Source organism: Haliotis rubra, unplaced genomic scaffold (genome assembly GCF_003918875.1).
Source record: "Haliotis rubra isolate DU_JTF1 unplaced genomic scaffold, ASM391887v1 Scf45, whole genome shotgun sequence".
Taxonomy (NCBI): domain Eukaryota; kingdom Metazoa; phylum Mollusca; class Gastropoda; order Lepetellida; family Haliotidae; genus Haliotis; species Haliotis rubra.
The window spans coordinates 815,048-887,136 of NW_025767135.1; the positions used below are offsets into that span (position 1 = coordinate 815,048).

A 72,089-nucleotide genomic window follows, 5' to 3' on the forward strand; every position below is an offset into this window, starting at 1 on the left:
GCAGACGTGTGAAAAATATCCACTTGCATGCTTCCGGTTTGGTCGTATGTTTATCGATAGTGTAAATGCATGCTAAATAAAAGTCGTTATGAAAATTATTTACGTTGTGACAACTGTTCATAGCTGAGTACATACTTCCATTTGCCTCTGCTTTTCAATAATTGATGTCCTATTTTGGTTGCAACTCCATCAGAGATGTGTTTGTTTAGTTGTGAGAAGGGGATCTGCGGGAAGGACGGTGTTGGTGAGATGCGTTTATACAAGAGCTTGTTAACATAACTTAAGCTATTTATTTAACTAATCCCGGCCTCTGTTTCATAAATCAACTGGGATCAGTTGTATTCGACATAAAAATATATATTTGTTTTGATTTTTGTTTTCTTTGGAGTGTTTACGCTATCGATAAACCGGAAGCATGCAAGTGGATAGTTTTGACACGCTCTGCGCATGCGCACAGCGAGTTGGAAAAGTAACGTGAAACCAACGAATGGAAACGGATCTCCTATGTGGTGTAATGGAAAGAGCGTCCGCCCGCCCAGCGATAGTAAGTTTAGTGGTTCGAATCCCGGCTGCGCCCTACCAAACGATGGTAAATAATGATACGTATTAATTCTGTCAAGAGTTCAGCATTAAAGTAGATGTTACGACTATGTCGATGTAGGGTATTCGTGTTAAAACTGCGCGCTGACCCTTTAACATCCGCATCTGTCAAAGCCCATTTCATATCAATTTCTCTGTAAACGGATGCAAAAGTAAAAAACCCTCTCTGTTTGTACACATCGAAAATCGATTTCAGCGCATATCGGACAGTATAGATTGTTTTAACTCTTGACTTTTCTCCGATGGAACCGTTAATTCATAAACTGTGCATCCGTTCCTTTGAGTTCGGAGAACAGACGAACACAAAACAAGTACTGACGGAATTATCTCCCTTACACTGGCAGACGAGAATTTCATTTGTGCATGTCAGTGTTGAGCTTTGTTAAAAATGGGTGGTATGTGATTACATATGAAAATTGTTTTGAATACATGCCTCTTTGATCAGTCTGTCTTTGAATGAAAGGTTAACGCATTTTCACTTTTGACCGACCATAAACACGCCAACATATTGGACAGCGAGTTCGTACGATTTCCCTCCGTTAACAACAAAGGTTCCATCAATATCAGTTTGGACAAAACAAGACTTATTTATAAATTTATACCGAAAAGAAATATATAACTAAGATATCTGGATCGATTGGTGTTTTGAATGTCTCGTAAACAGTAAATGTTCTGGAACCGAGCATGCAATGGAATTAACCTAAATTGAATCAGGCGTGAGGTTTTGAATTTATATAGGAATATAAAGTTATATATATACTCATGGAAACAAATAAGGGAATACATGAAAGCAAACAAGTTCCTATATTCATTTCAAGGTTTCATCTCATGTTGTGTATTGCACTGTGGGTGAAAAGCCGGAAAAGCATAAAAAACACATGTCCTTTCACGTGTTCCTTTATTTGTTTCCATGAGTATATATATACTCAAACTGTAGGAAATAAATATGGATTTTTTGTCTCAATGACCTTTCCCCAACGACTCAAAAAATATTTCAAACGCCTTCGTTCCAAATGCGTCTTATAGTATGACCAGAAATTATTGAGAATTTTAGGAATATGTTTAATTGGATTTCTAGTATAAACAACCTTGACCAGCTATCAAGTGCTTGGTTTCATTCAAGAGAGACAACTCCGTTATCTTTTTCATTAGTTTGTGAAGAGTTATCCCCTTTGTTTACTTGCTAGCAGACGACATTTTCAGTGATCCTCAGTATGGATGATTTAGAGAAGAGGAAGTTGATTTTAGAGTATTATAACAAGGACATCAGATCAGCTAAAGTGATTTCAAGTAGAACAGGCATCCCTTTGTCCACTGTTTATCGTGTTTGGGAAATATTGCAAATGGATATGGCATTGAGCACCAGGGAGGCGCAGGTAGGCCCAGAAAATTGACTGTCGGTGACAGGAGGCGGCTTGGTATTCTTGTTTCTAAAAACAAACGAAGGAGTTTAGAAAACTTAAGGCTGGATATGATTGATAGAGGAACTGTGGCTGTCTGTAAGGAGACAATTAGAACTGAGCTGCATGCAATGGGTTGGCAGAAAGGTCGAGGAATTCCATCACCGATCATGAAACCTGAACAAAAGGAGCAAAGGTTGAACTGGTGCTTACAGCATAGAAATTTTAACTGGGACAATGTGATTTTCTCAGATGAAAGTTCTGTGTGGCTGTTTCCTAATACACTGAAATTCTGGACCAAACAAACAGAAAAACCTTTGTATCAGCGCCCAAAGTACAGTCCGAAATTTAACGTGTGGGGTGGCATATCTGTGTTAGAGGCAACGCCCCTCTGTGTATTTGAAGGGAATATGAACAGTGAGCGGTACACAGATATTCTCGAGGGACATTTACTTCCATCTGCTCACGTGTTCTGTGGAAAGTTTTGGATTTTCCAGCAGGACGACCCAAACGTCGTTGAAAGCATTCACAGGCCTGGTTTCGGACCCAAAATATGACATTAGCCCTGACCTAAATCCAATAGAAAATGTTTGGGGACTTATGAAGGAAAGTGTCAATAAGAAAAATCTGACAAATATTGCTGAAATGAAAGAAGAGGTGGTCCGATATTGGGACAGCATGGACCACGACTTTCTAACTTCTTTGATCAGTAGTATGCCCCGCCGCATTGAAGCCTGCATTGCTGCCCATAGTGACTTGGCAAAATACTAACTGTTCACCTGTCTTTGAATCTGGAGTTATGTTCTGCTAATATTCACATTTAATACGTGAGTAATGAGTGAAAAAAAATACAATCTTTAAATTCTCAATAATTTCTGGTTGTACTGTATATACTGAAATAAACATTATCTCTTAATCAGTCTACCACTCTTACATATCCTACATAATTGTTGGGATCAATGCTTATGATATTTTGTAAACCAGGCTTGTGATATTTAGTAAGCCCTGTCTGGAACTGTTGTGTGTATATTTCATGTAATGTGACGAATATCATGTATATCAAATATTCCCGGTTGTGCAATAACTCGGCATCGCAATATACATCAATGGATATGATCCATGGCTATCAGGGGAGCGGTGGAAGTTGCTGGTGTTGGGGGACGCCACGGAAGATGAAGTGCAACCCTTGCCAAAGAACGAATTGTGTCTGCTATCAACAGCTCTGATCTTAGAGATCAAATCGTATGGTTTTCAACTCCACCGTAGCGAAACATACCGGCCGAAACCATACTGCTCAACTGAGCCACAAGGACCCGCTCTGTATATTCCAGTCATCAACAGCATGAGCATCGATCTACGGAACTGGGTGAGTGAGTGAGTTTGGTTTTACGCCGCACTTAGCAATATTCCAGCTATATGGCGGAGATCTGTAAATAATCGAGTCTGGATCAGACAATCTAGTGATCAACAGCATGAGTATTGATCTATGAATTGGATACGATACGTCAACTGGCGAAGATCCCGGGTAGAATAGGTCTTCAGTCATAAAAGGCGACTATGCTTGTCGTAAAAGGCGATTAACGGGATCGGGTCGCTTGCTGACTTGTACAAAGATCGATGCTCATGCTGTTGATCACTGGATTGTCTGGTCCATCGATTATTTACAGTCAGCGCCATATAGCTGGAATATTGCTGAGTGCGGCGTAAAACTAAACTCACTCACTGCAAGCATGGGTTGCTAAAGACCAATTCTAACCCGGATCTTCACGGGTACCGACTCATGGATCTCACACTGTATACAGATTAAATTACTATGTTCGCTACTAAGCCACACCATATCAGTGAGGCACCCTAATCAGTACCTACACTTTTCACAAACACCTGGTGTCATCACTGATCCATGCACACGTTTTTCATCACTTCACCGCATGGCTGTTTTGGGAGGGCATTCGACGTTTTGGTTTTGAAGTTTTGATGACATAAAATATTTTTTGTTAATTATAACCCCGCACCCAGATGTATTCCAGCTATATCACAGCTGTTTTTAAAAATCCATTGTCAACGAGACAAGTCAATGACTGCCGTAATAAACATCGATCAACACAAGTGGAATATGACAACATGTCAACAACAAAGTCATCGAACCTCATCAATCGATTCATTCAGTAGGCCCACGCGCCAACACGGGATCCTGTGGGCTGATATTCTCGCCCCGATTCTTGGAAATACAGAACAGAACTAACTGAATAATGAAAAGAGTTTATTACAGCAATGACAACAGGAAGAGATCGATGTAGAGTGATTAAATTCAAGAGTAGTAATGAAACATATCGATGCATAGAATTCGATACGAGAAAACGTTTAGTTGTACAAATGCATAGAGGCTTAACTAATGATATTAGTATAATTGAGAATCAGATTAAGAAAAAACGTAGAGGAGGGAAGATAAATAATCATTATCAAAATATACACAAGTATGGGATATTTACAATGTAAAAGCATATTATTTTTCGATTAATCAAGCGTTCTTGATTGGTCAGATATCCATGACGTCATTGATGTCAATCATGACAGCTTGCAGACCGAGCACAGGGCGATGGACAATATTGCTGTACAGGTGGTCACGTGATACTGTAGCCTCTCACTTCGCTGTCATCATCTTTACGAATTCTGAAAAGAAACGAGACAGTGAGACTGGTTGTTTGGGGTTCAAAGAAAAACTGGGCGAGTTTGGCACAACAGTATTCCATGTCTATCACCGCGTGTCAGCTCAAGGTAGGACGAGCGAGTGAGTGAGTGAACTTAGTTTTAAGCAATATTCCAGCAATATCACGGCGGGGAAACAAAAATGGGCTTCACACATAGTACCCATGTGGGGAATTGAACCCGGGTCTTCGGCGTGACGAGAGAACGCTTTAACCACTAGGCTACCCCACGCCCTCAACGTGGACGATGGCTCGAAGTGATGCACGAGGGCGGGGATAGTATTTGCACACATAAAAAACCAAATAGGGGCGATCTGAGATTCGAACCAACAATCAAAGATTTCTGGAGTGCCAAAGAGGCGCAACTGGGCCACCTGCAACCCATAAAGGCAAAGGCTCATTCTATATCTAGATTTCCAAGCTAACTTTCAGGCCATGATTTTTCATAGGTTATGTTCATCGGAAGCAAGTAATTACATCCCATTCATTAAGCGCTGTATGTGAAACAATAGCTCGCTGTCAACTCTACAAATGATTTATTACAGGGAATGCCATTGATTATTACACTGATGTCAAACACAATTCTCACTGCCGAGCTGCCGTGCTATTGAATATTGCTACAGAACACCGGGTTAGTGAGATGGTTTTAACACCGTTTTGATCAATACTTCAGCTACATCACATGGCACGATGATCGTAGATGTTTGTTTGGTGAAACCAGTAGTGTCACTTACAAAGCAAGAATCATTACATGGCGAAAAGGGTTCCTGTGAGTGAGTGTGGTTTTACGTCACGTTGAGGAATATTCCTTGCAGCTTAAGGACGCAAAAAGGACCGCGAATATTGGCTACCATTAGACCGCTAGTGCATCATGCAGTGCAGCGCCATGGAGTTTGGGCAAGACAATCCAGTGATTGATCGATGATGTCATGATTGTCGTATGATGACACAAATAGTCACCGAGCTTAACCATCCATCCATCCATCCATGCTGGCTGGTTGGTTGATTGGTTGGTTGTTGTTGTTGTTTAACGCCGTACGCCGTTTAGCATTATTACAGCTATATGACAGCGGTCTGTAAATAATCGAGTAGGGACCAATTGGGATACGATGACATGTGTTAACCATGTCAGCGAGCTTGACCACCCGATCCTGTTACTCGCATCTTACGACAAGCATGGGTTGCTAAAGGCCAGTTCTAACCCGGATCTTCATGGGCTTAACCACCCAAGCCCATGTGACCTTTTACAACATGCATTGGTCACTGAAGATAAATATTGAGCGGGATAAAAATTGCTAAAACCAAAAAGAATAACACTACTGGAACAACGGAACCCATTCGTCATACTGAAACAATGAACAGCCACTGTAGAGCATCGTCATATTAAAACACCATATACATATACGTATGTTTAATTTGTTCAACGATGCTTTAGTGTAAATATAGACACTGTTCTACTTAATCATACTGCGTTTGAGACACATGAATACTTTTTTCAATTACAGGGGCAGTATGGCCAATGCCAATTGTCAAATCAATACTTTTTGCATTTTCCCTGTATTTTGTAAACCATAAATCGCGAATGATTGCTTCCAGGACAGGACAATGATCATGAAAACGGTAAAGGCCCATCTCCGTTCAGAACGGATGAATATGTACGTGTCGTGAGCCGTCAATCAAATGTCACATTATCACATGATTGATAGAAATACACGAGTTGAATGGGTCCGACTGTTACGCGGTGCGAATAAGCAAGCTCGGAATTTAATTAACGTAGCATAATTGCATACAATCACACCTCTGGACGCATGACCACTCCAATGTCCAGTACGACGACGGCGGCCACATTAACAGCAGCACCGTCGCTGAATGAAATGGTCTCTTGTCGGAGCTTGCAACAGATAGCTGTCTACCAATGTTTCGAGTGCATTACGTATGCTCATTGTTTAGCCAAAAAATATTGTGTCTGAGTCTGGAAAGGTAATCAATACACGTATGGAGCTACGAACTTGACAATAACGCGGAATTCAAGGCCACTGGAGACTCGTTGTCAGAGCGTGATGAATTGCCACGGTGAGGAGGACGGCTCTGATCTCACATCCCGCCGGAACGGAACTGATTTCATTTACATGGACCAGTCATCCCAACGTCAAAAGCCAGTCTCCGTTTAACTTTGATTCCACTGAGACAATCTTGGTGTTGGTTATGCAGCCATAGCTTGTCTGTGTTGATTTATGTATATGGGATAATATATAAATCGATGACGTCATCAACTGCTCGTAACGATGATTGCACACCGCAATATTCGAGTTATATGACAGCAGCGCAAAACAAAGACCACTGGCCAGACATTCCCGTGATTGACATTAAGAGCATTGTTCTATGCAACTGAGATATAACATGCATCTACCAAGTTGTTGATGATGACCGGATCTTCACGGGCAATACATGTATTTGCATCCATTGTTACATCGCTTCGTGAACCCTATGTCATTTCAGCTACTTAGAAGCAAGGATGCTGCTTTTCATCACACAATTCTGGCAGTTCTAACATTAAATGTTTTTAACTTCTGAGATAAGAAATGTGTTTTACGCACCTTCATAATTTACTTGTCCGTCACCATCAATATCTGCTTCCCTGATCATTTCATCTACTTCCTCGTCCGTCAATTTCTCGCCCAAGTTTGTCATGACATGCCTCAACTCAGCTGCACTGATGAAACCGTTGCCGTCCTTGTCGAACACTCGGAATGCTTCTCTTAGTTCCTCTTCGGTATCCGTATCTTTCATCTTCCGCGCCATCATTGTGAGGAATTCTGGGAAATCTATTGTTCCGTTTCCTAAAAGTGATAAGAAATTGACTATTTAGGCACTGCTGAAGAATTGTGAGTGAGTGAGTGAGTGAGTGAGTTTGGTTTTACGCTGCTTCTAGCAATATACCAGCAATATCACGGTGGGGGACACCTGAAAAGGGCTTTACAGGATGTACCCAAGTGGGAAATCGAAACCGGTCTTCGGCATGACGAGCAAACGCTTTAGTCATCAGTCTACCTCATCGCCCCTGATGTGGGAATGAAAGTTCGAAGTGACACAGTTCTTAGACTGACTGACTGAGTTTGGTTTTACGACGCTTTTAGCAATATTCCAGCAACATCACGGCGGGGAACACCAGAAATGGGCTTCACACATTGTACCCATGTGGGGATTCGAACCCGGGTCTTCGGCGTGACGAGCCAACGCTTTAACCATTAGGCTACCCCACCGCCCCCAGTTCATAGACACTTATGATTACACTTCAGTTGAACCCACGAGAAAGGGCATAGTCCTGAAACATCTAGAAACCTGACCTCGTTCTCACAACAACAGGTTTCAAGAGACGCCAGGTACAAATTGACTTTAAGAGTTCAACGAACTGGAAAACAGTATTATTATCTCAGGGTACAGTGTATATTTTATTCATCATCAGAATCTGCTTGGGTTATTTACTTTACAGGGAGCCAAAGAAGCAATTTATAACAACTTCAACTGGAGTAATGTTCATGTAGCGCAATTGTCATTCCTCAGTGCGCAATGTTCATATCCATATGACATGCACCATCGAGAAAAATAGACTCACCATCAGCATCTACTTCGTTGATCATGTCTTGCAACTCTGCCTCTGTTGGGTTCTGACCTAGTGACCTCATGACGGTTCCCAACTCTTTGGTTGTGATGGTGCCATCGCCGTCTTTGTCGAAGAGACTGAATGCCTCTTTGAATTCTGAATAGATAGAACAGGTGCTATGTGTATACATCATATACGTCACAGGATTTTCAATTCACAGTCCATGCAGTATGGTTATTTTCAGGGTGAAAACGGCAATCTGATAGAGATAGACCGGTTACAAATTAAGTCAAGGCGAATTAATTGTCAGTCTATGTAAACTTAGGCCCAGTATTATTCGTTAACGAATTATGTATTATGTTAACGAATAATACTGAACCTAAGTTTACTTAGACTGAATTAATTGTTTGATCGGCATTCCTGAGTTGGTGAGTCAATAATTAAGCATGTGACTAACATGGATGAGAACTTCACCATTAGCTTCAGTGAGTGAGTGAGTATGGTTTTACGCCGCTTTAAGCAACATTCCAGAAACATCACGGCGGGGAAACAGCAGAAATGGGCATCACTTTTAGCTTGATAAAGTAAGTATGTATGTCGAAAACATCGCTCTAAGCAATAGACAAGACGTTGTTATCCATAACATCGTATGCTTTATTATCAAGGCGAATTAGAGATAATTACTATCACTATCACAGGTGGATGTGTGCTTGTCGTGGTTGGCCCCTATTCACGTACAGTAACAGCAATAACCCCTCAGATCTTCAGTTTAACGGTCCGTATGATGAGATACGATATGGGTGCATTTACCTTCTTGGAAACAGGGGTTACGTTTGAGTGGTTCATGGGTCTGATTTCTGAGTGAGTGAGTTTAGTTTTACGCCACTTTTAGCAATATTTCAGCAATATCATTACAGAGTACATCAGAAAGGGGCTTAACAAATTGTACCAATGTGGGGAATCGAACCTGAGTCTTAGGCGTGACGAGCAACCTCGAGGCTACCCCACCGCCCCGTCCGATTTCTGAGGCAATGCACATTCATGTATCATCATGTCTCTCTCGATTACTACACAGTGACACACAACCTCCGAGACAGCTTACTCTACAACAAGTTTGACATGTATCCGGTTACGCCAGGTTAATATTTTATGACCAAAGCGCATTCAGCATTCTTCATCTGATGGAGCTCAGATCGATTCATCTCACCGTCTTTTCTAGCACATAAATATCCAGATTTTATAGCTGTCTGTATGGCTACCGTCTATACATAATCAACACTAAATCACATTAGGCTTAACCACTAGGCTACATTACCGCCCTTACTGCGCCACATACAGAAACGTAATGGTACCGAGACAACATGGTTTCGTAAACGGCCACACCGTATATCAAGTTATTTGTAAAGGCAATTGATTTTAAAGGTTAATGAATTTAGTTCATAAACATTTAACTCAATAATACCATTTGCTAAGATGGTTGGGGTCTGGGTATTACGCCCCAATAAAACGATTTGTGTTATAATAAATAATAAATATGTACAAATTCCACCCAGTAAGTGAAATGGAATACGCTGTTATACTGTTGAAACATATTATAGCTCTGGATGTGGGGCAACAGCTGTACAGTGACCAGGTTGACACACTCGAGTTTGGGCGAGGCAAGGAAGAGCTGGACATTATACATCGTCGACCAGTCCCTGAGGAGCGGTGGAGTAGCCTAGTGGTTAATGCATTCGCTCGTCACGCCGAAGACCCGGGTTCGATTCTCCACATGGGTACAATGTGTGAAGCCCATTTCTTGTGTCACCCGCCGTGATATTGCTGGAATATTGCTAAAAGCGTCGTAAAACCACACCCACTCACTGAACCGCATTGTTTTACTTTCCGCCTCGCCCTTTCTGGCATGCCAAAGCCCTAAAAGTTTAAGTTTAGATTTCCTCAGAACGTCCCATCTCACTGGTGCTCCTTTTCAATTTAAAAGGAATTATTTGTTTCCATCAAATTATATATATCCAGAGACTAAGCCTTAGTCTACAGCATTAACAACGATCTACAGCTTGAGATATAAATATGATCCAAAACATGCTTGAAAATATTTCGTAGTATGGTCTTACACCGTAGTTTGGTCGTTGAATATTGGTTGGATGTTTTGAAAAATATTGTGTTGTGGGTACCAAAAATTGTTGGACTCTTTCAGAGATCAAATTGTATGCTTTGAATAATAATCCGTCTCAAACAGAAATCATATACTTATATGTAGCATCCCCTGCACAAACAATAATTCTTGTAACCAGTCGTATCTGTTTATCTCGGAATCAGTCCTCACACAGATGTGGAAAACTGGTGTTGTCTGTCGTTTAACGACAGCCAGTATGCTTTCAAATATATCACAGAGCTCTCTCAATATTCAAGCGGCCTCCTGGCAGTCCAATTCTGTATTTACATATTAAACATTCACAGCAGCCGGAACTGATGACCCCATAGGCCAGACGTGGACCACCTGTTTCTAATCACAGTCGCCACTAACACAAGCATTAGGTACTGGGGGCCTATCGGCAAAACGGACCCTCCATTGTTTTAGTACTAGATATAAGGTATGGCTGTTATTTGAGTGGGTGGCATAATCAAGATAGGGGACAGACAAAAGGGGGATTTGGGGGACCAACAGAACTTACACGAGGCTTTGGAGAGGACTACCCATACTAAACCAACATAGTGTATGCATGATCTTTCCCAGGCGTGTCTGCTAATTCTTCATGGTCTTAAACGGCGATTTGACATGGCCGTTTTAAATACCGTTCACCTCTGCAATACTGAGACGCGGCAACAGGTTCAAACATCCACATGGTACAACTAAGTACACTATTGGCTCTTAAAGTCAACGAACGTTTTTTGCGATAGTCAAAAATATTTGATAAAAAGACAACAAATCATTGTTGCCAGCATTATCAAAGATTCAAAATGTCAAATTACCAATCACTCCTTTGTATTTCCTATTTTCTGTATTATAAGACCTGGGTCAGTAGTGCTTACATCTTCATCTGTTATTATACTTCAGTCAGTAGTGCTTGTAAACATATGCATCAACGTCTGTTATTACACCATCAGTAGTTCTTACATGATTGAGCACATACGTCTGTTATTATATACCTCATCAGTAGTGAGTGAGTGAGTGAGTTGGGTTTTACGCCCCTTAAAGCAATATTCCAGCAATATCAACGATGGGGACACTATAAATGGGCTTCACACATGGTAGTCATTTGGGGAATCGAACCAGGGCCTTCGGCGTGACGAGCAAACGCTTTAACCACTAGGCTACCCGCCAACCCCCTGATTAGTAGTGCTTACATATTTACACTTTTTCTTTAGTGCTTATGTGTGCATCTGAGACTGTTATTACATCTCCCTCCGTGGAATTTACGCTCATGTTGCTCGCACTTATAGTTCTTAGCACACAGCCACAGCCCCGGCCACAGCAACGGCCACAGCCTCATCTCAGCGTTAATGAGTAGAGTGCCACCCGCGTCTTACACATGTATCAGCAGCGGGTACTTTTACCTGCCGGCAAACTACAATGGCTCCATTCACTGAGCGTGAAAGAAACGCCCTCACATTCCATAAAGTTGATTTAACATAACACAAAGTCAACATGGCATTAATTATGCGACCTCCATGCACAGAACAATTACCAACGGCTTGATTGGCACTAATAAACCCTAGTAAACAAGCCAGCGTGGTGTGAATAGCGTGTGACTGCCTAATCAAACACATCATAGTTTAATTACAGTGGCAGCATATATTAGTCCGAGGAGTCCCACTATATGAATTATGACCTCATTATTTATAGCTGTCCGACACGTTAATGTTGCTGCTTCAAATGGGATCAATAGCATAAATTAAGTCGGTTACAAAAAATAAGTTCGTTGCAGTCAACAACGTTCCCATTATATATTGGCGCTCTGTAAATATTTCGTGTCTGTGTCAGGCAACCACGTTATTGACAGCACTGGTAATCGTCTATGCCTGTTGTTAGCAATATTTCAGCAATATTTCAGCAATATCACAGACAAATATTGTACCAATGTTTTATTTGTTGTTTTACAATGCACTCCAGTTTTATGACGGCGTTCTCTAAATATTCATATCTGGACCAGGCAATCAGGCACTGGGATAGGGTGACATCATTTGGCTTCCTTTGTACCCGTGAGGCTACCCATGACACGCCGCTTTTAGCAATATTACAGCAATATCACGAGGGACGCATATACTTCACCAATAGATACACTGAGCAAATAACAGTGACAAACATTGACGGCAGTATGTTGCGTTTATATCACCCATGAGTATTTACTCACCAGCAATCTGTTCCTCTGTCAGCTGGTCTGCCTGTAATAAACAGAACAAGGACATGAGTCATTTGATCACAAACATTCAACAGGTGCAAGTGTCTACTTCCAATAGGTCAATATCTAGATGACATCTTACAAACGCTTCCCTGGGTAGTGAACAGCGACAGGGCTTCCGGCATGTAAACGTGCTCTAGTCAATAATGTACGTTGCCAGGATACCACGTAAACAGGCACCGGAACAAGGCATAATAGGGTCAATAACAAATCGCCTGAGATTGATTTTTAAAAACATAACTGTAAAATCCGCTGAGTTCAAACAAGGATATTTTCGGAAAATATATAGAATTTCTTGCCTCTGAAATTTGTCATGTTCTTAGTCCGGGTATGGAGATGGTTATAAATGGCAACTCTATATTTGGTCAAACTATTGTTATCCGGAAACAGATTGTTGACCTCAAATTTAAAGGTCGAAGAGTTAACCCCAATTTTGTTTGCTATTTGAGACATTACAGCAAAATACCGAATACATCTGAAGCAGTTTTTAAAGACACAGACGATGAATAAAAGATGTATTATTCCTTGTTCGAGTTCTTTAAAGCAGCAAAACGTAATGAAAAAACACCCCTGCAAATTCAACTACAAATGAAACATTTTACACGTTAGTAGTGAATGAGTGAGTTTTAGTTTTAAGCTGCTTTTAGCAATATTCGAGTAATATCACGGCGGGGGACACCAGAAATGGGCTTCACACATTGTACCCATGTGGAGAATCGAACCCGCCTCTTCGGCGTGACGAGCGAACGCTTTAACCACTAGGCTACCCACCGCACCTCACACGTTAGTATGAGGAATGGTACAGGCCGGGTTCCTATATAAGGCGCTTACAAAGCCTAAGTAGGTTATACATCACAGAAACTATGACCATTAAGGGAATTTACATAACTTGTGACCGAAATGTCAATAATAATTGGCATACTTGGCACTTTTATTGCAATGAGAATGCTTGAACGCTGTGCACTATGCTGACCCTGCTATGATTCACAGGAATTATTATGTGCATTGATGTTGTTCAACGCCGTACTCTTTAGTATGGGGGACGCCGGAAAATATTCGGGTCTGGACCAGACAAACCGATGATGAAGACTGACCAATGATACACGCCGCGGGGTGTTATGTTCTGTCTAAATAATATGCAAACATGAACCAAAATGTACAACGTGTCCCCCCTTTACTGCACCGCTCGTAAGGGAAATATTTCTTGATATTTGTATCAGATAACAAACATACAATGTCCAATCAGTACAGTTTTCCGAGAGGACCCTGGTACAACTAAATGATGGAATTCTGTATGTTGAATTCCGGGGTCACAGGCCACGGACCCGTTCAAATCATCATCCATCCATTGGTCAGAGTTCGTGAACTGAAACTTCTCCTCGAATGGCATTATTTCATCTGTAGAGCGACGAGTGTGACTGAGTGAGTGAGTTGGGTTTTACGCCGCCTTTAGCAATATTGCTGCAATATCACAGTAGGGGACACCCGAAATGGGCTTCACACTTTGTACCCATGTGGGGAATCGAACCCGGGCCTTCGGCGGGACGAACAGGCGCTTTAACCACTTGGCTACCCTACCGCCCCCGTTGGGGCCTGAACCAGGACAGTTGAGTCAGCAAGCAAACGCTTTAACCACTCTATCACACCATCCCATAATGCTCGCGACATACCGTCTCAATCTCTACGACAAACAGGTTACAGACATGTTGATATATGGAGAAGAGCTGTCTTATCACATTGTGATCACTTAATCAATTATTCCACAGCGACAAATACCCATGTCAGAGATATTACATTCCGCTGCTCGGATGACACAGCTTATCGACATACAGAACTGTCAACGAAACTTTGATTTTTTTAATGTCCCATTTACCACGGGGAACAATCCTCTCAATGGGAAGAATATATGACCTCTTTACTATAGTGAGTGAGTTGGGTTTTACGCCGCTTTTAGCAATATTCAAGCAATATCACGGCGGGGGACACCAGAAATGGGCTTCACACATTGTACCCATGAATCGAACCCGGGCCTTCGGCGTGACGAACGACCGCTGTAACCACTAGGCTACCCACCGCCCCATCTTCACTATAACGACACACATCTGTAATGAACAGGATTCAGTGATACAACTGATGTTTTATTATTACATGTAGAAAACGTTGAGGCAGTCTTTTTATTATTTGTTTGTCTTTTAACGTCGCACTCAGCAATATTCTAGCTATTTGGCGGCGGTCTGTAAATAACCGAGTCTGGACCAGGCAATCCAGTAATCAACAACATAAGCACCAATCTAGAATCTACGCAAGTGGGATACGATGACATGTGCCAACCAAGTCAGCAAGTCTGACCACCCGATCCCGCTAGTCGCCTGTTACAAGTAGGGGTTGCTGAAGACCAATTCTAACTCTTTACGGGTATTTTGGGGAGCAAAAATACGATAATCCGGAAAATGAATTGGAGGTAACCTTAAAATATTTTTGTCATTTTGGAATTTGTTCATGACGAACGATTCGAACATTAAGCATATCGTGTGTGTAAAGTTGTCCCCACCGTTTGCGATTGGAGGCCATGAATGGTTGAGTGAACGTAAGGTTGGCATGTGGACAAATCTTTCATTAAAAAAGAGAATGCTTCAACCACTGACTATGGCCAATCATCAATCTCCCCCTACTCTGACGAGAAAGATTTAGAGATTTTCACGCTAGTCGAGACTAATAAATTATTCCGAAGGTGAGAAAAAACTGAATGGTAGTCCTGGTTGATTTGAAGACTTTGTGGGTATATATTCTGAACCAGTTCTCATAAATGGAACTGAATATGGCCCCCAGAAACTGATAACTTTCTCCTTGTACTAGCAGGACTAGCCCCAGACTGCGTGGACTAGTTAAATAACTACTAAACTGGACGTATTGAGGCAGCAAGGGTCCCGTGGAGAGGCCACTTGGAATGCTCAGCCCCGTCTCAAAGCTGGGGGCCACTTGACAACGGTGGAACGCCGTTGTAAGTAGCTTCAGATAATCTCGGTTGAACTTGAAGTCTTGATTGTGCTCGAACAGCCGAATGATAAATACTAAAGGGTGATTAGAGCATAAGATGAGTGATTACCCAGTCGGCCTTCAGGGGGTGTATGTATGCCTTCGTTTGATAAGCAGGTAGGGTGTTAACGAAGCCGATTACTAACGCTAGGGAAAATCTACAAAGACCCGTTGACGAGTGTTCCCTTTGCAATGTATACCAGTTTAGTAGCTAGGAGCTACCAGTAGCCATGGTATCGCTAACTCCATAACTCCAAGGTGACGATTGTCGCAAGGATAATGTTGTCACACCTTGCAGTTTGAAGATGCGTATCCTTCACATCGAATAAACAAAGTGATAAATTTATCGTTTAAAACAAGGTGTCGCAAGTGTTAAAACTTGTATCCATGGAAACAGGTGAATTATTCTCTTTGAACAAACCAGGCTTAGAAGATGGCATAACTAGCAACAGCTAGTAATGTACAACTTACGTCAAATAAAGCATTTTCTCCACCTATGCCCTTGGTGATTTAAATAAAAATGTGGGTTTTTACAAATGCAGTTTAGAGGAGTTTTAGACAGAAAAATAACAAACATTTCACTCTCAAGTCTCCGCAATTAACTGGGTCTCGTCTCCAAGGGCTATTTTCGGTCGATGACACCGATAACCGCATACTTATACGCCTCAGTTAGTCATAGCCGAGTGAATCAGTAGTGAACAATCTGAAGGCCTGTAATATATACGTACGTACAGTAATTGAGGTTAAGTTGAGGAGTATGTTTGTATATCCCCGGCAGCCTTCCATACTTGGATACAAATGTTTATACGTCGATACCTCGGTACATTTTACACTAGGTGTGATACGCAGAGTAATAACTGCAACCGATGCGTAAACGGTGCAATTAACATATCTAATTTCACGTCGCCCTTGGGCTCAAGAACTGGACAAAAATTAAGAAATGGATTTGTTTTAAGGAGTTGACTTCACACACTGAAATTGGCACTATTCTTTCACCACTGATTTAGTCCCAAAATATAACAGCGAAGATTTCTAAAAACTTATATAAACCTTTTTTCTTAGCAAGTCCAAGGTTTCGGGAAGTCAGCGATAATTATAAGAACTATTGCTTATTGTTGCAAACGAAAACAATGTTACCCTGCCTTTTCAAAAAGTATAATAAGTTATATTATAAGTTATAGGTTCGCTTTTAACAAAAAATCCTACCAGCCAACAAATCTTTTGAAGATAGCAAGGACTATTGTCGGGTTACAATATGTTTTCATGGGAGTCGTATAAACTTAATTTACTAGTTCAGTTACAGTTTTTTTTTATTACAATACGTACAGGTTTGATTGTTTAGTTCAGTCAACAGTTGTCATTATAATACAAACAGGTTTTACTGCATATTTGTTGTAGCTCCACGCTCAGTATTACAGCTGTATATCAACTGGCTGTAAACAATCGATCAGACCACTGATTAAACTGCATCGCTACAGTGTCAGGGTACGACGACACAGAAAGTGTAATGAGTCTCACACCCGGGCCATCTGGTCGTCCTTACGACGAGCAAGGCTTATCCGGGCTTCCTTTCTAACATGATCCCAACGGGGATTAATACACGGAGGAGGTGAGGTGAAATTGGGTTTAACGTCGTGCTTGAGAATATTTCGCTCATATGACGACGTGCATGCGTGTGTATGTGTGTATGTGTATGTGTGGCTGCTTGTACTAGCCCAGACTGAAGCTGGTTTTATAGTGCTAGCCCACTGAGATACCAAGCCGCAGTGAAGCATGAATACCCCACTCAGACACATTATACTGACTCCGAGCCGACCAGTCCTTGTACCCATTAATGCCGAGCGCCAGGCAGGGACCAACAAGTACCATATTTTAACGTCTTTTGGTATGACGCGGTCGGGGATCGAACCCGCGACCTTCCGCTCTCCGGGCGGACGCTCTAACCACTACACCACGGAGGAGGTCAATACACGGAGGAAAAGTGAGGATGCAAATTCAGATCGTAACACTACAGTGCCACTTTATTACAAAGTTTTTAAACCATTGATACTGTCGCGCTATGGAAGTTGCTGTTGGTTTTGAACCAGAAACCCATTCGCCATTCCGAACGGTCCGTTTAACAAGGAAAATAGGCGCAGCTAATTGAGCAGAATTACAACCATTACATAGAATAATCACTCGAGGCTGCCAAATACTCAACCACGTTGATTCGACTTCAAGAACAACCAGTTCGCAAGAGCATCATAACTGAAAGTAGAGTTTGGGGTCCAAGACGAAATACATGCATGTAACTGGAAGGGTGTTACGAAGACGTTGCTTACCAACATGTTGAGAAGACGATGCAGTACAAGAGGGAACGATGGCTGAGTTACCCTCTCTCGGGTATCCTTTTATATCTGGGCTGATGTAATGATCCTCCACTGCTAACCTGGTATATTGAGTATCATGTGCTTGGATGTCCGTTCTCATAGACGATGTTGCTTAATGTTGTGTATATGGTGATGGCGGTTATGTCACAGGGATGCCGGGGAGCACGTGTTGTCTCGGGACTGCCTCAGCCAGTGTGTCATAGTTGGGGTTGCCACAGGCTGCTGAATTGATGGTTTACATCCAGAGGGGGTCTCGCGGCACTTAAGCGGTCGGACTTTAATTTGAACATATTTGGTTTACATATTTATAGCTCGTTTCAAGTAATTCTATCAATCTGTTTTACTTGCCAACTGTTTAATTGCTATGGAAACATTATAATTTATTCAACAAAACAAGACAAAACTCCATTTATGATCAACATGGATCAACCGGCACTATATTTCACATTTCCTGTCCATATCATTCTACAGGTACTTGCCGATTCGAGAAAAGAGTATTTACATAAATCCAAAGGTTTTCTGCATGAAGAAGTCGTGGCATATAAATATTTCACGAGCCATACAACAATATGCAAATTTTGTTCAGAGTGTGAATAAATTTCCCATATAAACCAGTGGCTGCAGCATCGGGAACACCTCGTGCCTACATCTCCGTGACATGATCACTCACAATCCGCCAGGTCACACGCTATTTACACGCTATAGCATAGGTTGGTTTTAATCACCATATTCTCTCACTACAAAATGATAACCTACTACAGTGGACAGCAAACGGGGAAATGCAAATAAAAATATACAGTCGAACCAGTTATCCAGATACTTGCGTTTTCTCACATGCTGTCCCGATAAACGAATGTCTAGATATCTTAACTCGTCAGTTTTCCATTTACTCGGATTCTACGGCAGCAGCAAACCCTATATCATATTTTGATAAGCATTCTTAGAGTATTTTGCGAGTAACGGATTTCTGGATAAATGAAGCATTTTATGTGGTATGTATTTCGTTTCACGTAAATATCTTCTGGTAGGCAAGGTTTGCGGATACCTGGGGTCCGAATAAGCGGGGTTCGACTCTATGGGTGAGAGTGTGAGTGAGTATGGATATGTACGCCGCTTTTAGCAACATTCCAGCAATATCACGGCGGGAGACACCAGAAATGAGCTTCACACATTGTACCCATGTGGGGAATCGAACCCGGGTCTTCCGTGTGACGAGCGAACGCTTTATCCACTAGCCCCTTCATTGCATGGGTGTGGTATGGTAGCATTCTATTTATCTATCACGATGAACTCAAGAGATTATAATGTCATATCTGTCAAATGAATGCCTTCTAATGCATTATAGCCGGTTAAGGGGGCATTGACATCTTCTTATCGTCCTGTGTGACATGAAACCATAAAATGGCTGTTAGTCAAGGGCTATATGTCTTATGTCTATATGTCGCCCTCCTATATACTTCTGTAAAATGTTACAAAGTACAGTGGAAACCATTCTGTAGAGCCCGCTCATACTCTGATCACGTACTACACACAGCTGAACTGACTTCAGTGTCATATGAATATAGAATCTATATAATACTAGTAATAGCCAATTTGTATTGTTTTCAATGCTCATTAGCCTACTCAAGGCTCAGCAAGTGGAGAAAGGTTCAGTCGAAAGCATGGTGAAAGAATATAGGCCTTGAGAGCAATATAAAGTGGAGTGAGTGAGTTTAGTTTTACCCAGCACTCAGCAATATTCCAGCTATATGGCGGCGGTCTGTAAATACATGCAAATAATCGTGTCTGGACCAGACAACCCAGTGATCAACAGCATGAGCATCGATCTGCGCAATTGGGAACCGATGACATGTGTCAACCAAGTCAGCGAGCCTGACCACCCGATCCCGTTAGTCGACTCTTACGACATAGTCGCCTTTTGTGGCAAGCATGGGTTGCTGAAGACCTATTCTATCCCGGATATTCACCGGTCAATATAAAGTGGAACAGGTATATTCGGAATTCAATGGCTGTCTGCTTGTATCAAACATGTCATCGTAACATTTTGGCCCTGTGGTGTATAAAATCAGCCAATACCATAGACTTTTACACTGTCAGTCCCCCAGACCCTATATTTAGAGCAAGTGAGTTTAGTTTTACACCGCTTTTAGCAATATTTCAGCAATAACACGGCGGGGGACACCAGAAATGGGCTTGACATGCTGTACCCATGTGGGGAATCGAACCCAGGTCTTCGGCGTGACGAGCGAAAGTTTTAGCCACTAATCTACCCCACCGCCCCCTATATTAAGAGAATCAATGGGAATCAACCTTTCATAAGTGATATGTTAATTAAGTTCATTTTACAATGTTTTAAATTATTTGAGATTAAAGATTTTAAGCACTTGTCCATTGTGTGTATACTTTAATAAAAAACATACACCACTAAAAAATAAAATATATTAAGTTCAATTATCCCTTCTTGTACCTCAAAGCGTAAAATGTAAAACAGTTTTCAGACATATTTCTTCTGCCCAATTACAGTCGGTGTTTCTAGTCAGAATGTCACCTATCACAAATGTCATATCGTTTGGCCTTTTGGTCCAGGATAAACGATATCGTCCTGATTGAGCGGTATAAATATATCATGAGCCGTAATGTCGACGCTATCGGTATAACCATAGGTGGAAGCTGGCAACCGAACATGGCAACATGCCTCTCTCGCTGCTGCACAACGGTGGGGAAATACGTTCTTATTGGGCGTGTTCGATTAGGTGACCCGATCGTGCCCGTGCTTGTCAATGGGAACTGTTTTATGAGAGCTTGACCACGTCGGGTATATCACGGGTTACCGCGGGAAAGCTCGTCAGCCAAAATCAGCTCACTGACCGTATTTCGTGAAAGGGCAATGAAAGGTATTAAACTATTCGTAATTTGGCACCCTATAGTTAAAGGGGACATTAAACAAGTAGTATTTGAGATTTCCATAGAGACGTCACCAAATAGAAGCCTCAAGGTCAACAGCCAGGCATTCCACATTGAATTAAAATCTTAATGCCTACAAGATCAAGTTCATAAATGTACCCCCCCTCCAAAAGGCATGAAATGACAATTAAAGAACTTGCATCATCAAGCATGTTCGTCTAAATTGTTTCGCCAATGTTAAATGACAACTGATCAAATTTTAATGCGTAATGAACTCATTTGACTAAACGTTTTGGAATACCAAAACAGCAAAATACAGGTTAATCTATTCTAGATACATTAACTTTCCACGACATTTCTGTATTGAGATAAAGCACCTGCTTGAAGCATCATCCTACCTGTATTAGATGTCGTAGGGAGTAAGTCCAAATGTCATCAACTACTTAAGTGAAATATTTGGAACAATTACCTACAGACTTGTCACTGATCTCTAGCTAGGGCAGTTTAAATTTCGACTGAGCAGATATTGTGTATTTATATTTGCTAAATCAGATAGGTTGAGATGGAATCACAGCGAAATAAATTATGCACAACACAAGGAAATATCCTCTTCCAAATGTGACCACAATGTGATTAAAATGTACGTGGTATTTTTATCAGAATAGAAATCAGTTGATTAACTCACTTTCTATTTCGTTATTTGAATTATATAAAAAAATATGTCAAATCGGAATAAATCAGTGGTACGAAATGTGCTGACTGGTAGTTTAAATATTCTGGTCCCTTAATTGAATGATTCATTAAAAACAACGTGATACTAATACAACAGGTGACGACAACATAGTTTGTGTTTATAAACAACAATGTGTGAGGTCTTATTGTTTAGCGTAATTAGACCGTGCCATGATCACTATTGGAAACAATTGTTAATTTGCTTGTTCTGAAATGAATATCCAGGAAAACAAAAACCTATTATCTATATTGTAAGGTCTTGAATAGAGAGCCAATAATGGCACAAGGCTCCTGTATTCTAGCTATATCGAAGACTAAGAGAGGGGCGGGGTATCACTTAATACTAAGGGGGGTTAATGAAATCTTTGGAGCGGATGGGTGAGTATGGTTTTACGCCGCTTGTAGCAATATTCCAGCAGTATCACGGAGAACACCAAAATGGGCTTCACACATTGTACTCATGTGGGGGAATCGAACCCGGGTGACCAGCAAACGCTTTAACCACTAGGCTACCCCACCGCCATGAAATTTTGTACTGTCGAGTGAAAGCTTTAACACAAGGCATCCCTTCCACCCGTATGATGTAACAAGCAACCGTGGGTGAAGTATGTCAGAGATTTATCCCGATCGTTGCAGTGTCACAACGACGAGTACAATTGACCGTAATCACTTGCGGATCGTCACGAGCAATTGCCTCTCGGCTGCGTTGTTGCAACCTGCAACATCTGTCACGTGAACAATAGCATTTCAGTCTGATCTGCATCACTTGTTCGAAGGTATATACAATACCGGGAAAAACATGCTTACAGCAAGGCACAAGTATCATCGATTTCCCATAGCGTACAACTGTTTAGCTATATAGATTTGTCGAGATGGTACGTGGTCCTTTGAAATAGGCTATAAACGTATTTTGATAACCCAGTACAGATTCGCTTTCATGTACATGCCAGGCTTTGAATTGGCCCGTATCAAATTTAACCGTGACCACCGGCGGATCGACTGGGGGTACAGTAACCGGAGACAGGGACTTGCTATCCATTACGGTAGGGGTAAAGACCTGTGCGTCGCCATGACGGACATATTGGTAGTTGGAAATAAGGAGTTATGCTTGTGTCGAACTTCGGATAACTCGAAGTGTTTACTTGGCAAATTCAACTTCAACAACTGCTTTAACTAACTTCACACTACCTTGCTCATTCGGTATGTAGGTCATACTTGAAAGTCTCATCGGTATGTGTCAAGCCATTCGAGACTATGTAAAGCATAACGTACTCATTGTGACGCTTTTAAAAAAACTAGATATTCAAGTTTGTATGTCAACTGAAACCCACTCATTTTAAATACGTTCATTTCATCAATCAAACCCAACAATAAAGTGGAACACCATTCACGATCTCAAACGAATCAATCAACTTGGCAATGTCAGTACCCACGGATATGTGAAATATACAGAGTTTGTCTAAAGCAGAAACAGTTTCGTGGTGTAGACGTTCCCTTTGAACCGCATCCCGGAGCTGAGGTTTTGATATGTATTCATCGCTTTAATACTATTGTCGACCTGACTGAATAGCCCAGTATCAAATAGTTCTGCTCATACAGTCATATGTTTTACAGTACTTTGTTCTGGATGTGGGTTAATTACAGGTTCATGGCATGCATAGTAAGTAGGGTTGACTTGCGAGGTTGGGGGCACAATGAATGACGGTTGCGCGAACAGCAGGGGTCAACGAGTGAACGGCGCACACATGTGTGCAAATTATTCTATTTATAGATCAGTTTGTATTTACGGCAATTATGTTGTGAAATATTGTGAAATAGGATACGTTACTCTTTCGGAATGTAATGACTAAAGGATATCTGAACGCTCGTTGCCGTTGTGATCCAACTCGTCAATTATATTGAACTGGCCTGCTTCTGTGTGGGACACTTGTTGAACACAAGTGCTGCACTTCTCAGCACAGTCAGAAATTGCTGATTCCCCGGAGTGATATACAACGAAATGTTCCACATACTCGAACCAAGTAACTTTTACATCATACAAAACTAACTGCGATAAATGACTTACCATTTCAGCGTTTGTCAGTGCGAGTTTTCCGAGCCGAGCGTGTGTCGTCTGCGACCGAGTTTCTGTCGTCTGTGACTCGCTTTCACCGCCGCACTGATATTACTCCGCTTGTTCCCGAGGTCTCGATCACCAGCGTAGTTCGATCCGAATGACTGAAATCACTTTTTCCCAACGGTATGGTGTCTGTTTTGCGGTAGACGTGCAGTGGGCTTGTGGTCAGCTTCTCTCCCAACTGCCCTTTTAGAGTCTTCTGCTTCAACAGTTTAATCCGTTGTATTTACTGGGAGAATATTCGTCGTGATGTGACTACGGGGGTGCATTACGTAACCGGCTTATGCAGTAAACAACTCGTGCTGCGACAGGACTGGTGGTCCATGCTTAGAGCACCGAAGCAGTTAATCACCCCGCGGAGCAATAAAGGGTTCATTTAGCTTGATTGAAAGTATGGTTCATAAACAAGAAGGCGACTTAATCCTGCTCTGAGATTATGATTCGGGTTAAAACTCAACCAGCAAACAGTCAATAGCGGTAGTTGGTGATACATTGTAAGTTTAGTGACTTACCCGTATCTAGGAATTAGGATAATCGGAATTACATAGTACAGATCTTTGTTTGTTGTTTAACGACCCACTCCAGCAATGATCCAGCTATGTGGCGGAGATCTGTAAAAAATTGAGTCTGGACCAGGCAATCCAGTGATCAACATAATGACATGTGTCAACCAAGTCAGATAGCCTGACCCTAACCTGACCGAACCCGAACCCGTCAGTCGCCTCTTACGACAAGCATGGGTTGCTGGGGATCAAGTTTACACGGGTCCGGGTCTTCACGGGTTATTACAGATCGACTACAGTTCCATCGCGGCGTGTCAGTTTATGTTGGGGAAACGAAGTGATGCAGATCTTAGAGTGAGTTTAGTTTTACGCAGCACTCAGCAATATTCCACTTATACGGCGGTGGTCTGTAAATAATCGAGTCTGGACCAGACAATCCAATGGCATGTGTCAACCAAGTCAGCGAGCCTGACACCCGATCCCGTTAGTCGCCTCTTACGACAGGCATGGGTTACTGAAGATCAATATTCTAACCCGGACCTTCACGGGTTGCAGGTCTAGAAGTTTAATTACCACCTGGGTGTAACCCTCGAGCATGGAGATGGAGCTTTCACAACTGGAAACATTATCGAATTGGGATTCGAACCTACTATCACATGCAAGACAGATACATTATTCACAGCAAGGTGGAGCATGATCACGATGCCAGTCACTGGGTTGTCTGGTCCAGACTTGATTATTTACAGACCGCCGCCATATAGCTGGAATATTGTAGAGTGCGGGGTTCAACAACAAACAAACAAACGTGATAACTGTTGTTTACTCTATATTCATGACGGTAGCCAGTATACCTTAAACGTATTGCACGTAGAAGTGTTCAAAGTTGAAATAACTTTAATCTGTAATGAGTCGGGTCTAACAACGCTTTTAGCAATATTCCAGCTACTGGGCAGTACACAATGGCCCCAGATGGGGAATCGAACAAGAGCCTTCGGCGAGACGAGCAAACACTTTTACTACATTTTAATTAAGGCCGGCCTTGCGTGCGTCTGTGTATGTGCGGGCGGTGGTTAAATCGTTCGCTCGTCACGCCGAAGACCCGGGTTCGATTCCCTACATGAGTACAATGTGTGAAGCCAATTTCTGGAGTCCCCCGCCGAGATATTGCTGGAATATTGCTAAAAGCGGCGTAAAACTTAACTCACTCACTGTGTATGTGCGTATGTATGTATAACCCCTTTGGAAGAACGCATTTGCAGTAACAGCAATGAAGTTGAGGACGCTGTAGTTCTTATTCGGACATGGGATATGACTTACGGAACGCTGTCACGGCAGTATACCCTTCCTTTACCCAGTACACCCCTGTTGACCAGGTCACTCTCATTAGGCAAGATAGCCAGTTTAGTAAAAAAGTAGTATTCCACGTATGTTTAGACGACGTCAATTTACAAATTAAACTACCTCTTCACCATTTAACCTCGCCTTGTTGTCTCATTTTGACCCGACCGCGTCATGCCAAAAGACGTTAAAATATGGTACTTGTTGGTCCCTGCCTGGCGCTCGGCATTAATGGGTACAACAAGGACTGGTCGGCTCGGAGTCAGTATAATGTGTCTGAGTGGGGTATTCATGCTTCACTGCGGCATGGTATCTCAGTGGGCTATCACTATAGAGCCAGCTTCAGTCTGGGCTAGTACAAGCAGCCGCACATACACATACACACGCATGCACGTCGTCATATGAGCGAAATATTCTCAAGTACGACGTTAAACCCAATTTCACCTCACCTCACCTCATTTTGAAATCTGTGGTTTAATTTCACATTCGAAGTCACATTACTAATAATAGCTGTTATCAATTTATTATTTAATTTTAACTTTCGTCTCTAAATGTAATATAATGTCTCACAGGCCGTATTGGCCGGATGTTGTACTAAATTTTATGTTTATATTTTATGATGCCTTTTATGATATACAACATGTGACACTTTAATAAACAATTTTCTTCTTCTCTAACGGATTAAAAGCATGACTTAATTATAACGTGTGCTGTCTTGTAGGGGATTTACGGCATCCATAACACGTTACTACATTATGCTGTATGTAAATAAACCGTTGTTATGGACATGTCTTGGTAAGTAGAAACGTCAACAAGAAGCTTCTCACTTGAACTTCCCTCCACGTCTACTCAAGAACCTGCACTCAGAGACAGGAGTTACACCATGTGTCTGAACACGAAGAGCGTGGAGTACAGCTATACGTTGTCCTACACGTCTACTCACGAACCTGCACCAGACACAGGAGTTACGCCATGTGTCTGAACACGAAGAGCGTGGAGTACAGCTATACGTTGCCCTACACGTCTACTCACGAACCTGCACCAGACACAGGAGTTACACCATGTGTCTGAACACGAAGAGCGTGGAGTACAACACGAAGCGTATACGTTGCCCTACACGTACAGGGGCCACGGTGGAAACCTACACGTCTACTCACGAACCTGCGCTTACTATTTCTCTGGGTTAAAATTTGTGGGCGGCTTATTAAATAACTGGGCACTTGGTACAATGTATATCAGCACGTATGGGGATACTTATGAGCACATAATGGAAATCTATATACGCCAGTATCGGAATATTAAGACACATGATTTACTGCATACAAGTCCATAGGGTGATTCCAGGACTCATGATCTCAAGTATTGAGATAACAGAACTCATGATCTCCTGTATTGGTAAAGCGAGACTCGTGATCAAAATTATACACACTCGTTTTTTTCAGATTCACGGTCAGAATTATACACGCCGTATGGGGAAAGCGAGACCAATGGTCTAAATTACACACGCCGTGTGCGAATAGTCATGATCAGACTCACGATCAAATGTATACTGGGATAAAAAGACTCGTGATGGAATATATTCATACCCACATAGGCACACGTGCAAATATAGACTGTGGTACAAAGAGAGTACCCCCTTGCATGATTTAAAAGTGTATTATATTTTAACAAGTCTGAGAGAGTGATATATATATATACGAAATGACCCCATGAAAATCCACTAGCCAGTCAGGCCAGTGACTGGAGATTTATTGGCCCGACTGGACATTTACTAGCCACGGGCTAGTAGACCAATGGCTATTTCGCTAGAAGTCGGATATCTCAATCCCATAGACCATGTTTCGGACATTATGGGTCGCAGAACACGTAAGAGAAAGCATCCTGAAATTATTTTTTTTGTATTGGAAGAAGCACTTCACCAAGAATGGAACGCAATACGTCAACGTGGTATTGCTGGAATATTACTTAAAGCGGCGTAAACCCAACTCACTCACTCACATTTCGGTCCTTCTTCAAAGACCCAGTGTTCTACTTGATGACAGCTGTAAACGCTCAACAGAGAATAGTTGCTTGGTAACAGCTGAAGTGCGTTGCTTAGTTGTATTTTTGGCTCAAATGCAGTCTGTACTGTTCTTCACACATCCAAGCTGTTAGGGTGCGCCATACATGCTCGGCAGGCTAAAATAGGTTTCAGTAAAGCCTCCAAAAATACATATCCTGTCTGAAAGCGCACATAAAAGCCCCCAAATCGTCTCATTAGCCTCCAGTTATGTTTCTAAGGTGAATGGGGGAGTTTAGGTTTACGCCGCTTTTAGCAATATTCCACCAATATCACGGCGGGAGACACCAGATATGGCTTTCACACATTGCACCCATGTGGGGAATCGAACCCGGGTCTTCGGCGTGACGAGCGAACGCTTTAACCACTAGGCTACACCACCGAACCAATATATGTTCCTAAGGTGATGTGTATCATCCGTCACACGAGAGGACTAAAGGTCACTGACACATTTAACTCTTAATGGTTTTAAATTAATATTGGCAGCAATCCTTTCTGGCTAAGTTAAAATGATTCATAAGAAAACATGACATAGAGTTATTTCCCTTTGCAAACACAGTGCCGCTCACGAACTTGCTTTGTGTTTCAAATAAGCTTGTACAACTTTTTATGCCTATGGGTCTAATCATACTTCTTGGCTGTATCAAATAACACTAACAGAGTTTTAAAACTTCATTCTTCATAATGGAAGGACATGAAAAACATTTCACTAACGATATGGACGCTAAGAAAAAATATTTGCATAAATCTAAATATCAACATCAATATACTTGCTCATAAGTCTGCCACAAAGTTTTGTTTTGTTATTATGGAATAGAGGAAAACGAAATTTAGCCACCAGTACTATAGAATAACAAAACATAACAGCATAATTACCGTGTATCCGTAATCGTGTCCGTTATAGATCAGGAGTCTCCTGAAAGAGTCCCCTGAAAGAGTCTCCGGAAAAGGTCCCCTGAAAGAGTTTCCTGAAAGAGTCTCCTGGAAAAGTCCCCTGAAAGAGATTCCTGAAAGAGTCTCCTGAAAGAGTCCCCTGAAAGAGTCTCTGGAAAAGGTCCCCTGAAAGAAATTCCTGAAAGGGTCTCCTGAAAGAGTCTCCTGAAAGAGTCTCCTGAAAGAGTCCCTGAAAGAAATTCCTGAAAGGGTCTCCTGAAAGAGTCTCCTGAAAGAGTCTCCTGAAAGAGTCTCCTGAAAGAGCACCAAATGTCCGTGCAATGATTCGTGAGTATACGTTGCACTGTGTCTATTTTAGAATTATTATTTGATCTATTTACAACTGACTTTTTAAAACTCCGAAGGTTACAGAGAAACAGCATCGAAGTGTTGGCAGCGTTTAGGAAATTGGGTCATATCTCACAGTGGATAAAGGGAAATTTCAATCACATTGTAACTCTTGGAACTATGTAAATCAAGACGCCCACCTTGGGCGCCAGGTCACCGTGCAACGTATTTAATTCCAATGAATGAATGAATGAATGAGCGAGCGACCAAACGAACGAACGATCGGACGGACGGGTGAATGGAAGGATGGATGGATGAATGGATGGATGTGAAGAGTAAACACTGGCTAATGTACATTATATCGTTACGGAAAATATGATACCGAAAAAAGCATTTTGTACCTACATGTTTGTAAATATAGGCTTTAATTTCCAGATGAAGCATAGATTGCAGGTTGTGGCCACATTGACAACCAACACGATCACGTCATTTTTGTTATCTTGTACACGATATGAGTGATGCCGTCTCGACGAGTCTCGTTGTCTGGCATGCCTCGAGTTTTTCACGCATTTTGGTTGTCTTGAGTAAAAAGTGGACAAAGTATAGATGCTGGTGTTTCACATCATCTTTCTGGTCTTTATTCGACACAAACAAAGACCATGTGTGTCAAGAAGGATTCCAAATTCAATTAACGCACATAGATTCCCTTGCATATACACCATTCAGTAGACATTCGAAACCTTGAAAATAATGCGAGGGTAACATTAATGCGTAAAAGCGATTGATGTTTACTCGCATTAACGTAACGATGTATACTCAAGCCAATAATGGTTGTCACCCTCCCCACCCCAGCCCCCACACACTCACACACCCCCATCCCACACACCCTCTCCAATTAGAAAAAAATGAAGGGGGCGACAACCATTATTGGCATGAGTATATTTACCTCTCACCATCTACTGTTAATATGTGTGGCAGCGGGGAACACCAGAAATGGGTTTCACACATTTTACCCATGTGGGGAATCGAACCCGGGTCTTCGGCGTGACGAGCCAACGCTCTAACCACTAGGCTACCCCACCAATCCATTAATGTCTCTATATATCCCCTTTCACGAAGCGGATTAGAATACGGATAAGACAGATGAGTGTTCTTATTGTTATCTATCCGTTTGCAGAAAACCTATATAAAAGATGCGATGACACCCCTTCCACAATAGTAATAAAAATGAATGAATGAATGAACGAACGAATAAATAAATCAAAATAAATAAATAAATAAGTAAATAAATACACATCAGTGAAACCTTGCCTCAAATAGTTTTTGGTTTGCAATACTACCCATGTCAGACGGACAAACACAAACACAAAAATAATACACAAAACAAACGAATAAATAAATAAACGAATAAATGAATGAATGACCGAACGAACGAACGAACGAACGAACAAAATACATGCTCACTGCGGTGCAAATTAAAATGTACTCACTTTAGCTTATTGCTGATGCTTTTCGTTATGAAGACAGCTGCGATGCTGAACATAAACCAGCTGTCATTCTCGCGGTGTCTTCTATAAATCATTTCCGTGTTCCAGGTGAGCATCTGAAAACATTTAAACAGACATTATCTATTTTATAGTTTTGCAAACATCCCATTGGGAATATAAAACATGCATTAGATCGTATATTTCATTGTTACATCAACAACAGTTGTATGCTCTCAAGCTGTGCAATACAGAGATGTGCTAGATTGATTTAGGGTAAACAAGCAATATACGTGAAAGGTAGTTTATCGCGGGTGTGGAGGGTTTCTTGAGATATTATGTAACCTAAGTGAAACTTTATATACACTCTGTTACTGTCAATATTTGGTTACACCAGTTTCCCTTGAAACAGACTGGTAGTGTGAGCATCTATACACTGGGGGCTCCTTTCACGAAGCAAGCTTTACTAAGTTTAACCTTAACTCCCATTCTTTAACATTGCACTAAGGTTACCTTAGTGACTTACGATCACCTTAGTGCTTTGTGAAAGAAGGCCCTGGTTTATTATACAAGGAATGAGTGCAAGGCGGTTTCAACATTCTTACTTAAAACGATACAAGAACCATTATCGAAACGTCGTGCTCTTAAATAAAAGAAGTTGTCATCCATATATAAAATGTACTTGTTCTAGCGGTTATAACAGGCTGACAACGTGACACAGATTGTGTCGAGACAGTTCTGAAATACTCTCAGACAATATGTCCGTTATACGTCTACTGAAACACATGTTTATAAAGTTGAGGACGTCTGCTTGGTAGGTTTATGACTTATGTACAAGGTATTGATTATTACTGGAGTACAGATAGAGATTCTGAACGTCATACTTATACATTTGGATCATCAGTATTATACTCAAAGATGTCATGGTAGGAGTGAAACGACTTTGAAGAATCAATGGCGTCTTTGAGCTTATCATGTAAAGCCCAAATGGAATATTATGACGTTCTATATTATACCATACCCTTTTCACGACACTGGCTATTCTAATCTGCTGTTCTAATCTGATGTTCTAATCTGACTGGATACGTTACTATTGAAACTTCCGCTCTGAGGTTACCGTGACCTGTGTATCACTCCGCGCAAGGGACGTATCACACATGTATACGTGAGATTGCATTCCTCCGCCTGACGTCAAGTTCAGATCACTTAAGAAACAAAACAGAAAACAATTTTCCCGAAACAACTTCCATTTATTGACTCTACTGTTTTAAATATTACATTTGGATCACTGACACTGACTCTGAGGGTGTGGGTTCGAATCCCAGATGGGACTCAGCCCAACAAAAGTAATTACTAGAATCTGTACTTTACTAAGAAAGTGTAACCCAAATATAACATATGTTACATTTGACCACTTTCTAAATGGTATTGTGTATTTCATGTATTGCTTTTTGTAAGATTAAATGGGTATTAAGAAATAAAGGGTTTATGACTGCTGTAAAAGGTAGGGATTATCAATGGTGTACAGGTTTGATTATGAATGTTGTCCAAGGTATGGCTTATGTCTGTACAAATAGGGGTTATGGCTTATACACAAGGCAGAGATTACGAATGATTATTGCAAGTGTACAAGTTAAAGGATTATGAATGATGTACAAGTTAGGAATTATGACATATGTACAAGTTGAGGATTATGAATGATGTACAAGTTAGGGATTATGGCCTATGTACAAGTTGAGGATTATGAATAATGTACAATGTAGGGATTATGAATGGTTTACAAGGTAGAGATTACGACTAACTCTTAGTGCACAAGTTAGGGGTTATGAATGATGTACAATGTAGGGATTATCAATGATGTACAAGTTAGGGATTATGAATGATGTACAAGTTAGGGATTATGAATGATGTACAAGTTAAGGGTTATGGATGTTGTACAAGGTCGGGGTAACGATTGACGCACAATTTATGGATTACTGCTAGTGTTCAAGGTAGGGATTCTGAATGATGTACAAATTAAGGATTCTGAATGATGATGTACACAGAAGGTTAATGTATGGTCAAGGTAGCGGTGATGGCTGATTACAGGGTAGGGATTATAGCTGGTGTACAAGGAGCGGTTATGGTTGTTTTAAAGGCAGAGATGATTGGTGTCCTCCCTTGAACAGATAGCCGACTTAATTAACCAGCTGAAACAATGTTTTATAGTGCTAGCCCACTGAGATACCATGCCGCAGTGAAGCAGGAATACCCCACTCAGACACATTGTACTGGCTCCGAGCCGACCAGTCTTTGTTGTACCCATTAATGCCGAGCGCCAGACAGGGAACAACAAGTACCATATTTTAACGTCTTTTGGTATGACGCGGTCGGGGATGAAACCCGCGACCTTCCGCTCTCCGGGCGGACGCTCTAACCACAACACCACGGAGGCGGTCTTCTCCGTTTTGAACAGAATTTCAGTTGTTGTGGATTTCCGAAGTGACGACCCGTCTCAGATGTTTATCATGGTAAGACCCTCGAGCAAGGATATGATCCTGACGTTATACCTATTCTCAGGGCGAATCTAGAACTCGAACACAAGATCATAGGTTCCTGGCGTGCCCAAGGGACGCAACTCTGCACTCGGAGAAAATGAATCCCTTCAATATATAATCTGTATCTAAAGGTAAAATGTAGTTAATAAAAATTTCCCAAAAGCAAATAACCGGTACTTTTAACGTGTCTTGGAACTAAGCAATCACACTAGCTACTATAGTAGAACCTGTAGTTTACTAAGAAAACGTAATCCGAAATGTACCATATGTTTACCGCTTCAGCTTAGGTTGAAATTCTAATGAGATGAGGACTGTACCATCGCCGACACAATAGAATGCACTTCACTGAACCGCTATAATAGCATATCGACATGGCTGGGATCAATATTATCACACACCGACTGAGATTACTTAAGAAACAACATACATCTCTACTCTGTTGTGTCATATGAATTATCAATAACCTGCATTTTATCGATTCATTTTAACTGTTACAAGACAGTTACTTACGCTGTCATTGTCGTTTCATTTTTAAGGACCCGTGAAGGTCCGGGTTAGAATATTGATCTTCAGTAACCCATGCTTGTCGTAAGAGGCGACTAACGGGATCGGGTTGCCAGGCTCGCTGACCTGATTGACACGCCATCGGTTCCCAGTTGCACAGATCGATGCTCATGCTGTTGATCACTGGATTGTCTGGTCCAGACTCGATCATTTACAGACCGCCGCCATATAACTGGAATATTGCTGAGTGCGGCGTAAAACTAAGCTCACTCACTTTTTATTTTTAAAACTTTTCAAGGGCTTAGTAAAAATACCAACTTGAAAAGAGGGGAAGCTGTCATTTTGAATCTAAAATGTTGTTGGGAAATCTGTTGTTCCGTTACCTATGAAGTGATAAGAAATTGACTATTTAGGCATTGCTAAAGAATTGTGAGTGAGTGAGTTTGGTTTTTACGCTGCTTTTAGCAATATTCCAGCAATATCTCGGCGGGGGACACCAGAAATGGGCTTCACACGTTGTCCCCATGAGGGGAATCGAACCCGGCCCTTCGGCGTGACGAGCGAACGCTTTAACCATTAGTCTACCCCACCGCCCCTAACAGGCGACTATCGAGATCGGATGGTCTGTCTTGCTATCCTGATGCATGCCATCGTGTCCCAGTGGCGTAGATCAGTAGCTCCTAACTAAGGACAAGATACCATACATCGTGACATCAGTAGAAGTTAGAAGCACGGTTCCCCATGCCCTCACAAAAATACGAAAACGGCCAAAATTCGAAATATCGGAAAAGACAATACAAATCTAAAACTGTAAAACCATACAAACAGAAACAAATAAAAACCCAAGCCATTTAGCTAAAACTATTGAGAACAAAACGAAGGACACTATTTGCTAATACACTCGAAACTGTCATTGACAGAGATACATATTCAATGCCCGTTTACAAAACTGAATCACTTCTGTTTTGTAGTTACTGAACTAAACTTCGTTATTTCAAATTGTCTCTCATGAATGTGTAAAGCCGGTTGAGTAATTAAAGCTGACATAAAATAGCCAAATGCGAAATGAATACGATACGTTCTGTGGGTAACAACTTCTTTTAATTCTGCAATCGACATTTCAGAGCTAATTAATATTCTTGCTCCTTCTCTGAAACTTCGTATAAATAATAAAAAGAGTTGTTACCCATAAAACGTATCATGTATTCATGTTTGTCCAAGTTCTAAATGCATTTCAAGAATTTCAAATGCGAAACATTACGTCTTCATCCAAATCAACAACTCTTCACCCCACGGTTATCACTCCTAGCACGTTTTGTACATCATGGTTTCCTTTAATTAAAAAAAAGCCTGCCTAGAAAATTTAACTTTACTTGTGCAGCCTTCCCACTTTAATAATGAGCACGGTGCACTGTTTGCACCCTGCAGAAAAAACCCCAATTTCAGAACTGCGTCACTCTTGTGTACAAAACTCTTGTTTTCCGGTTCGGCTATAGGGTCTTTAAAAAGACAGCCCCTGAATTATTTAAAATAACTTTGAAATCATGTTAATAATAGAAAAGATCATGAATTAATTAATTTGAAATGATATTTGTATATATAAAACTTAAATATTAATGTTACTACAAACGACCATATGTCTAGACTCTCACACATCATATATTTATTACTCACGGTCTGTAAATACTCCAACCTGGACCAAAACAATCCAGTGATCAACTGTATGAGCATCGATATAGCAGCTGAGGTTAAAGAACACCCGGTTGTTTCATATATACAGTCAAAGAAACGAACACATGAAAGTACAAGTGTTCCTTTATTTATTTCCAGAATTTCACTCACACTGCAATACATACCTTGTAAAGAAACCTGGAAATGAAAACAGGAACACTTGTACTTTCATGTGTTCCCTCATTCGCTTCCATGAGTATACATGTATATGGTTAATCTGTAATTTATAGTAAGTTGAAATATTGATCAAATCGGTACCCTCCAATCTCGTCCATTAAGTCAAGTAAGCATTAATTTTACAATTTCCAGGTATGTAATAAAACTCATACAGTGATGTAGAAACATGCTGTAATATTTATAATGTACGAAAACGTAATTCTGAAATTCATGTAATGGATAATGTATTATCATATACATGATATTTTTACGTTGAGTGAGTGACAATTAATTTGAGAGGAAAATCCAAAGTAACACAGGTCCCAGATATTGCTGACAGGTGAAGAAACAGGTGAGTTATATAGGTTTCAACAAATGTTTTAACAAATCCAGCGAGTGCCTCTTCCGGAACCCGATGTAAAAAACCCGATATGAAAAATAAAAATGTTTGTATACGGGTCCTTGTGCCTTGAAATTACTGCGACTGTCAACGTGACCAACTTTTGATTTATTGTCTCGAGTTATGGATCTTAATAACATAATTTATCCAAATGAGTACCCATTTTGAGACTCTAAATACGATGATGATCAGTGTGTCATGTTCCATGCTCCACCACGGAGAGATGAAGCGTAAGTAGAGCAACTATCTATTCTTCTCTATGCTCTACTCTCGGTGCTCTATAACTCAACGATTGTCAAGTGGATTTCTTTGAAATCCTATACAATCATTTTATCTAAATACGTAGGAACCAGTGTTAGTGTACGTTATGTGACTGGATAGATACTTTCTCGCTCATATGGGCAATATGAATTTGCTTTTTACAACCACAAGATAAAGCTAGTTTAATTATTCATACACAATGTGTGATAGTGTCTAGACTTATGTCCGTTTGTATTGACATTGATATTTAGATATATTATATGCAAATGAGATCTCACATTCCATAATTTATTGAGCGTCATAGAAACGATTTTTCCGATACATATGATGATTATCATGTTTTCAAAGTTATTCTTTTTAATTTATCCAGTGGGTGCCTCTTCAGGAACCCGATATCAAAACTGAAAAATAAGAACGTTTGTTTACGGGTCCTTGTGCCTTGAAAATACTGCGACAGTCAGCGTCACCAACTTTTGAATTATTGTCTCGAGTTATGGATGTTAATAATATAATTTATTTAAATGAGAAGTCAGAAAGTCTAAATACGATGATGCTCAGTGTGTCATGTTCTATGCTCCACCACGGAGAGATTTGTTTCAGTCTCACCTTATGAGGGGCAATGGTGGCAATTAGCTGTGCAGAGTTGCGTCCCTTCTGCACCTTACAAACATGTGATCGTGGATTCCCGGTATGTCAGCTTGTTTCTTCACCTGTCAGCAAAGTAGTAAATGTCTGGGACCTGCGTCACTTTGGATTTTCCTTTCACATTAATTTGACACGTCCTGTTAAAACATTTGTTCAAACCTAACACCTCCAAAATAAAAATATCATACATTTGTCTTTAACAGAACATGATAACACATTATCCATTCCAATAATTTCAGTTTCCGTTTTAATGAGATATAATGTATTACATTATATTTCGACAGCACAATATAAGTTTTATCACCTACCCGGTATTTGTAAGTGCTTACACGAGTTAATGGATGAGTTTGGTGGGTACTGTTTTTATCAACATTTCAACTATTAATTATGATAAACGTTGATTCGTACCCACGTTCCTAAATGTCAGGCATGCATGACCGACGCAGTTCTGGACAGGGAATTGTGGCTTTCTATACGAGCGTGCCAACAGTGCTCATTGTGAAATGACAAATTGCAAAGTGTGACGGATCAAGCAATGCAGCACAAGTGAAGTTAAACTATTTTGGGCAAGCTTCTTTTTAGAATTAAAGGAAACCATGATGTACAAAATGTATTGATTGGGGTATATAACCCTGGGATGAAGAGTTGTTGATTATATTTCAGTGGTGAAGATGCATTTGGGATAGGGGGTCAGGTTCGATGACTTAGTAGACACATGTCATCGTATTTCAGTTGCACAGACCGAATCTCACGATCGTTTGATTGTCTGGTCCACACTCGATTACTTTCAGACCGTCGCCATATATGTAGCATTAAACAACAAACAAACAAAGAATATACTGTTTTGTCATGATAAAAGCATAAGTAGAGCAACTATCTATTGTTCTCTATGCTCTACTCGGTGCTCTATAACTCAACGAATGTGAAATGGATTTCTTTGAAATCCTATACAATCATTTTATCTAAATACGTAGGAACCAGTGTTAGTGTACGTTATGTGACTGGATAGATACTTTCTCGCTCATATGGACAATATGAATTTGCTTTTTACAACCACAAGATAAAGCTAGTTTAATTATTCATACACGATGTGTGATAGTGTCTAGACTTATGGCCGTTTGTATTGACATTGATATTTAGATATATTATATGCAAATGAGATCTCACATTCCATAATTTATTGAGCGTCATAGAAACGATTTTTCCGATACATATGATGATTATCATGTTTTCAAAGTTATTCTTTTTAATTTATCCAGTGGGTGCCTCTTCAGGAACCCGATATCAAAACTGAAAAATAAGAACGTTTGTTTACGGGTCCTTGTGCCTTGAAAATACTGCGACAGTCAGCGTCACCAACTTTTGAATTATTGTCTCGAGTTATGGATGTTAATAATATAATTTATTTAAATGAGAAGTCAGAAAGTCTAAATACGATGATGCTCAGTGTGTCATGTTCTATGCTCCACCACGGAGAGATTTGTTTCAGTCTCACCTTATGAGGGGCAATGGTGGCAATTAGCTGTGCAGAGTTGCGTCCCTTCTGCACCTTACAAACATGTGATCGTGGATTCCCGGTATGTCAGCTTGTTTCTTCACCTGTCAGCAAAGTAGTAAATGTCTGGGACCTGCGTCACTTTGGATTTTCCTTTCACATTAATTTGACACGTCCTGTTAAAACATTTGTTCAAACCTAACACACTCAAAATAAAAATATCATACATTTGTCTTTAACAGAACATGATAACACATTATCCATTCCAATAATTTCGGATTTCCGTTTTAATGAGATATAATGTATTACATTATATTTCGACAGCACAATATAAGTTTTATCACCTACCCGGTATTTGTAAGTGCTTACACGAGTTAATGGATGAGTTTGGTGGGTACTGTTTTTATCAACATTTCAACTATTAATTATGATAAACGTTGATTCGTACCCACGTTCCTAAATGTCAGGCATGCATGACCGACGCAGTTCTGGACAGGGAATTGTGGCTTTCTATACGAGCGTGCCAACAGTGCTCATTGTGAAATGACAAATTGCAAAGTGTGACGGATCAAGCAATGCAGCACAAGTGAAGTTAAACTATTTTGGGCAAGCTTCTTTTAGAATTAAAGGAAACCATGATGTACAAAAATGTATTGATTGGGGGTATAACCCTGGGATGAAGAGTTGTTGATTATATTTAGGTGGTGAAGATGCATTTGGGATAGGGGGGTCAGGTTCGATGACTTAGTTGACACATGTCATCGTATTTCAGTTGCACAGACCGAATCTCACGATCGTTTGATTGTCTGGTCCACACTCAATTACTTTCAGACCGTCGCCATATATGTAGCATTAAACAACAAACAAACAAAGAATATACTGTTTTGTCATGATAAAAGCATAAGTAGAGCAACTATCTATTGTTCTCTATGCTCTACTCTCGGTGCTCTACTCAACGAATGTGAAATGGATTTCTTTGAAATCCTATACAATCATTTTATCTAAATACGTAGGAACCAGTGTTAGTGTACTTTATGTGACTGGATAGATACTTTCTCGCTCATATGGGCAATATGAATTTGCTTTTTACAACCACAAGATAAAGCTAGTTTAATTATTCATACACGATGTGTGATAGTGTCTAGACTTATGGCCGTTTGTATTGACATTGATATTTAGATATATTATATGCAAATGAGATCTCACATTCCATAATTTATTGAGCGTCATAGAAACGATTTTTTGGATATGTGTGATGATTATCATGTTTTCAAAGTTATTCTTTTAATTTATCCAGTGGGTGCCTCTTCAGGAACCCGATATCAAAACTGAAAAATAAGAACGTTTGTTTACGGGTCCTTGTGCCTTGAAAATACTGCGACTGTCAGCGTCACCAACTTTTGATTTATTGTCTTGAGTTATGGATATTGATAATATAATTTATGGTAAAGAGTACCTATTGTTACTATAAGTACAATAATGCTCGGTGTGTCATGTTCTATGCTCCACCACGGAGAGATTTGTTTCAGTCTCACCTTATGAGGGGCAATGGTGGCAATTAGCTGTGCAGAGTTGCGTCCCTTCTGCACCTTAGAAACATGTGATCGTGGATTCCCGGTATGTCAGCTTGTTTCTTCAGCTGTCAGCAAAGTAGTAAATGTCTGGGACCTGCGTCACTTTGGATTTTCCTCTCACATTAATTTGACACGTCCTGTTAAAACATCTGTTCAAATCTAACACACTCAAAGTGAAAATATCATTTGTCTTTAACAGAATATAGATAATATATTATCCATTCCAATAATTTCGGATTTCCGTTTTAATGAGATATAACGTATTACATTTTATTTCCCACGTGGTCAATGTATGGGTAGTTGCATATTAATCTCGTACGTCACACGAGTGTCGTATCGCGTTGACCTGTGTCGTAACGACTTGACCTGAAATTCTAACGATTTGATTGGATAACCGATGACCTCTCAATTAGGTCACATTCTGACGTAACTATTTTTTCATTCATAACAAGCACGTGAATTCATTCATTCTACAACTTAAATGCATTGTGGGAATGTAAACATTGCGAACGTTGCCGTGTCGCTGTTTAATTGTGAGTCGAACTGAGACATTATATCCGTCGAAAAACATAAACGCAATGTTTCCACCAGTGATGTTAGCCGAATGAAGCAACTGGAAACCAAGAAACGAGGTGCAACGGAGTAGTTTACTGTAGGAGGCTGTACGAGGCGATGACAACTGACATGCATCGTGACGTCGGTTACCATGGCAGTGACGTCATTAGTGTGACGTCATGCAAATATTGTACTACAGTACAAAACTCTTCCGCAACCTCTTTATGAAACCGGTTTCGGTTTGAAACCAAAAACATAACAAAAATACGCTATTTTGTCAATTTAAATGCATGTAAGACGTGGGTAATAAATAAAATATTACACTCGGTTCATTACATACGAATTATACGAACTGTGACCTTCCTATAGTTATCTGACCTCGCTTTCGCTCGGTCAGATACCATAGGAAGGACACTCGTTTCGTATAATTCGTAAGTAATGAGACCTCGTGTAGTATTCTCTATATATTTCGACAGCTCAATATAAGTTTTATTACATACCCGGTATTTGTAAGTGCTTACACGAGTTAGTGGATGAGTTTGGTGGGTACTGTTTTTATCAACATTTCAACTATTAATTATGATAAACGCTGATTCGTACCCACGGTCCTTAATGTCAGGCATGCATGACCTACGCAGTTCTGGACAGGGAACTGTGGCTTTCTATACGAGCGCGCCAACAGTGCTCATTGTGAAATGACAAATTGCAAAGTGTGACGGATCAAGCAATGCAGCACAAGTGAAGTTAAACTATTTTGGGCAAGCTTCTTTTAGAATTAAAGGAAACCATGATGTACAAAAATGTATTGATTGGGGGTATAACCGTTGGATGAAGAGTTGTTGATTATGTTTCAATGCTGAAAGTGCATTTGGGATAGGGGGGTCAGGCTAGATGACTTAGTTGACACATGTCATCGTATTTCAGTTGCACAGACCGATTCTCACGATCGTTTGATTGTCTGGTCCACACTCAATTACTTTCAGACCGCCGCCATATATGCAGAATTAAATAACAAACAAAGAATATACTGTTTTGTCATGATAAAAGCATAAGTAGAGCAACTATCTATTGTTCTCTATGCTCTACTCTCGGTGCTCTACTCAACGAATGTGAAATGGATTTCTTTGAAATCCTATACAATCATTTTATCTAAATACGTAGGAACCAGTGTTAGTGTACGTTATGTGACTGGATAGATACATTCTCGCTCATATGGGCAATATGAATTTGCTTTTTACAACCACAAGATAAAGCTAGTTTAATTATTCATACACGATGTGTGATAGTGTCTAGACTTATGTCCGTTTGTATTGACATTGATATTTAGATATTATATGCAAATGAGATCTCACATTCCATAATTTATTGAGCGTCATAGAAACGATTTTTTTTTTATATGTGTGATGATTTTCATGTTTTCAAAGTTATTCTTTTTAATTTATCCAGTGGGTGCCTCTTCAGGAACCCGATATTATAACTGAAAAATAAGAACGTTTGTTTATGGGTCCTTGTGCCGTGAAAATACTGCGACTGTCAGCATCACCAACTTTTGATTTAATGTTTCCAGTTATAGATGTTAATAGTATACTTTATCCAAATGAGAAGTCAGAAAGTCTAAATACGATGATGCTCAGTGTGTCATGTTCTATGCTCCACCACGGAGAGATTTGTTTCAGCCTCACCTCATGAGGGGCAATGGTGGCAATTAGCTGTGCAGAGTTGCGTCCCTTCTGCACCTTACAAACATGTGATCGTGGGTTCCCGGTATGTCAGCTTGTTTCTTCAGCTGTCAGCAAAGTCGTAAATGTCTGGTACCTGCGTCACTTTGGATTTTCCTCTCACATTAATTTGACACGTCCTGTTAAAACATTTGTTAAAATCTAACACACTCAAAATAAAAATATCATCCATTTGTCTTTAACAGAACATGAAAACACATTATCCATTCCAGTAATATCGGATTTCTGTTTTAATGACTGACTGACTGAGTTTGGATTTACGCCGCTTTTAGCAATATTCCAGCAACATCACGGCGGGGGACACCAGAAATGGGCTTCACACATTGTACCCATGTGGGGATTCGAACCCGGGTCTTCGGCGTGACAAGCCAACCCGTTTTAATGAGATATAATGTATGACATTATATTTCGACAGAACAATATACGTTTTATTACATACCCGGGTAAGTGCTTAAACGAGTTAATGGATGAGTTTGGTGGGTACTGTTTTTATCAACATTTCAACTATTAACTATGATAAACGTTGATTCGTACCCACGGCCCTTAATATCAGGCATGCATGACCGACGCAGTTCTGGACAGGGAATTGTGGCTTTCTATACGAGCGTGCCAACAGTGCTCATTGTGAAATGACAAATTGCAAAGTGTGACGGATCAAGCAATGCAGCACAAGTGAAGTTAAACTATTTTGGGCAAGCTTCTTTTAGAATTAAAGGAAACCATGATGTACAAAAATGTATTGATTGGGGGTATGAAGAGTTGTTGATTGTATTTCAATGGTGAAGATGCATTTGGGATAGGGGGGTCAGGTTCGATGACTTAGTTGACACATGTCATCGTATTTCAGTTGCACAGACCGAATCTCACGATCGTTTGATTGTCTGGTCCACACTCGATTACTTTCAGACCGTCGCCATATATGTAGCATTAAACAACAAACAAACAAAGAATATACTGTTTTGTCATGATAAAAGCATAAGTAGAGCAACTATCTATTGTTCTCTATGCTCTACTCTCGGTGCTCTACTCAACGAATGTGAAATGGATTTCTTTGAAATCCTATACAATCATTTTATCTAAATACGTAGGAACCAGTGTTAGTGTACGTTATGTGACTGGATAGATACTTTCTCGCTCATATGGGCAATATGAATTTGCTTTTTACAACCACAAGATAAAGCTAGTTTAATTATTCATACACGATGTGTGATAGTGTCTAGACTTATGGCCGTTTGTATTGACATTGATATTTAGATATATTATATGCAAATGAGATCTCACATTCCATAATTTATTGAGCGTCATAGAAACGATTTTTTGGATATGTGTGATGATTATCATGTTTTCAAAGTTATTCTTTTTAATTTATCCAGTGGGTGCCTCTTCAGGAACCCGATATCAAAACTGAAAAATAAGAACGTTTGTTTACGGGTCCTTGTGCCTTGAAAATACTGCGACTGTCAGCATCACCAACTTTTGATTTATTGTCTTGAGTTATGGATATTAATAATATAATTTATGGTAAAGAGTACCTATTTTGACTATAAGTACAATGATGCTCAGTGTGTCATGTTCTATGCTCCACCACGGAGAGATTTGTTTCAGTCTCACCTCATGAGGGGCAATGGTGGCAATTAGCTGTGCAGAGTTGCGTCCCTTCTGCACCTTAGAAACATGTGATCGTGGATTCCCGGTATGTCAGCTTGTTTCTTCACCTGTCAGCAAAGTAGTAAATGTCTGGGACCTGCGTCACTTTGGATTTTCCTCTCACATTAATTTGACACGTCCTGTTAAAACATTTGTTAAAATCTAACACACTCAAAATAAAAATATCATGCATTTGTCTTTAACAGAACATGAAAACACATTATCCATTCCAGTAATATCGGATTTCTGTTTTAATGACTGACTGACTGAGTTTGGATTTACGCCGCTTTTAGCAATATTCCAGCAACATCACGGCGGGGGACACCAGAAATGGGCTTCACACATTGTACCCATGTGGGGATTCGAACCCGGGTCTTCGGCGTGACAAGTCAACCCGTTTTAATGAGATATAATGTATGACATTATATTTCGACAGCACAATATACGTTTTATTACATACCCGGGTAAGTGCTTAAACGAGTTAATGGATGAATTTGGTGGGTACTGTTTTTATCAACATTTCAACTATTAACTATGATAAACGTTGATTCGTTCCCACGGTCCTTAATATCAGGCATGCATGACCGACGCAGTTCTGGACAGGGAATTGTGGCTTTCTATACGAGCGTGCCAACAGTGCTCATTGTGAAATGACAAATTGCAAAGTGTGACGTATCAAGCAATGCAGCACAAGTGAAGTTAAACTATTTTGGGCAAGCTTCTTTTAGAATTAAAGGAAACCATGATGTACAAAAATGTATTGATTGGGGGTATAACCGTTGGATGAAGAGTTGTTGATTATATTTCAATGGTGAAGATACATTTGGGATAGGGGGGTCAGGTTTGATGACTTAGTTGACACATGTCATCGTATTTCAGTTGCACAGACCGATTCACACGACCGTTTGATTGTCTGGTCCACACTCAATTACTTTCAGACCGCCGCCATATATGCAGAATTAAATAACAAACAAAGAATATACTGTTTTGTCATGATAAAAGCATAAGTAGAGCAACTATCTATTGTTCTCCATGCTCTACTCTCTGTGCTCTACTCAACGAATGTGAAATGGATTTCTTTGAAATCTTATACAATCATTTTATCTAAATACGTAGGAACCAGTGTTAGTGTACGTTATGTGACTGGATATATACTTTCTTGCTCATATGGACAATATGAATTTGCTTTTTACAACCACAAGATAAAGCTAGTTTAATTATGCATACACGATGTGTAATAGTGTCTGGACTTATGGCCGTTTGTGGATTAAATAACAAACAAAGAATATACTGTTTTGTCATGATAAAAGCATAAAATAGAGCAACTATCTATTGTTCTCTATGCTCTACTCTCGGTGCTCTACTCAACGAATGTGAAATGGATTTCTTTGAAATCCTATACAATCATTTTATCTAAATACGTAGGAACCAGTGTTAGTGTACGTTATGTGACTGGATAGATACTTTCTCGCTCATATGGACAATATGAATTTGCTTTTACAACCACAAGATAAAGCTAGTTTAATTATTCATACACAATGTGTGATAGTGTCTAGACTTATGTCCGTTTGTATTGACATTGATATTTAGATATATTATATGCAAATGAGATCTCACATTCCATAATTTATTGAGCGTCATAGAAACGATTTTTCCGATACATATGATGATTATCATGTTTTCAAAGTTATTCTTTTTAATTTATCCAGTGGGTGCCTCTTCAGGAACCCGATATCAAAACTGAAAAATAAGAACGTTTGTTTACGGGTCCTTGTGCCTTGAAAATACTGCGACTGTCAGCATCACCAACTTTTGATTTATTGTCTCCAGTTATAGATGTTAATAATATACTTTATCCAAATGAGAAGTCAGAAAGTCTAAATACGATGATGCTCAGTGTGTCATGTTCTATGCTCCACCACGGAGAGATTTCTTTCAGCCTCACCTCATGAGGGGCAATAGTGGCAATTAGCTGTGCAGAGTTGCGTCCCTTCTACACCTTTGAAACATGTGATCGTGGGTTCCCGGTATGTCAGCTTGTTTCTTCAGCTGTCAGCAAAGTAGTAAATGTCTGGGACCTGCGTCATTTTGGATTTTCCTCTCACATTAATTTGACACGTCCTGTTAAAACATTTGTTGAAACCTAAATTCTGTTTCCATGAGATATAATGTATTACATTATATTTCTACAGCACATAAATGTCAGGCAAATGAATGAGGCAATCGTGGACAGCGAATTGCGTCTTTCTGACAGCAGTGGATGACAAATTGCTCCAAGTATGAATGATCCAATAAGGCCGCACGAATGAATTTAAACTATTCTAGGCAAGCTTCTTTGTAAATTATAGAAAACAATGATGTACAGCAACGTTTTGCTAGGTGTATACCCATGGGATGAAGAGTTGTTCGTTATAATTGGATGAGGATGATGTAAAATATTTGGGAACATGTATGAGAATTGTATGTCTGTTTCAATTTATCAGCCGGCTTTACATGGTCATGAGAGAAAAATGTTGGAAAGAAGTTCAGTAACCCAAACAGAATTGATTCAGTTTCGTAAGATAATGCTGGAACTCTGCGCTTGAAACATTAATAATAATAATAATGCTAATTTTTGCGCCTAGAATCCAACGCGATGCTGTTCTCTGGTGTTACATTATTACCCTGACGGAATTGTACTTTCAAAGTTGCTATTAAGCGCTAAGCGCGACCGCATAGGTCCGCTTTTCAGGCACTAATTTTAAACAGCTGGGTGGACTGAGTGCAATGTGGACGAAGTGCCTTGCCCAGGGACACAACGCAGTGTGAGACCCAGGTCAGAAATTTTGGTGTCTCCACCGGGATTCGAACCCGGGCATTTGGCGTGAGAGGCCAGCATGCTAACCACTACACCACTGCGCTCCACCTTATTTGCTGTAAACTCGAAGACATGAAGTTTAAACCTTTTCATGACAGATAACAGGAATCGAATCCTCAACTTTCTGATCAGTAGTAACACACTCCAACCATAAGATCACAGAGGGTGTTTAACGTACATTTCATGACCAGATATCGGGTACAAGCTTAATCTGTCGTAACGCATGTATTTGAACAAATATACTCATGCCAATCATGGTTGTCACCCCCTTCAATTCTTTTAATTGGAGAAGGAGTGTGGTGTGGGGGTGTGAGGTGTGTGTGGGGTTGGGGTGGGGATGGGGGTGATAACCATTATTGGCATGAGTATATTAATAAACGTAGTTTGCCATATGGGTTTGGTTTGAATGTGTAAACCATCACAGAATTGACCTCCTTAATAATTTTAAACTTAACCCTAAACATCGGAGTCATGATTTTCCACTACATGCGTTGTTGCTTGTGGATTCCAATGTTGAAAGTAATGCAGTGTCTAAATTTAGACTGAGCTGAGTATCCAGGTTAAGATATGATCTTCACACAATTGCTTGTAAATTGAGAGGCAACGTGAGAGGAGAGACAACACCATACCACTTGTAGACTAGTGGTTTCTGACTCGTCAGAGAGATGAACCTAACCAAAGCTATAACCAGCCACAACCTATATTGTTTATTATGGTACATATCTACCTTTTAGGAGAAACAAGGTTGTGGTCGCATAAAATAGGTATGGCACGTGGTAACCAACATGTTGCCATAGCAAGACATGAAAATTTACACGAAATGTGTGAGAACTTCTGATATTTTTATAATATATTTCAACAAAACTGATTAAATTAAAAGACATGATTTGACTAATTTTTCAGCAAAACTTTTTGTAATAGTTGTATTTCGTTCACCAAAAATGAAATTTTAGCCAAAATTGCAAATTCATGTGTTTTCAAAACTCACCAAAAGAATAAATAAACTCTGTCAAAAGAAACGCAACCCCTGTCCTCAGATATGAAAAATTCGTTTGAATGAAGTTATTGCTTCCAAACTAAATTTTATTCGAATGTATTGAAATGATACACGTAATTAATGAAGATTACCATCCAAACAACTGCATTTGTACGCATAAGTGTATTTTGTTGCTTATTCCGTCACAACGCATGAAATGACCCTCATGGTGACTTCGCACAAAAAAACACATGCAAATCATGAAAATGGCAGTTAATGTAGGGGTGTATAAAGCCCATGTGCTTCCGTATTATATTCATTCATTTGTCGCCGAAAAGCTGTGTTAAAAATGCCACGATTGAGTGCTGCCGACCGAAATATCGCCATTGGTCGTGTTCAAGCCGGAGAAAGTTTTGGAACTGTTGCACGGCACCTAAATGTTCACAAAACAACGATATCCCGACTTTGGAGCCGCTACAACAACTTCAATTTGACCAACGATCGCCCGAGAAGTGGAAGGCCAAGAATCACGACCCCCGTCAAGATCGGTACATCCGGGTCCATCACCTGCGTAATCGGCATGCCCTACCAACCGTGACTGCCACACAAATACCAGGTTTGAGGAGAGTGTCAGCTCAAACGATTAGGAACCGTCTGAAAAGAAGCGGGTTTACGTGCCTGTAGACCAGTTGTTGGACCTGGTACTACGCCCCCTACATCGACGCCGACGACTCAGGTGGTGCAACAACGTAAGGATACGGACTTTACAAAACTGGAGGCGAATCTGGTTTTCTGATGAATCACGTTTTCTTTTGCAAAGTCACGACGGAAGACAGCGTCTGTATAGGAGACGTCATAAACGTTTTGCGCCCATCTGCGTCCGACAGGTGGACAGATTTGGCGGAGAAAGCGTTATGGTTTGGGGAACCATCTCATACAACTAGAAATCAGACTTGGTGATCGTTCCAGGGAACCTGACAGCCCAACGTTACATCAACCACGTGTTAGAGCTTCACCTTCTCCCGATTATTGACCAACAGACACAGATTTTTCAACGGGACAACGCCCGGCCTCATACTGCACGTGCAACAATGAACTTTCTGCAGAATTCCAACGTCAATGTCTTGCCATGACCCATCTAAATCACCAGACCTCAACCCTATTGAACACCTGTGGATACTCTGGATCGACGCGTACGTCAACGTCAGCCGCCGCCACAGACGCTGCAACAGCTCGCCGTTGCACTGCAGGAGGAGTGGAGAGCCATTCCCCAGGAAAGAATCCGGCGTCTTATCCGTTCTTGTCCAAGGAGATGCCGTGCAGTGATTGCAGCGCGTGGTGCTCATACGAGATACTGAGAAAGACGCCCCTGGTGACAAACTGGTGTCTGTGAGATGACTTTTGAAATGACAATTTTAAACATGCCCATCTGGGTTATTATTCTGCCAAATTTCAGACTTCTGTCTTAAATAATAAAATGCCGTGTCGTCCTAAAACTTCAGATCAAAATCTCTAAAAATACAGGGGTTGCGTTTCTTTTGACAGAGTTTTACATGAATACGATTCTGTCCATTAGATTGTTTAAAGCTTAACAACGCATGAAGTTCCTTTTCTTTGTAGTAGGCTAATAGTTCGCTAGTAGACCAACAAACCATTTCAAATCAAATACGACACCTGGTCCTTATTATTTACCTTGTACTTTGCATTTTTCTAAAAAAAATATACATTCAGACTATATACAAATACACTACATACAAAAATCTCCTTGACAGTAACCTGAAATATCAGTTTCAATAAATATTTACAAGTGAGGAGCTTAAGTTTTTCAGAGATTCATTTTATTTAGTAAAGGTACGTCACCCGAGGCTGTAGTTGGAGAAGTTGGTCAATAATCAATGTGTGTCATGTTTGTTTGCTGCTGTATAAAGTATTAGTGTAGGCTGGTGAATATACCCGTCACGTCTTTCCCGGCCTGCCATGTCATGCTAACCGTGAAGATGCGGGTTAGAATCGATCTTCAGTAACCCATGCTTGTTGTAAGAGGCGACTAACGGGATTGGGTGGTCAGGCTCGCTGACTTGGTTCACACATGTCATCGTATCCCAGTTGTGTAGACCCATGCTCAGACTGTTGATCACTGGATTGTCTGGTCCAGACTCGATTATTTACAGACCGCCGCCATACAGCTGGAATATTGCTGAGTGCACTCACTCACTCACTCTCTATGTCAAGCTAAAATTATACGTTGATAAAAAATGGAGGGGTGAACTATGATCGATAACCATCAACCAGAACTTGTAGATCTTATGTCAACAAGAAATGGCAAATCTTAAAAGGCTTAGCCATTTCTATTAAGAGGCTTTTAAATATTTAAATATGAAATGACATTTTCGTATGCTGTATTCTCATGCTGAAAACCACATATCACCATGTCTTTGATCGTTCTCTGGGCCACGGGGTCGCCAACCCAGACTCAACAGTCTGTCTGTCGGTCGGTCTGTATGCCTACAATTTCAGAATGACGGTATACAATAGGCCTGTTTTGTGGTTAGAAAATATTTACTATTTAAATATAGTGCGTCACGTTATTTATGAGGATACAAAAAAAATTGAATATTGTATTACGTCGCATGTAGCAATTCCAATATTACGGCAGGGGACACATGAAATTGGCTTTACGCAATGCAACCATATGGGGATTCGAACCTGAGCGTAGGTGAGTTTAGTTGTAGAGTGTGGCGTCTACTGAGCCAGGCCACCACCTGTTTGCCCACCAGAGTTGTGAGTGAGTATAGTTTTATGCCGCTTTAATCCATATTTCGCCCATATTTTACCCGGGTCGTCAGCGTGACGAGCGAACGCATTAACCAGTACTACCCCACAGCCCATCAGAGTTGAGGAGACCCGTGAAGATCCGGGGTAGAATAGGTCTTCAGCAACCCATGTGCTTGCCATAAAAAGGCGACTATCTTGTCGTAAGAGGCGACTAACGGGATCGGGTGGTCAGTTTCGCTGACTTGGTTGACACATGTCATCGGTTCCCAATTGCGCAGATCGATGCTCATGCTGTTGATCACTGGGTTGTCTGGTCCAGACTCGATTATTTACAGACCGCCGCCATATAGCTGGAATATTGCTGAGTGCGGCGTAAAACTAAACTCACTCACTCACTCAGAGTTGAGGAGATTCAGCCTAAATTAACCTGGGTTAAACAAGGCTAATGTAGAACAGTTCCTACATATACCGCATAAAGTATAACCTTCGGGAAAAAACGCATGAAAAAATGGTCAGAAGATGAAGCAACACTAGAGTATTACTATAACACACACCTATGAAAGGTTACACGGATAGTCCGGGTTCTAGTCCCAAAAAGGGCTCAGTATATGGAGACCATTTCAGGTGGACTCCGGAGTAGTGTAGTATCGTTATCAGCCAGGTAGATATATCGCCAACCTTACCATAATCCTAAAATATACCTTGACCAACTCACATTGTGCAGTAAATTCTTTGATCACATACCGAAACCAACCAACAACGTTTCTGAAAGCGAAATAAAGGTCACACTAGTTGAAACGTTCGTAAAATATTATGAAGTTGTCAGTGAGCAATTCGGCAGAAATACCAGCGGTGATATTGCAATTAGCGACTGACTGACTGAGTTTGGTTTTAAGCCGCTTTTAGCTATATTCCAGCAACATCACGGCGGGGGACACCAGAAATGGGCTTCACACATTGTGCACATGTGGGGATTCGAACCCGGGTCTTCGGCGTGACAAGAGAACGCTTAAACCACTAGGCTACCCCACCGCCCCTACAATTAGCGAAGAATCAGTTTCAAGAGAACGTCCCATACATATCACACGCGTGGCGTGAATATGCAGGTTAACTAGTATTTTTATGTGAAGTGAATAATTTACGTTCAACTACATCCGATACCAACACACTGAACAAACTGTGAAAGAACTATTATATTTATATCATAAATCAAATAACCACCTGATATAATCTTGACTGGAATTTTATCTAAAATATGAAATCGCCTAATGAAATGTTTGTGAAAAGTTTCTTCGGGCTTAAAAAAAAGAAAAGTGTTTGCTCCAAAATAAATTGTTGGAAAATGTTTATATAGACATATATCTTCAACGCAATGTTTAAATAAAAGAAAATATCTCATTTGCTGGGAAAGCATACTCCCCAGGACTGACATCAACTAGGGGGCTCAATTAATCGAAGATATTCGGTGAACATAATGTTTAGTGCAACTTCGATCTTTTTCTTCTATGAAATAACAATTTAAAATTGTTTCATAAATGCATCGCCTCTAGTCTATCGGAAATATTCTCGTCAATAGTCTACTCAACTTTGGTGTCATGGGGAGTTGACGCCTTTCGACGCGTCAGGAACCTCTGTTCGAATCCAGGTTCGCCTCGATTATGTTCTAGGTTTGACAGTCCCCTACTAGTGCTCATGTTATTTCACTACTGACGTATGCTAAAGTGCCGTGGTGCAGGTTACGTGAACTGTTGGAAAAAGCAGTCAGGAATACATGTATGCATTTGTATTCTTTCTACCTCCTTACAGAAGTGCATTTTTGTGCAGATTTGCCTCATTATAATCCCTGGGTGTCGTTGTACAAAACAACCTTAGCGCTAAGGCTACCTTAAGTCTGTGTCAAGGTATGGGAGTTACATTCACCTTTGCGCTAAGATCGCTTTGTACAACGGTACCCTGGTTTGTCAGCCCTACACCCGAGCTCGTGGCATGCACGGTTTGCAGTTGTAAGACGTATGACATTCCTCAAACAGTAAGGAAAGACATCATAACGGACATATTCTTAAAAGCGCCGTGAAGGACAACTCTCTCAAGTTATAAACTTGTGTCTTCACTCTAGGGTTACAGTGCTAAGTGACTGTCCATTATTAAAAATATTTAACATATCTTCATCTCTGTGAAGGTAACATTAAATATCTGTAAGACCTGGTTAGCTATTCTCGAAACGTTCGTGGCCTACGAACGTGTTAAGCCCACTATTAACACATTGGCTACGATCAAAGTTAAGAATTCTTAGGGCTACGAACGTTTCGAGAATAAGGTCCCAGGCTCCTAAATATATCTGCCATTTGCGATTTGTATTTCTGGAAACCGGTTGTGATGACCTTGATCCAATTTTGAATCTTACAAATTGAAAACTATAATTTTGTCCAAAGCGATTATTAAACATATTATTACTGTGATGGCCTATGAGGACATTCAGTGAAGTATTATCTTCGATCAAGACTATATTATAGTATATATTGTCTTGGATTATACTAATGTGTATAATAATGAGGGGTTAATACAGAACCTTGGGGTACACCAGTCAAGAGAGACTTGAGAACATCCTCCTGTATCAATGTATTTGTACTTTCCTTCTCTGTTATCGAGGAACCGGTATTCACTAAAGCACTTAAAGCTATTAACTTCAGGTTCATTATTGAAGAATGAATATTATGCTTAGCCATTGCTTAACGTTTTGAAGGCTTCCCTTTTTGCTCACAAAACAGTACTTGTCTTAACTACGTATGTATGCGTGCGTTTGTGCAATGAAATAGATATAGTGACTGCTTTGCACACACACACACACACACACACACACACATAATATATATATATATATATATATAATATAAACACTTTCCTCCAACATGCTGCAGTTTCTCTCTCTCTCTCTCTCTCTCTCTCTTCTCTCTCTCTCTCACACACAGACATACATATATATATATATATATATATATATGGCGTATAGATTTTTCTTATTCTGATTCTGCTCGATAGCAGTTATGTTTAACATTTAATCATTCTATTTAATGACATATATGCATAAAACATATATACTTCAATAGTTTGGAGACAATAACAACCTTTAAATCAGTTAAATAATCACAAACAATCAGATAGACTTTTTAAACTCAACCAGTGCACACGTGTCAATCGCTATACAAACCAAACAGAAAAATTATACAAATAGTTCAATTGATGTATTCTCCCAGTAATTTTCATCCGCAATACTAATACTTTTAGTGTAGTATCACTGCTGTAAAAAATACCGTCGAAAATGTTACTAAACGACTCTCACAGACAAATAAATGACATTCAATAACGATACTTTATGTCCATATAATCAGGGAATTCATATTTGTGAGTGAAAGCGATTCAGCCCTTCTGGCCTATCAATCAATCTATATCAATATGAAGACTATTAACAACGAAACAATGCCCATACATTATCAGACAATGCTCACTGATAAAAGCTTGCTCTTCTTTGTCAACGAAAGCTCTCACAAATCGATTCTTCACCGGGTCATCATGGAATATTTACAACCACCGGCTATCCGACCCTTTGCAAAGCGATTGTTTTACTTCAGAAAAGGTGGAGATGTTTGAGATAGATATATATAGTCAATGTATTTACTACAAAATAGGCGAGACTGGCATTTAACACAAATATCCGAATCGCGTCTACGAAAAGATGTTCAAACACGAACGAAAGCGTTCATATAACATATTACTTTGCGGAATGTATAATAAATAGAACTTATTATATTGTGGTTCAAGAGAGTACATTTTTATTAAAAATAACTGAAGCATTAGTGAAAGAAAAAAATTGTCAAAGTCCATTTCTGGTGTCCGCTGTCATTCGGCTGGAATATTGCTGAAAGCATAGTTAAACAGCAAACACAAACCCAATTTGGGAGGATGACTCGGAATAGAGAAAATCAGAGACATTTAGCAGTTTGGCGAAATCCATGATGACGATGATAACAACCCTTGCTTCATGTTTAAAGCGAATCTATAATTCCAACCGTCGGTTAGCGGATCCTTTATAACTAAGGGACGCAACTCCATACACTTTAACAACGTATCCATCAAAGGCCCCGCTACCTGATATTAAGAGTTCAGAACCACTGAGGACCATTGGAAAGACACGCACGCACGCACGCACGCACGCACGCACGCACGCACGCACGCACGCACGCACGCACGCACACACCGTACCACGACCCGACTATGTGGACATTGGTTTTCTGGCCCAGGCCTTATCAATTAATTAGATGACATAGCGATATTCACTCTCTCATTTATTGCTTCAATGTTTATTACCTCGATGCTTATCAACCTTCTTCAATAATAAATGAATTCACTGTTTTATTGCCAGTGTGTATTAATATACTGCCATACTTATTGTCTCAGCTACATCGTGACATAAATCACGTATTTAAGGCAGACACTTCAGCTATGGTAAACAAGTCCAAAAACTGAATATAAACAAACCTTTGTACCTTAGATGTATTTTCTTCCTATATTTTACGAATAAATGAGGTTTAGCGGAACGAACAGTACTCTTAATAGATTTCTCTGATAAATTGTATTGTTTAATTATTTGTAAGATTTTCTTAATCTTATCTTTCTTGCAAACCCTATTGGTTTTAATAATGTGTCAGCAATCATCAACCATCTTCTAATTAAAAATTAATACGTTCTAAATTTCATTTGTAGTCCCTAACTATACTGGTTTCGTCATTGCATATTATATACAAGGAGTTACATATATACATAACTACAGTTTTAATAAATTCTATAAATTGGCTTACAATCATCAACCATCTTCTAAAGTTTCTTCATAAAGTATTAATATTATAGATAATACTATTGATCATTATGGACATTATAAAATGAATTTCATCTTCAATAGATGAAGTGCATAATGTCCCATATTTCTGTCTATAGACAATCTTCTACCTGACGTATTAAATCTAATAATAGTCGGAGCTGAACAAATGTGCGTTTCATATTTCTTGATGTCAATACAGATAAATATATTTCTGGTTAATAAGGCTCTTAAAGGACATATAGATCATCCCTTGAACTATTTTCGAGAGTCGAATTCCAATGTATTAATTGACTTTCTCGGAAAGTTTAGCTTTCGTCAGGATTTTTAATGAAGCGATGCTCCTGGCGCTGTTGATGCTGAAGACCGAAGGACTCTCAGGCTTACATGTACATCTACAAACATATTTAGGCATTTAAAAAAATAAAAATATAAACTGCGTTTTTGGGCATATAATATATGTAAGGTACAGTATCCGATGGCGCCAATCATTCAGATGCTTTTTTAATGACTCGCTACATTTGGATTTGCAGGTAAGAACGCATAAATATTTAGTTGTCAAACACATTAGATATGGGCTACGAGAATTCATAAGTGAATAATAAAAAAACTGCTTGTTTATACAAAATCAATTCTGAAACTGCTAAGTTACAGATAGTATTCTCCTCACAACAGAACACTACACGTCCAATGAAACTAAAATCATGCACGCCGAGTCATTTGGAATGAATGAATTAAGTACTACGAGGCCACGAGGTCATGATCATGATATTTTCTCACCAACATAACCCTATACTAATGAAAACTGATAACTGATAACTCGTTCAAGACTTCCTGGTGTTCACCGCCGACACAGTTCTCATGCTTGGCAGACATTCTGTACTCCAGCATGCCGTGCTGCAAGAACACATCTGCAGACAGTATGAACCGGCACCTGGTTTCAGGAATAACTTATAGCAGTTCTTACTTATTCATGAAATATGGTCCCAGCAGCGCAGCATCTGGTACGTCATCATCAGCGACTCCAACAACACTGAACGGAGTGCATATGATAGCTTCGCATAATGGCCCAAAGACATATTTCTGATGATGAATAATTTGTCATAAATTTCTTCTTTGACATACGGCTGACTTATTTCTTTTCAAGACCATTATCTATGTTGAATAAAAGCTATTACTGTAACAGATGGGGTGTTTTTTTATTGCAGTGTGTATTTGCTTGATTGCGCCATTGTATCCTCGTGTTGGCTGATGACGATTGATTCATGAATATTGTATGGTACAAACAAGGAGGTGTGGATATGCTCACGTCAGTTATTGCTGGGAGAGTAGGCGGATATGAGGTGAGGTGAAATTGGGTTTAACGTCGTGCTTGAGAATATTTCGCTCATATGACGAGTAGGCGGATATGACTCTGAGGAAACGGATATGCGACAGAAAGGTGGGCGTTGAGTTTGATGAGTAAGATTGTCACGTAAAGTAAAAGTGAGTGAGTTGAGTTTTACGCCGCTTTTAGGGCGGACACGGGGGACACCAGAAATGGGCTTCACACTTTGTACCCATCAGTGGAATCGAACCCGGGTCTTCGGCGTGACGAGCGAACGCTTTAACCACTAGGCTACAACATCATCCCTCAGAGTAAAATAGTTTAAAGAACAGAAGAGAGAAAAAGAGGAAGTAAGCAAGGGTCAAAACAGACAGACAGACAGCGAGAAACAGTGGCATGGAGGCAGACATAACATATATACACACACACACCCAGAGTAAAGCAGGCGCGCAGCAAGCCATTTTGTTTCATGTAAGCCCGATAGGTCGCAAAGCGTTATATTTAGAGAGTATTGAGGGCTTGCCTGTGTTTGACGGCAATTCTCTATTGGCCAATTGCAATAACGGATTTGAATCTTTTGCTATGTGCAATTAATGTAACGAAACGATCTTGTCCGGATGTCATTTTTCTGGGCTGCAACGGAAGGTCCCATTCCAGCCTGTTTGGCGGTATTCATCCCACCCCTTTCACATTTCTATTTTTCAACCATTTGGGCAGGTTGAGATAGTGATATTCCCCCTCCCCTAGCGAAGCAACAATCGCCATTTCGTATGTATATTTACATATTCACTCGGAGGCATTTTAAACGTGCGCTGGCTCAACCAAAGACGTAACAGTGACTTCCCTTGCAGGCCCCCACACTTTTGGCTTTTGTCTGCACGTGCGCTACATGCTCTACGTGAATGACGTGAAGTGTCAGATGTAACGCCTCAATATTGTAAATGTACAGCTCAACATCATCTACAGTGAAATCATTAGTTTCATTATTATTTGTCGGCAGTGTATTGTATCAATTTTGCTGAGTAAATATAGAAAATATTGTCTTTTTTTTATCACAAATAGATCGATCAATTAGTTCAATCTAACGTCAGAACGACGTCATACAATCACTTCAGTGACGTTAGTTTCATCAGCGCCTCGTTAATGGTGCCGCTCCGCAAGCAATCGGGATAATGGAACAGTTGGCAAGCTACCTGAGACTGTTTCAGTAATTCCACCTCCGCCCACACACATGGATAATGTCATCCTACTGATGTATTATATGGTTCAACGTTTTCAATTACTACAGCTCTGAAAAGAATAACAGAAGCATTTTGCAATTTCAAAACGTTTAATAAATCATACGTGTTGTCGCAAATTGCCAACACAATGGTACAAGATGAAGTTATATTACAATTTATCGAGGCTGAAGTAGCTGCTGCAGCAAAATGCATCCATCATGCCCCATCTACCAGACAACATCAAACACGCTGAGCTAGCTGACACTACAACCATGCTGACAACTTGCTGAAGTATAGCTAAATGCAAAGAACATGAAGTGAGTGAGTGAATTTAGTTTTAGCAATATTCTAGCAATATCAAAGAAGGGGGACACCAGAAATGACTGAGCTGACTGACTGAGTATGGGTTTTACGCCGCTTTTAGCAATATGTACCCATCACGGCGGGGACACCGAACTCACACATGGTACCCATTCAGCGTGACGAAATGAGACGCCCATTTAAACCACTTCAGGTGACGAGAGGACGCTTTAACTTCCCAACCGCCCCGTTTCGATGAAGAGCCTTCAAAACCTATTACATTTGGAATCTTTTAAATGTGATTCCTCACGAACCAATTATTAAGCGATGACGTTGTGAGACTATTGTATTGTAAACTATTTTGAAAATGATACCATGAAGAGTACCTCTAAGTATGTGAAGTTAATTGCGCATGTTCTTTGTTACTGAGAACTGAGGCAATTTAATTAATTATGAATTAAGGTATCTATAGCAGGTTCCCTTCATGTCGAACGAACACTAACAATTTATATAAATGACATATATTATGTTCAGAGAACCTTAGAAGGAAAGAGGACACATTCGCTCTGATCGTTATCATATATATTTCAAACCTTTCACATTACATATCACTTGTATACAATCGGCAACAACACTAAGCCATACCATTGTACATACATTCAGAATATAAAAGAAAACACATTTTCATGAACACACTTAAATATTCTACAAGCAAGTTGAAAGTATTTGTATATAGTTGCACAATGCATAGGCACAGTATTACCTTGTTAAATCGGTAGCATTTATGTGAAGAAATTGAATTAAAACAGCTGACTAAGCAGGACACTGCAAACTGAATATATCCGTACCCGTAGAGACACAGTTAGCACTATAATCTACACTAAACTGAGAACCTATTAACACTATACAGGTATTAAGTAGAAGGTTGTTTAAAAAAGACTCCCAAGTTCAGCAACGTGTTTGCCTTCCATGCAGTCTTATTTAAAAAATGGTCACGATATGGCTGAAATATTGCCGATGTGACTTAAAATCTTAACTCAATCACTACTTCTAAAATTAAATTTTAACACAGCAAAAAATAATAATGAGGAAACGACAGATTCATCTGTTTTAAGTATTTTGAAAGCTGGATAAAAGGTGCTATAGATTGATGTATAATCACAACGGTCCGTCACCATAAGCTAGAATTCCGCTAATATTCCAGTGCATTATATTATATACTTTTTGTTTAAAGTGGAATTCATCGGTACGTTTTCACTGCAAACAGACTATAATTAAGAATGATATACAAATATTTGTGTGAATACATAAGTTGTAAATTTGGAATGTGGGGTAAGGAAGAGGGGATGGAAACAGTATATATGTGACATGAGCTGTGATGTACCTGTGACCCATTTCAGTCACATGACAACCATAATCAATATCTGACGTAAGTTCAAGATTCTCTGGGAATGATGAACTTACAACACAACCTCCAAATCCGTCAGCGAAGTAAACTTCACTGTAATTCATTGCCATGGGACACCATGTATTCTATTAACCGTTTATTTAATTTATTATATTACTTGATTATTCTTAATATAACACGATCAAATAGATCCTGTGTAGGACATTATCTTCGCATGTCAACGCCGATTTTGAAATGATGTTGTTTTACTCGAGATTTCAGTTGAATATTTAACACAAAGATGGCAATCAAATCAACATGACTTAAAAAATTTCAGATGATGAGGACGATATAGGTGATGTCATCTTTAATGTTCAAACAAGGTGTATTCGAAATGCCTTCGATTTTGTCGTGAAGGTGATAATAAATTAAGGTGAAATGATTCTATGTTGAAGAATATCTCCTGACAGTTGGTGTACAGCCTCAATGCCGTTAGAAGAAGAAACAGCTGGATGTTGAAGAAGACGAATTTGGTGCTGCACAACAGGTCTCCCCGTATGTTGACACCCCTTTGCACAGGCTTCCATTCATCCATGACACTACGTCTTTTTCTTGTTCTTCAATGATTGGCTGTTGCATATAGTCACGTGATCAGCTAACAGCATCACACACGACAATGATTGGATGATATCACAACTTGTAAAGGCTGCCAACATGTAGATCCAACTGGGATTGCATTAAGATTAGCATTTTATCTTGAAAAATTCATAAAATGCGAAGAAATCCAACGAATATATATGTAAACATACAACGTAAAAGTAGAGTTGAAAGTTGCCCCAGTGAGTCGGTCCCCGGGGCATGACAACGAAGCACAGCCGGGAAAGGTATCCAGATCACTTTGATGTCATCATCCGCACAAACTCTGCAACAGAAACCAAAAAAGTCTCAAAGCTCCTAGACTAACATCTAGCCCAGAAATTAACATATTTTACAGAAAAAAACAGTTCCTAAATTTTATCTATAAAGCATAATAAAAATGACCTTAGAGATTTTCTTCATTTTCACTTTCATTTAATCTAGACTTAAGAAAGGTATGCCACACAACTTATATATTATCATATTATGATGCGTCATTTCGGTATAGATTCTTATACCGTTGTCAAGCAACAGTGACCCTAGACTCAAGACTGAATCTATACGGAGACGTCGCATCATAACATAATGAAGGAGTTATTATCATCAAAGTATCATACCTTTCTTGTTATTCATCAACTTCTAAAATGCCAATCAAACAGATAATCTAGACATGCATGAACTGCACTGGGTATATTTGTTTCAGGGTCTGTATGACAGACTACAAAGGTCTATATTATGTTAATCAGATATATTCCAGTACTAAATAATTCATAACATACATACAACTCCACTTGTTTATGATTTATTAATCAAGTGATAATCACTATTTGCTGACATTAAGAACATAATCTAAAAGTTAAATAAAATATCGCAGGAGCTTAGATTTCACATTCATTGCCAGAAAGCCTGTTTGCTGATCGTTAGTAGAAGTGACCCGTGGAGGAGATGTATTATGCATTAAGATGTATGATAATTGATAATATCTTGCTTTCATCAACGTACCTTCATAATTTACTTGTCCGTCACCATCAATATCTGCTTCCCTGATCATTTCATCTACTTCCTCGTCCGTCAATTTCTCGCCCAAGTTTGTCATGACATGCCTCAACTCAGCTGCGCTGATGTAACCGTTTCCGTCCTTGTCGAACACTCGGAATGCTTCTCTAAGTTCGTCCTCAGAGTCGGTGTCCTTCATCTTCGCGCCATCATGGTGAGGAATTCTGGGAAATCTATAGTTCCGTTTCCTGCAGAGAAACAAGAGAGGAAACTGAATGAGTACAATATGTATTCTGTATTTCTGAGCGGAACTCTTCCAAGGAGCATCAACCTAGAGGCATAACCAGAGTAAACTATCAAAAGTGCAAGCTCTCCACCTGTCCATCAATAAATCATATCAGAAGATTCATTTACTACAAAAGTAACATAAAAATAAGATAATATACAACATATTACAATCTGTGTAGTTAAAAAAACCGAGGTCTTCAAAAAACAACCACAGTCAACTTTAGATGTAAAATTGAGCATGATTTCAAATAACCTTTTGTTACTCAAACGTTGTTTGATCAAGGCTACAATGTTCAGCGCCTCAAAGGCTTCAAAAGGTTTCAAAACGGGGCGGTGGGGTACCCTAATGGTTAAAGCGTCCACTCGTCACGCTGACGACCCGGGTTCGATTCCCACATGGGTATAATGTGGGAAGCTCATTTCTGGTGTCCCCCGCTGTGATATTGCTGGAATATTGCTAAGAGAGGCGTAAAACTACACTCACTCACTCAAGAAGTTTCATGATAGACATGACCAAATTTCACACATCATTCACAAAACGCATTTCCGAGTGCGACCATACGGCTTACGTTAACAACTGATATTCCTTTGCATGTGTTTGTGACAGGTGCCGCTGGCGGAGCAGGATGCGCTCACATTTCCGAGAACACTCTTCCTTTATCTCTATTGGACGGCGATTCATAAACACATGCTTATATTTTTTATGATAATGGGAGTATTTTCGTTGTTGAATATTTATTTATAAGTAGATGCTAAATCTGAAGAACTCATGCCGGAATGTCAGCAATAACATTTCTCCAACACCAAGGACGAAGAAACGCACTGCCACACAGAGACTGGAATATAAATCTTTAATCCAGTATGCGGACCACTTACATTTCCCTTCTGCATGGAATCCTGTACGGATCATCTAGCGGCTGAGCCGCAATACTCCCTCATGGGGATGCTAGGATACACTAAAGCTCATGGCAAAGTGTCTTTTGTTTTATAACATATTAAACACATCTTTAACATATTGAACCACAAGACATTGCCTATATGACCTTGTATGGCATCGATGCCATGAAGATGCGGGTTAGAATTGATCTTCAGTAACCCATGATTGTTGTAAGAGGCGACTAACGGGATCGGGTGGTCAGGCTCGTTGATATGTCATCGTATCCCAACTGCGTAGATCGATGCTCATGTTGTTGATCACTGGATTGTCTGGTCCAGACTCGATTATTTACAGATCGCCGCCTTACAGCTGGAATATAGCTGAGTGCGGCATCGTGCATCGTTAAACAGCAAACACAAACACACACCTAATTGTTGGAGGAGGACCCGCAATAGTGAAGATCCTAGACATCTAACAGTTTGGTGAAATCCATGGTCCAGACTCTTTATTTACAGCCGGAATATTGCTGAGTGCGGTGTAAAAGTAAACTCACTCCCTCAATGTATATCTTCGAAATTATTGCCGTAGGGAGGATCAAGGTGGCATCAGTCGGCAACCCGTGGCGTCCCGGGAGACAGGCAGTATTCATTCCAACCCCCATCCCACCCTCACGTCACGTGTGAAGGATACTTCTTTAAATGTAAATGGTGTATGCTGTATTGATCGGATATAGTGAGTGAGTAAGTTTAATCTTACGCCGCACTCAGCAATATTCCATGGTGGCGGTCTGTAAATAATCGAGTGTGGACCAGACAATCCAGTGATCAACAGCATGAGCATCGATTTGCGCAATTGGGATACGATGAAGTCAGCGAGCCTGACCACCCGATCCCGTTAGTCGCCTCTTACGACAAGCATGGGTTACTGAAGATCAATATTCTAACCCGGGCCTTCGGGTCTGATCGGTTATAAGGTGTGATGATGTGAAAACAGCATTCACAAAACTTGGTAAATGCGATGGTTCGAATCTCATATTCGTACCGATTATGATCTTTGATTAAACACCATAACCGAGCTCATTGGTTTCCTTGACCTGTATCCTTCTCACTCACTCACACACTCAAACGCACTCGCACGCGCGCGCACACTCATGCACACACTCACCATCAGCATCTACTTCGTTGATCATGTCTTGCAACTCTGCCTCTGTTGGGTTCTGACCTAGTGACCTCATGACGGTTCCCAACTCTTTGGTTGTGATGGTGCCATCACCGTCCTTGTCGAAGAGACTGAATGCCTCTTTGAACTCTGAAAAACAACATGAAGAAAGAACGTATGACGTGACTTTAAGTCCTTAAAATATAAAAAGGTTTGAAGCCGTGTTCAACATTATTCGTTCATGGTAAAACCTTAAAGTTATTATCGTTTTATTTGACCACAATTTTCAATTTTTTAATCTCCCTGGTTGGCATCATTGGCTTTCACTACAATCTGTGACATTTCCATGTAAGTAATAATTAATGGTAAATGTTTGCCTACGAACACAGGACATGAATTATAAATGAGACACGCGCTCGGGTACACCAAGGTGCCAAGACTCTGAAAACTGAGCTTTAGAAAGTCTTTCTTCCATAGCAGATCATTAAATATTTAATCAGTCGAAAGAGCTGTACACGTTTTACTGAATACATTTGACGTTTGAAAACACCAGGGTCAATAAAATAAGAAATATACAGAAGTAATCTTCCAAAATTACCTGCTATTTGTTCTTCCGTTAGATCGGTTGCCTGGAAAAGAAAAGACACACTTTTTGTTAATTGTGTAAGTGTTTAAAGTTACAGCGTTGAAAACTGAACTAAATCACAAAAAGGAGAGTTATATTGTGCGTTGTGTCGGCGTCCTTCGTCTGCATGGTTAGCAGAGTCAGCGATATTTTCTTATTTATACTTCTAAAAATATGTCAAAGATCACCCGAGTATTCTACGTTACTGCAGTCACCCTGACATGTCAGGGAGGCGGTGGGGTAGCCTAGTGGTTAAAGCGTTCGCTCGTCACGCCGAAGGCCCGGGTTCGATTCCCCACATGGGTACAATGTGTGAAGACAATTTTAGGTGTCCCCCGTGATATTGCTGGGTATATTGCTATATTGCTAAAGCCGGCGTAAAACTAAACTCACTCACTGACATGCCACCGCAGGTTAAATATCTACTATTATTCACACTTTGCTAAGGATCAAATCATTGATTCAACAGAAAACTATGATGTGGGGTCAAATTTGGTTTAAATATCTAAGCTTATTGTAAGCATGGATCTTAGGTTTCATTATGTCACTGCATCTTGTGGATCCCATACCTGCTATTGACAGGTATTGTGTACTTGTCAATGACTCGTTCCATGATTTGCAAAATGGTTGATTGGTGCCATGAAAACCATTTTTTGGTTACTCATGTCTCAAGAGCATAAGGTTAGATTAAAGTGGCTGTTTGCCTAAAGAGGGGTACCACTTGGAACTCCACTTTTAAATGGATACAATTTCAAATTATAAATGTATGTTTAAGTAAAGTTGGGAAGTTGTGTGATCCTTACCAAAGTGTGAATAGTATAGTAAAGTGAAAGAACTTGGTGTTCCTTAACTTCTTTCGAGTTGTATACTAAAAATGAAATCTTGAAACCTATGGGCGGTTTAGATATTATGACAAGACTGAGATATAATAGTTTTGAAATGACATAGAACACATTCATCAGCGGATCCTGTCATGTACGAAAGGCGCGTAGTTTACGATCGGAGTCAGATTTGCGACAACTATAGCTACTTGTGTTGTTCAAGGGTAGGTTCCGTGAACCTTCTAAAAAGGTCCGATTAATTCTTTCTTTGTTGTTTGAAGTAACACTCAGCAATAATCCAAATGTATGAATTCAGTCTTTGAATAGTCGAGTAAACAATCCAATCGATGCTCATAATATTGATCACTGGATTGTCTGGTCCAGACGCCACTATTTACAGACCCCCGTCATATAGCTGGAATATTGCTGAGTGCAGAGTTAAACAATAAACGAACAGACACGTGGATGTCACATGTTATCAACAAGTATATCTCATTGAGTCACGATATTGCTGAAATAGTGCCAATGTGACTCACTAAAATCTAAATTTACAAAATCCATTATTTACATACCTCCGTCATAAAGCTGTAATATTGCTGAGTGAAGAGTTAAACAACACACGAATCTTAAGGAATGGTGATCTGGCAATATGGATAAAATTATATTTTGATTCAAGAGAACGATCTCTCTTGATTTTCAGTTGATTAACTCTCCACACATTCCGTGAGTTTTAATTATGCGCACAATGTTTCATGATCACCATACATCATGTGTATATCAGCACTGCTACATACACATGAACATATATAGCACGTTAGCTCCATGTCATGACATCTGCAACTTGGCTGTATTGATTTTAAGCAATATATTTCTTTCATCCGTCTTCTATTGTTGGGCTTCAAGCTATCACACGCGTCACATATTTTTGCAGTGAGAAAGAAAAAATAACAACATTAAATGAATAATTCAGAGGTAAATTGTTTTACTCTTGTTGTGTAACAGTTAAAAATTTTGATGAAGCTTTATTGGAGGTTCCGTAGTATGATCAAGTCAAGACTAGAGAAATGTCTCCTTCACGAAATTGTTGGAAATTACACGCAATAAAACAAACTGAAATATATTATCTTGAATATTTTGAATATTCTCATCAGGTGCACTGTGCACGAAGTTATGCAGGCCCGGGTGTGTTTAATATAGTCCAAAATTAGCTTAATCCAGGTGTGCCGCTTGATTTAAGGGGTAACATAAACCCTAATCTGGCATATACCGTTAGGTTCAGAAGGAGATCCGAACCAACTTCAGGACATGCTGCTATATGAAGTGGTCACTCCGAACACAGTCTAGGGTATGTCGCTTGAGGCAACGAGCGCCCAAAATGGAATCTACAATATACCGTTAGATGAGCCCCGAACCAACAGTAGGATATACCGTTCGATGCAATGGTTATCTCGAACACAGTCTAAGGAATGTCGCCAGAAGCAATGAGGGCCCCAAATCGAGTTCATTATACGCCATTAGAAGCAGCGGCGCCTCGAGCCAGTATTAGGATATGCCACCAGATGCAATGGCATCTATTCTGTGTCGTTAGAGGCAATGAGCGCCCAAATCGAGTTCAGAGTATGCCATTAAGAAGCAGCAGCGCCTCGAACCAGTAGTCGGATATACCGTTAGATGCAATGGTCGACCCGAACCCAGACTATTGTGTGTCGTCAGGGGCACTGAGGCACCCCAAATAGAGACCAGAATATGCCATTAGATGCCGTGGGCGCCGTTAACGAGTTGTCGGATGTACCGTTAGATGCAATGGTCGACCCGAACCAGTAGTAGGATGTACCGTTAGATGCAATGGTTGTCCCGAACCAGTAGTCGGATGTACCGTAAGATGCAATGGTTGTACCGAACCCAGTCTAGGACATGCAGGGCAGACAGGCAGCCTGCCAAAATTGATATAACCAGTATAGGGACTATCGTACAGCGTGGAAGTTCAGCAGGAAGCACGCCATCACCAGCGACACCGCGGCACTGTATACGACTTCCCAACGGGGATAGACTGGCAGTTAATCATAAGTTGGAGAAAAGGCAAAATGTTTAAATAATCAGTTTTAGTAAACTGCAGGGGAAATGACGGAATAATAGAGGGAAGGTGGGATTCGAGAACATAGTACAGAGCTCCAGATAAGATTTAGCTAATGTGGGTACTGTACCCACTGTTTATTTTTGGAGTAGGTATTATGAATGTTGAGTGGGTATTTCATTTTCCGTTACCCACAGCTTTCAAATATGTGCGTATTTCAGTCATTTTACACACCTAAGTATTGTGTCATTGAGTAAGTTTACTAATCAGGTATGTTCTGCCTTATGTCACACCTAATACAAACCAACTTAAATATAAGGGAAATGATTTTATTAAAAAAACAGTCATCCTATACTGACAGTACAACACTTGTCCTATGCTCACAGTACAACTTGATAACAATCGATGTCGTTTTCATTACGCAAGCGATTTTAATAAGTATATTCCATACGTATTTGTTTTAAACTCTTTGCGTATCTAACAGTTTAAATGCATAATTGGTACGCAACAATTATTTTTCAATGCGTAATTGGAAAGTTTCTATGCGTATTTTACCCGGATACGCAGCTTATCCGGGCCTCTGCTTATGTTAAGGTGAATGTGTCAAATCAGGAAATGTGTAAAGTTCCTGAAATATTTAGGAAATGTGTACATTTCCTGATTCACTCAGTAAATGTACACATTTCCTGAAATTTTCAGAAAACTTACAAATTTCCTGATTTGAGGGCCTGATTTTTCCGACACATTTGCTGATATGAAATTTTTGCTATCTCAAATAATACAGCTTCGATTTAAAGGACAAACGAAATCATCAATTTACACGAACTCATTTATTGTGGCAATTCAAGCTTGAATGACAACGGCTATTACACTTAAGTCCTGCTTTGTAACATTTACATTTGAAGGTTTTGCACTGCTTAGCACTTTGCGCACAATTGCACTTAGTGCATCCTTGACCAACACAGATTGATTCTTGTTGCACAGCTTGACGCAGTCCAATTTCTGTGTCAGTTTGTACATCAACCATGGACAAAAGGATCTGAGCGCACAAGTCAAATTGACTTCTGCAGTAGCATTCCTTCAGGATACCAGATCTCACAGCAACTCGATACAAGTCATTCTCATTTCTGTCCAATATCACACCCATGATATTTCGAGGGTCCCCTTTGCCACTATCTACAAGGGGGATTGGTATTGTCACATTATCACCTGGATTTCCAGCAACATGTTCCAAACGACTGCGTTTCACCATGCGTTCAGTTTGAGCAAACTAGACACACGGGGATTTGAAGAGTTTAATGGCATCACATGTGAGGTTGGCATACTTGTCTAACTCTTTGATCATTTTGTCTCTCCCACCATGACATGTGTAAATGGGAGCACGTTTATAACATATACAAAGAAGATGTTACAATTCACAAACAAGTGGTTGAGGTGATATCAGTAGGTATTCTATGAGTGAGTGAGTTTTAGGTTTACGGCGCGGGACACCGGAAATGGGCTTCACAGATTGTAGCCATGTGGGGAATCGAACCCGGGTCTTCGGCGTAACGAGCGGACGCTTTAACCACTAGGCTACCCCAGGTAGAGATTTTAAAGTAAATTTATAATGAAGTAAATGTCCTGAATATACTTACGCCTCCAAGAAACTATTAATGATTTATGAGAAATGATTTAATCAACAATTAGCCACATCATTTAAATAATTGCTGGATCAAACAGTGACCTTTAGAGAACGCCAAGTGTTGTCAGTGCAATGAGGTTATAAAGATTTATACGATCATTTGTCACTTTTCAATTCTGTTGCACATTTCATGTAACAGAACTGACCTTTGGACAACACTGACGTACGTCTGAAGTCCGCTTGTATGTTTGAATATTGTCAATAGTTCATGTATAAGTTATGGTATACTGAGACCAACACATTTCTCACCATAGACTGTGATGGACCGGTAAGTGAGTGAGTATGGTTTTACGCCGCAATATTCCAGCAATATCAAGGCGGGGGACACCAGAAATGGGCTTCATGCATTGCACCCATATGGGGAATCGAACCCGGGTCTTTGGATGACGAGTGAACACTTTAACCCCTTTACTACCTCATCGCCCCTGGGCTGATGAAGTATTGACGTATATCTATATTGAAAGACAAAGCAAGAGAGAATCCAAACTTATGTGCACCACACTTGCATATACACTAAAAATAATGTGTGCACGAAAGGAGGGACTTACGATTAAAGGTAAACGTAATTTGAGAAACAAGACAAGATTTCTGATGACACTGTTGCAGGTGGTCTATATTTGATATAGATTTTAATAGGTAGGGTGTTCATATAATTATTGGTCGACAAACTCAGTTCTTACTTTTGTTGGTAAAAAAGGCACACTAACATAAAGTGAAATGCATCCTCAATTTGCTGGGAATATCACTTTAAACATTATAGTTGATCGCATTCAATATTGCTGTCAAAACGCCGTATTTATCTACATTTTGTGGGTCTGAAATGGAAACGTATGCTTAATACATCTTTATGGTAAAACATGTCTGGTCAGCGGCGCATTGCATATCTCTGAGTCATCATCAACAGAAATAAATGCTTAGTACTTTTATGTCAAAACTATACATGACTATATATACTCTTCAAAAAAGGAAACGCACATGACAAAAATAAGGACATGCCTTAAACGTATTTAAGTGTACATTTAAATCGATTAAGCTTAAACATTGATGAAGGAAATTCGACAAACGGATGAACATGTGCATTGCTGTCATCTTCAGCATTGATTCAGTTCACTCACTGCACATTTGTGGCAGGCAGGGGTAATGGTGGCGAAGAACGATTTGACATGACACAATTTGCGCTTAAAATGTTGATTTAAATATATTGTACGTGAGTAATTATTAAATATGAGGTTGGAAATCTGAGGGCACAACTCTGTGAAGACATGGGTGTCTACCTTTGATGATGGCGATATTTTATTTTGACATTAAAAATATTTTTCGAATCGAAGCGAGGGAAGCACGTTGCCAACCTTTGCTCGCTTCGCTCGCATATGAGAAGACTGGTCATTTTCTCTTTGTTGCGCAACCCTATTTGCGCTACAATTTGCCTGTGGTCTGAGGACGATGGTGACGATCGTCCCATAGATGCTCGATCGGGTTCAGATCAGGCGATTTGGAAGACCAGGAAAGGACACTGACGTTTGCATTGGCGAGATAGGTACCTGTTGCACGTGCTGTCTGGGGTCGAGCGTTGTCGTGTTGAACAGCTCCGTCTGGCGGTTAAAAAGTGGGAGGGGGTGAGATCGCAGGATTTGCTCGATGTAGCGATTTGCTGCACGATGTCCTTGAACTACCACAAGCTCTGATCTACCCGTGTTGGACATAGCTTCCCAAACCTTGACGCTTCCACCACCAGATCTGTCAACCTGTCGAACTCAGTTCAGCGCAAGACGTTCATGTCGACGTCAATAGACACGTTGTTTCCCATCCCGTCGTTGCAGGAGGAAACTCGATTCATCGCTGAACCAAACGCGTCGCCAGTTTACCAGGCTCCATGCCTGTACCTTGTTGCACCATTGGACACGTCGTTGTCGGTGTAGTCGTGTCAGGACAGGTCCACATTTTGGTCGATATGATCGAATTCCCACATCTCTCAGACGATTTCTGATATTTTGGTGGGAAATTCTTCGAAGACCAGGCACCTGTCCTGCAGTGTCCGTTGCTGTAGCGAACCGGTGACGTAGGTGAAACACCCGGATGAATCGGTCCTGAGCAGGAGTGGTCACTCTTGGTCTTCCACTTCTGGGACGATCTTGGGTCGCATTGAAGCGGATATATCGATGCCATAATCGATATGTGGTGCTGTGGTTGACGTTGAAGAGTCTTGCAACGGCAGACTGGGACTCCCACTCTTCCATACGTCCAGAGGCGATATTTCGGTCAGAAGCATTTAATCTTGGCCTTTCTTATCTTTGCTTTCGTATTGAAATGATGACTTTGGTTTGGCCTTTTATAGTCGATGTCTCTACACATGCTTCCGACACACAGCACGAACATTACGTTGAAAACATTTTCTGGCTGCACGGTTCGTGTATCGTTTTCATTTTGTACGACAAACGTTTACAAACACATTTTGGGATGCGTATATTATAGCAATATATATATAGATATATAGTTATGTATGTGACTCTCTCTCCCTCTCTCTCTCTTCCTCTCTCTCTCTCTGACCTAAAACCAGTTCGACATATGCGTCATTTCGCTATAAGCGCTTTCGTTATAAACGTAGTTCAGTCTGTAGTTGATATCAGATGAAACGATCCGTGTTGAAGTATCGAATAATATACTGACACATTGCGAAAACGCACATGGGCAATTTGGGCATAATTTTCACGAACGAACGAGCGAAAGAACGAACGAAAGACTTTGCGCTACTCGTAACAACAGTCCTTCGTTACCACGGCGAGGTATAGATCATCATATGGGAATCGAACTTACTCTTCAGCATAACAAGCGAACGCCTCATCCACTAGGCTACATTTCCATAGTAATGTAACCGTATCACTGAGTCAGACAACATTAATTCCACAAAAATACTATCCTTGAATCATTGATCTTAGATAATGTTTTCAGGACATTAACAACAGCTGCTGTTGCAACCAGCGCAGTTGCATACGCAAGCATCTTCATCTACTGTGTTTCACCATGGTTCAATCTAGATGATTCAGATGCCAATACATTACAGCATCCCCCAGAGAGACTCTGGTGGTTGTTATGGCTAGCCAGCGTTCACGGAAGAGCCGAATAGCGAACAACAACACCAGGTCTACTGGGGCCCCAATCAGCTCATTTTCCCCAGTCCTGTTTCGCTCTCATTAACGAGCTAGCACTGGACAAACAGTCTATCGTTTTAATCCTGGTGTATTCCTAATTGCGAATCGAAGGCAAACACTCGTTGTTTACTGTATTTTGACAGTTTTGGAAGTTGATGCGGAGCCAGAGAAAGGATGTTGTATAGAGATGACGAGGGAGCAATATTTATACGTTAACACCAGGTTATTGATGCCGTGGGTTTTAGTTTATAAGTATAGCTGCGTCTGGAGGTGATACTTGTTATGGGAATGAATGGCGTGATAGTTAGCAGTAAGGGGAGTTGTGACGGCTATGTCTGTGTTGGGGAT

General features: G+C 40.2%; 1 protein-coding gene, 1 non-coding gene and 1 pseudogene across 5 annotated transcripts; all 3 read right to left on the bottom strand.

Annotated features, from left to right (window-relative positions):
* Positions 1 to 4,247: 4,247 nt before the first annotated feature.
* LOC124289825 (calmodulin-like) lies at positions 4,248 to 24,134 on the bottom strand. Of its 4 annotated transcripts, none has more exons than XM_046726503.1 (5): positions 23,819 to 24,134; positions 12,665 to 12,695; positions 8,322 to 8,465; positions 7,303 to 7,545; positions 7,194 to 7,243 (listed from the first exon to the last, which is right to left on the bottom strand). In XM_046726503.1, the coding sequence occupies exons 1-5, from the start codon at positions 23,819 to 23,821 to the stop codon at positions 7,209 to 7,211; spliced, it is 456 nt and encodes a 151-aa protein (XP_046582459.1). In that variant the 5' UTR covers positions 23,822 to 24,134; the 3' UTR covers positions 7,194 to 7,208. The 4 variants fall into 4 exon arrangements, with proteins under 4 accessions (XP_046582457.1, XP_046582459.1, XP_046582458.1 ...); XM_046726502.1 differs by lacking the exon at positions 23,819 to 24,134 and adding an exon at positions 18,070 to 18,092; XM_046726501.1 differs by lacking the exons at positions 7,194 to 7,243; positions 23,819 to 24,134 and adding an exon at positions 4,248 to 4,670 and having other exon boundaries at positions 12,665 to 12,734.
* A 22,413-nt stretch (positions 24,135 to 46,547) lies between these two features.
* On the bottom strand, positions 46,548 to 46,616 carry Trnae-cuc. The gene has a single exon. It is a non-coding gene; the product is annotated as a tRNA-Glu (tRNA).
* Positions 46,617 to 59,321: 12,705 nt separating this feature from the next.
* LOC124289828 overlaps positions 59,322 to 72,089 on the bottom strand; it is a 30,905-nt pseudogene continuing 18,137 nt past the window's right edge.

Coding starts and splice junctions, on each gene's coding strand:
- LOC124289825 (XM_046726500.1), bottom strand. CDS start 12,719: ATGTCCTTGTTCTGTTTATTACAGGCAGACCAGCTGACAGAGGAACAG. Junction 8,466..12,664: donor GACAGAGGAACAGATTGCTG/GTGAGTAAATAC, acceptor CTATCTATTCAG/AATTCAAAGAGGCATTCAGT. Junction 7,244..7,302: donor CGGACAAGTAAATTATGAAG/GTGCGTAAAACA, acceptor TAGAACTGCCAG/AATTGTGTGATGAAAAGCAG.